This window comes from Tasmannia lanceolata, unplaced genomic scaffold (genome assembly GCF_043159265.1).
Source record: "Tasmannia lanceolata isolate RefF3 unplaced genomic scaffold, GAP_Taslan_0.1 ptg000005l, whole genome shotgun sequence".
NCBI classification, from domain to species: domain Eukaryota; kingdom Viridiplantae; phylum Streptophyta; class Magnoliopsida; order Canellales; family Winteraceae; genus Tasmannia; species Tasmannia lanceolata.
Window position 1 is genome coordinate 19,500,286 of NW_027518682.1, and position 72,089 is coordinate 19,572,374.

General features: G+C 38.1%; 3 protein-coding genes across 3 annotated transcripts; all 3 read left to right on the forward strand.

Moving 5' to 3' along the window:
* Window positions 1-13,060: 13,060 nt before the first annotated feature.
* Window positions 13,061-18,287, forward strand: LOC143876800 (peroxidase A2-like). The gene is made up of 4 exons (XM_077378497.1): window positions 13,061-13,331; window positions 15,188-15,379; window positions 16,250-16,415; window positions 17,625-18,287. The coding sequence occupies exons 1-4, from the start codon at window positions 13,125-13,127 to the stop codon at window positions 18,041-18,043; spliced, it is 984 nt and encodes a 327-aa protein (XP_077234612.1). The 5' UTR covers window positions 13,061-13,124; the 3' UTR covers window positions 18,044-18,287.
* A 2,124-nt stretch (window positions 18,288-20,411) lies between these two features.
* Window positions 20,412-27,300, forward strand: LOC143876801 (peroxidase A2-like). The gene is made up of 4 exons (XM_077378498.1): window positions 20,412-20,656; window positions 22,873-23,064; window positions 25,631-25,796; window positions 26,792-27,300. Exons 1-4 carry the CDS (start codon window positions 20,450-20,452, stop codon window positions 27,208-27,210), a joined length of 984 nt encoding a protein of 327 aa, XP_077234613.1. The 5' UTR covers window positions 20,412-20,449; the 3' UTR covers window positions 27,211-27,300.
* Window positions 27,301-49,687: 22,387 nt separating this feature from the next.
* LOC143876802 (peroxidase A2-like) lies at window positions 49,688-55,930 on the forward strand. Its single transcript, XM_077378499.1, has 4 exons — window positions 49,688-49,903; window positions 52,825-53,016; window positions 54,042-54,207; window positions 55,144-55,930. Exons 1-4 carry the CDS (start codon window positions 49,697-49,699, stop codon window positions 55,560-55,562), a joined length of 984 nt encoding a protein of 327 aa, XP_077234614.1. The 5' UTR covers window positions 49,688-49,696; the 3' UTR covers window positions 55,563-55,930.
* Window positions 55,931-72,089: the final 16,159 nt, after the last annotated feature.

Sequence of the window (72,089 nt, forward strand, 5' to 3'; positions counted from 1 at the left end):
AAAAACAGTGGCCCCTAGGTTCTTTCCTAGCTCCATTTGGATGCCGGAATTTTTTTGGTTCTTGGGATTTTTGTGGAGTTTCCGCAGGAAACCCAGGTTTGGTTGCTGGTTATATAGTGGGCACAAAAGAATCCCATGAACCAAAATAACCCCGCAAGAAATCCAAAGCTGGAAAAAAAGATGTGATCGACTCCGTTGACCTGAACGGTGACCACTAGTTAGGCCCACTTTTGTTGATGCTTAATTAATTTGATGGGATGTTCTTAGCCCCTAAATCAATAGCCTTGTTTAGGGTTCCATGAACATAATCTAGGCCGTCAGTTACTATTCTGTCACATGGATGAGATGTCCATTAGAAATGGTACCAAGATCATGTAGGCTGACCAAGATCACGTGGGATGCCTGATGATAGTCACTACAACAAATGTTGGTTTTAGGGGTACGTGTACCGCCAGTCATAACAAACAAGCATATCACATGGATGAGATGTCCATTTAGGTATGCCTCATCTCGCCTTTGTGTTTTTCACTACACATTCATATTTGGCCTTCTACTCAAATCATTTGGTTATACTAGATGGCACCAAGGGAGAAGTTTGTTGGATCTAACTTGAATTCTTCATTGTTGGAGGGACATCTGTATGACTAGGGATCATGAGGTGGATGGGGTTGGGCCTATGGCTCAATTGGTTGATTCTTAGCATCTTCACTTTGGGGTCATGGGTTCAATCCAGCTTGCCTAGAGAAGAAAAAAAAAAGAAAGATCACGAGATGGTGGCACCCAAGTGGAATCTCCCTGAGCTCGATTGGGTCAAGCTAAATTTCAACGATTAATCTAGCTAGCTAGCCTTGGAAACTTGGACCCGGCAGGCACAGGGGCCTTATCACTAGTAAAGTAGTAATACCAAGTGGGCCTTTTCGAGACCTATTGGTATCAAGGACTCTATTGAAATGGAAATGAGGGATGCTCTCCACGGGATTACATTGATTGCAAGAAAAGGCTAGGACAATATTATTGTGGAGGACGACTCCCATGGCTAGATGGAACTCACACTCCTCCTTGGAGATTCTCTGATATACTAGATGAGATATTGGATATTATGGAGGGAAACTCGGTTCTATTTCAGCATGTCCGAAGATCTGCAAATATGGAGGCAGATAGGCTTGTCTGGGCCAGGGTCAATATCAGTCGCCAGGCAATATTGGAGACATTCGACTTCTTGACTTCTTGACTATGTTTGTTTTATTTGTAATTGCTTCTTGTATGTTCTCTTTGTTCTCCCAACCCCCTCAGTTGAGTTTTTCTCATTAATAATTCTCAACCAAAATAAAAAAAGAAACAAAACAACTCTGCAAGACTATTTGACATTGGCGACACGATTAAGAGTGTTGTAGAGACTAGAGAGTGAATGCAATAGGGTAGTATCATGTGATCATATACTGGCAATAGCGGCTAGAGACGCCCCTCTCTTAGTATATTGGCATCTTTACGTTTACTTTTATCCTACTTTCATTGGATCTTGGAAAATAATCAACCGTTTCCATGTTATTAACATAATATCAATACCATAATAAGGGATTTGGTAGGAACTTTCGCAGAAAGGCATTTCGCGGCTGGCTAAGGGTGTCAATTTTGGCTCGGGCTCGGAAGCTCGCTCGAGCTCGGCTCGAAAAAAGCTCAGCTCGAGCTCGGCTCGAATCCAAAACAAGCCGAGCCGAGCCGGCTCCTTAAGCTTAACGAGCCGAGGCCGAGTTAGGCCAGGCTCGGCTCGGCTCGGCTCGTTAAGGCTCGTTAAGAATTTAATATATTTAAATATATATATTATATATTAATATATACACTAAAAAGGTTGTCTAGGGACTGAAAGGGGGAGGCAAAATATGTCACTTCTTTTTTGGAACCCCATTTGTTACTTGGACCACCCCCCTAGTGTAAAAAGAGTAGTAAAAAAACACTAGATAGGGCTGTCCAGGGAAAATGAGGGGCGTAAAATTAATATAATTCGAGCTCGATAAGGCTCGCGAGCCTGGCCGAGCCTGACCGAGCCGAGCCTGGCTTTTGAGCTTAATGAGACGAGCCGAGCCGAGCCTAGCCAAGCTCGGCTCGGCTCGTTTACACCCCTAAGTTGCATGAGAGCAGCCACCTCAGATGAATAAGACAAAATATGCCGAAAAGTGAGCCTGTTTGGCTACTCTCATGCAACCGCCAGCCGCGAAATGCCTTTCTGCTAAAGTCCCTAGCAAGTCCCCCTAATAATAGTAGTAATAGCAGTAGCAGCAGTAGTAGAGGTGGTATTATATTTATGTCTCGAATTCTATGCCATATTAGTCCTACAGGCTACAGCCATATAGGACTATAATGGGCCCAAAGTCTCCCCTAATAAATCATCCAAGGAGTCCCAGGTGTGATGACTTCTACTTATCTAGGGCGGCAGCCCGGAAGCACAAAATAGGAGTAACTTTGTCATGAGGAAAGATTATAGTTGTTGTCTCCCAAAGATATTGCTGTACTGGTGGATTAAGATTGGGATTCCAAATGAAGTCTTGGTTGTATGTCTTTTGGGTATATTGCACTCTTCACATCCAACTTATTCATTGGCAGAAGAAGTATGTAATAGCAGTGAGATGAGGGTGATCATATCTCAAATTGGGAGCCCTCCTAGTAGTGGGTTCCTAAAGTTAATCTTTGATGGGTCTAGTTTGGCATTCCAGGGCCAGCAGGAGTTGGTGGCCTTTTGAGAAATGTCAATGGAGAAATGATATGGGCTTTCTCTTGCCCCATTGGAATTGCTGACTCCAATGAGGGGGAGATAAGAGCGGTGCATCAAGGAATCCGAATGTTAGATCATAATGTTCTTGATAAGGTCATAGTGGAGGGTGATTCCCTGAATTAAATTGGTTGAAGGGAAGCTCTCCCCAACCGTACAGGTTTGCTCGGTGGACTGACAAGATTTTAGATACTGTCATAGGGTCATCCATTTCATTTTACCATGTTAGAAGATCTGAGAATAGTGAGGCCGATCGGTTAGCTAGAGGGAGTTTTTTGGGCGGAGCTAGAAAGTTTTGATTTCCTCCCCCGTGAGGGGTTAATGTATTGTGTATGCTTTTTCTGTTATGCTCTTCTTTGTATCTGATCTTCTTGATCGCTAGAGTTTTCTACCCTTCTTTTGATTTCAATTTAATTCTTTGCCATTCACAAAAAGCTTATACATTGGCCAATTTAGCGGGCGGCAACAACAATTAGGGCTTGAACTCTGAACTTGCTACCGGTGCCTATTGCTTATAATGAAAGCTCCCTTTGCCCCCGTTGATGTAATTATATAACCTGACAAGCTACAAGACACCTAAGCAATCAGCACTAGTGTACAAAATAATTTTCATGAAACTAGGGGATTTAGCTAGACAAAGACATGTTATGCAGAAATTCTAGCTACTAATTAATTTTTTTAACTGATTTGCATCTAGGTTGTATTGAAAATACTCGTGGCATCCTACTAAGAATAGAAATCTGGCTCAGTGATAAGCTGCTATGAGTATCATCAATACAAACTAGACGGACAAAGAAACCGGCTCTAATACCATAAAAGAACACTAGGGCTATTGGAATCCTTTCTCGCTTACTTTTGTGAGAAGGTGTTTTCGTATTTATAGATCCTTAATATAACTTTTGTTATTATATGGATTTGAGGTGCGGAGTCATCAGTCATGTCTATCAGGTGCATCTGGGTGTCAACGGACCAGACGTGCAGTCCAATAGACTATCCAAATCCGAACTTAAACGGACAAGACCTAGACACATTACTAGGATCATAGACCATTTTGGATCTCTATTATAGGATCCGAAATTATTTCCGATCAGATCTAGACAACTGACAAAAGCCCATGGGACAGTCTTAAATCCGAAATTACTATACTATTTTACAAAAATACTCTCCAATTCTTTATAACTATAAGTATTATTTCAAAGTGTTTTAGTAAAAATGGGGCATATGAATTTTTTTTTTTGGAACAATTTCTAAAGTTGTATTCCATTTTAAATTACATCATGAATACTATGAAAAAACAGAAAAATTACAAGCCAGGCTACGCTTACTGCCCTCGTAGTTCACTCATCTCCAAATCTGAACCTGAGATACCTTATGGGAGTCTTCTTCAACTTGGAGCCCTCCTCTTCAATGTCTAGAGCTAGAGTGGAGGAGGCGTAGAAGCAAATAGGGAGTTCCATTCTCAATCTGTAGGGCTTGGATATGTTGTTTCTTAATTACTACGTACTAAATGTTTGATAGAGATCAGTGTTACAAGAGGTTGGGGATTTTGAAGGGGCAAAAGCTCCAAATATTGTTGACAAAGGGTTGGATTGGGTTATTTGTGGATGAGAGTGAATCAATTGAAGGAAAATTTTGGAAGAATCCAAGTGACAACCTCTCATTGGCTCACAACAGTGGTAAAAGTGTCCTTTCACATGAATTGACCTCAATCAATTGTTGATCAAGGAAGGGTTAAGAATAATTTATTAATCAAGGGCACTTACATCAGCAAATATAATATGACTACATTTGGCATCAAAACATGTGATTTTCTCTTCCACTTGCGTATATTGGATTTATCTCTATGCGTGAACCCCGTAGTCAAAATTGGCAATTTTTCATGATCAATGGGTGAGAAAGATCCTAGATAAAACTTGATGAAGCCATCACATGTCATCTGAAATTACCTCCCTTTAACACATTGGAAGGGTGCAAAATGAGCATATAAGGAAAATGCCTGCGTCTAGCACATACTGAATGCATGTTAACTTGGCTAAATTAGACTTTTCACATAGAGCAATTGTAGGTCATTGGATCAAATCTGATCAATGATCTAATTTAAGAGACAATATTTGATTTGAGATGGACAATATCATGATTATTTTCAGTCTTTTGGTTTTTTTAAGTGATTCTCTTTTTTGAAAATTTATGTTAATTTCTTTTTTTTTTCAAAACCACTTTTCTTTTTTTCTTTTTTTTGATAAAAAGCATACTCACTTTTGTGCATGGTTTTTGTACACAACAGAGAGAGTAAATATGACCTAGCCTCTGAGGGATTTTTGCCTTAGATGCATTAAATTCACCTGGGATAAAATGTGAATTTTAGAAAAAGACTAAGGCCCTGTTTATTTTGGATTTTGAGAACCCATCGCGAGTCCAAAACTGATTTTTGATTGCCTGATTAGCACATCTAATGCTTGAATTTGATAGATCTTGAAGCCTCAAAGAGCAACTGCATCATTATGGGTAGGGCTACAACAGGGTCGGGCTTTTCAAAACCCTAGCCCAACCCTAGATCCCATAATCTCGGCCTGACCCGCATTGACCCTGAGTCAGGGCCTGAAAACCTCAACCCATTGCCCACCCTACAGGGCTCAGCGCGGCCCTGGCCCGCCCTGATTTGGCCGGGCCGGGCTGGCCCTGATTGACCCTAGTGCAAATACCTGTTAAGAGTGCTAAAAATAAAGCAACCACATATCATATAGAACAAAATGATCAATAAACAGAGAAAGGGAACAAAATAAGACAATATGAATTCAACAACATGACGGGCAACATAGACAATTAATAATAATAATCTAAAGAAACATCAATCAAAGATAATAGAAAACATTAGCAAAAGAAACATGCACAGATGATTCAATTATATAATAGAAAACTTAGGGTCGGGCCGGGTCGGGCTGACCCTAGGTATTAACCCTGAACCCGATCAAACCCGACCCTAAGTCAGGACCTAAAAAATGAACCCTGCCCCGCCCTCAGGGTTGGAAAATCCAGCCCAGACCTTATTCGGGCTCATGACGGGTCAGGGCTGACAGGGCCAAACTTGCACCCCTAATTATGAGTGCGTTGGCACTATTGGATCTTCTAATTTATGTGTTATTTGTGGAGAATTGGAGCCTTAATGATTATCCATGATCGATCATAGCCTTATGTCAACGATTGACTCAATCAAGTGCAACTTACAGTGGATTGGAATACTCGAAAATGTCAAAAAATGATATATAATAAGGGGTGATGTGCCCTTTTTTTCATTGATGGGTGTTAAACGTGATCAAATCATTAGAATTTCGTTCATTTTTCAAAGATTTGCTGTCCAACATCGAGATTAATGCAGTAGGGCCCATGGAAGCCCTAATTCCACTGTGAATGTTACTTTGAGTGCCTGAATGACTTGCTGGCCTAAGGACCCCACTGAAATCTTGTGAAGGTAGACACTTGCTACTCCCAAGTCCCAACATAGTTCACAATACAAACTTCCCTTTCCTCTCTCAAGATTGAGAACCCACTCTCTCTAATCCTTTCATCCCTTTCTACTAATTTTGTAGGGCAAAAGTAAATATTTTTTTTTAACACGCGCCCAAAGTAAATATATATATATTTGAATGGTAAAGAGATCTTCGTTGAGAAAAGACTCATTTCCACATTATTTTTCCCAATTTCCACGTCAGATGTGACATTTTCCACTTAGGCTCCTTCAAAATCCTGTGAGACAAATGAACATGCGAATTTTAGCTTTCTCGGGAAAAAAAGGGGTGTGTTCCCAGGATTTGGTCTCCCGGGAACGCGAGTGAACAGAGCCTCGAGAAAAAAAAAAGCAAAGAGAAAGGATACGAGACCAATGGTCGAGACAATGCAATGACAGAAAACAAAAGAAAGGCAACAATAAAGAAACCATGTCCTAAGGGAAAAGATAATCAAAAGTCTCCATAGCCACTCTATTAACACCTGTCTAGGCTAGCCTGTCTATTAACATTAGCCGACCTCTTCACATGCTGGAAGCATAAATGACATACTTCTTATAATTAATAGTAAGTAGTTTTCTCGTGTGCTAAGAAGAAAAAAAGTCTTCTCTCTTTCTATTTTAGCTTATACGAACACCCTCAAACCAAACCTAGTTAAGGTAGGTAACTACAAGAGAGCACCCCACAGATAGTGCGTCACAAGACAAAACCCAACTCATACAATCATATATTCAAATAATAGTACAAATATTTTAGGGCATTTGCCAGGGATCATCGCAGAAGGCATTTCGAGGGCCGGCTGTTGCCCGAGAACATCCACAGATGCTCATATTTTGTCTTATTCATTTAATTCATCTAAGGTAGCTGCTCTCTCATGCAACAGCCGGCCGCAAAATGCCTTCGGTCCCTAGCCAATCCCATATTTTAGATCCATCTTCAAGTTACATCGGTAATGATTTATTCAAAGAACTTCGTAAATAATGACAGACATTCATGCCTTCGGTCCCTTGTCTTATATGGAAAAAACAATAAAAGCAAATCAACTATGGCAAACTGATCAACATGAAACGCCGAAATTCATGGGAGTCAATACCAGTTCCCAAACTTTCAATATCAATACATGTGGGCAGGTAAGTCTATTTCTACAATTTGGGTCCAAAAGTCTTACTTTGATAAACAAAAGAATACAAAACATGATTCTCAAAACAGACTGTGGATGCATCAACCATGTAGTAGGTAGGTCACATTATAGAAACTCTAATTGTCAAACCACATGGGCAATTATCTATATTTGACTATATATATATATATATGTTTCGTGTAAGAGGAGAACTCCTATTCCTATATACTACTGTGAAGTTTTTAGTCTTGGAATGGGTCTAGGCCCTCCTATCACGCAGCTCCTTCAAAAAAGAATATGATAACTACTCAAACATATCTTTTTACGTAGAAAAGCAAGTAAAAGACGGGTGCTCCCATATTCTACTTCTCTTTCTTAATCACCAAGGTTTTAGTTGATTTTTAATGGGACAGAAAGACTTCTCTTTCCAACAAAGGGCCTGCTTTCTCTACTACTAAAACGACACTTTCGCTTTCATTCTCATCATCTTTGGGCTGATAGAATATAATAGTAGTAATAATAATAATGATATAACAAGAGCACATTCACAGTAGTTTTAGGATGTAATTAGCTAGGTTCAATCAGCCTTCGAGCGTGTGGCAAAGTTTGAAAAGTAGCTGAAATTAGACCGCTGATGGCGGTGATATTTTGTAAATTTTGACTCAATTGAATTCGATTTTGTAACTTTTGACATAATTGAATTCGAAAATACTTTACTAAAAATTAAATAAAAAGTCAAAAGAAAAAACATGGAAAAGTACATAGAGAAAATGGCAAAAGAAATTTTATGGAAAGGAAGATATTAAAAAAAAAAAAAAACCCGACAAAGACAAAGGGCATGTTTGGATCTAAGGAACACTATATATATCATTGGGAAAAGGGAAATGAAATTTGCAGTCCCTTACTTTTATAGGGAATTGATATATTCTCCCCCTTTTCTTTCCCGGGCACCCCTCTACTATATTTCCCCTCTACTATATTTATGACTAGGGAATTGCTAGTGTCCATCGCAAAAGGGTTTTCGCGGCTGGTCTGTCACAAGTCAGACCTGCCACCTCGTGAATGAAGACAACAGCTCTTGTCTCCATTCACGAGGTGGCTAGTCTGACGTGCAATTGACCAGCTGCAAAAACCCTACTTTTGCGATGGACCTTAGCAAATCCCTTATGACTAATTAGAAAGGTAGAACTTTATAAAACAAGGAAGTTGGATATCATTTCCCCTCTCTAATATAAAATTAATGCTCTATATAAGTTATTGCTAAGATTAAGTTTTAAAATTAATAAATTTTAAAAAATTGTATGTAAGTTATAATATCTGGTATCTTATTGCTCAGATATTATATATATAAATTAAGAGATGATAAGTTATTATCACCTAATTCAAATAATTAATACAAAAAGAGAAAAGCGTTCCTGCGTGGCAATGCGGGGAGCTTAACTGCTCTTTAGTGGTTTATAAAGCCTCCCATTGGTTCAAATAGCAGGTCCCCCTTTGAAACGTATAGGTTGTCCACAAGAAAGGAACCAACGGGAGGCTTTATAAACCACTAAAGCACAGTTAAGCTCCCTGCGCTATAGTGCAAGAATGCTTTTCTCATACAAAAATCCATTGATTATAAGAATAAGAAGGTACCTTCTTAGGTAATAATATTGTTCAAAGAACAAACAGATGAACACTGATGTTCAAAGTACAAATTATATGTAAATATGTATGTATTGTATGTAGGTACATAAAAAATGCTCTTCAGTCTTTTTCGTGGAATTCTTTGTTATGGTTGTTGTAGCCATGGACTCTGGTGCATAGTTAGCAAAACTTCGTTTTAAACGGAGTTTTTTTGAGAAAAAATATGTTTTATTGGTGTGCCATTTAAAACTCTGTTGATTTTCTTTTACAACGAATAAAACTCTGTTTTTTAGGCAAACGTTTTAAACATGTTTAAAATGCGTTTTATACGTTTTAAACACCTTTTTTTCGCCAACTTTTCAATTTTACCCCCACCATATTTTGTAAATGACAAAATTCTAAACTCGTTTTCTTGTGTTTCCGTTTTTTTTTTTGACGACGTGTTTTTGAGCCAATACCGTATTAAACTCGAATATTTACAGTCTTATTTTTTTGCCGAATCACGTTTTGCTAACTATGCTCTGCTGTAGCAATGGCCACGGTACCAATGGAAGATCCAGGTAGTGCTTTTGCCTGGTAGTGACAATTTGAGGTCGCTGATTTTTCTTCTTTCCAGATGGATAGGTATAAAACCTGGTGCACCATAAATTAACATGGCCAAGGTAAAGATATAGATTTGGACGAATGAAGTGTCTCATTGTTGTGGGTAAGGGGGATGGACATGCAATGCCTATTTGATAATTAACTGCTGGTGGGTGTCCCTAGTGATGAAGAGGGGCGCATTTATCATTCCCTTTAATTATAGTCCATGACCTAGGGGTTTTTTGGTTATTTTCACCCAATGCAGGGGTATTTTGGTCATTTTTCATGACGCGTATTCTAGTCATTTTTACCCAATACAGCGTATTTTGATTATTTTTTATGTCACCAGGGTATTTTGGTCATTTTCACCCTATACAGCTTGTTTTGCCCTATCTTCCACCCCTTTTGGATGATTCTAGACCTTTGATAAAAAAAAATTGATTAAAAAAATAATGTCTTTAATTCGTAGATTTTTCATGATTCAGTCTTGTGAATGAGATATCCGTTCAGCATTAGACTTGGACTCTCTCTCTCTCTCTCTAAGTTCTTTTTCCAACGAAGGAGGACGGACCTTGCGTAATCCATCATCCAACCATCTCCAGTGTCTGTAAGCCCTGTGGAAGACCTCCCCCATTTCTACCAAATTTCAATAATCATCCTCATATTCTCTTCTGCTGCTGCGACTTTATACAAAAAAAATTGGAAAGGTGATTTTTTAAAAATACAACTGATATTTGCCCTACCATGTATTGATAATAAGATGAAACCACCATGTCTTTTCCCTTCTTAATTGACTGCTGAGAGCCTTTTAGGAATTGAAATACCTATTTTTGGGAAATGATAGTCCCCCCCTCTCAATAATGTTTTTCGTTTGGTTTTAAAGGCAAAAGAAAAATGTTAAAGGCGTGAATTTATCCTAAAGCAGTGAACCACTCTCACAAAAACCGTTAGAGGGGGGGATTTTATCCATTTACTGGGTGGGGTGGGGGGGGATTATCAGCGCCCCTTTTGTTTGAATGGTAGGAATTGACATACCTTAACAACTGACTAAATAAATAAAGACAATGTGAGTTCATCTCGCTATCAAGGCTATAGTAGTGGGGATATCATATATCTTCAGAAATTAGGCTCTTATTAGATAATTGCAATAAGTTGCTAAAATGATTGTGGAAGGGCGATTTCAAAAGTATTCGCCTAATAATGGATTTAAGGGTGTCGTATGGTTTAAAAGACGGGAGAAAGGGTTAGTTGAGTTAAGTTGAGTATGGTTTAAAAGACAAAAAATATCATTGTTTACTTTCTTGCATCTCCTCTACCCTCCACCGTTAATGTTCTTGTCATTGGTAGCAGTGCAGTGTCGCACTCCTATTCAACCCGCATGAAAAAGAAAAAGTAGAAGAGGAAAAAGAAGAATAAAAAAATTGGCTAAATACAAATTTAAAAAAATGGAGGAAAATAGCATAAAAAAATCGGCAAAAATCAGCAAAATCGATAAAACGTGTCGAATGGATAAAAGTTGGCTTACATCAAAAGGTCGACAAAGATTCAGAAAATAACCTGAATCTTCAAAAGTTCAGGTTAAACTGATCAAAATCATTTTTGCCAGCGCGCAAAATATAATCAGTAAAATATCTTCTAAATCAGTAATAATCAATTTAAACAGATAAATTTTTATTTTATTTTTTTGCTAATTTTCACCCATTTTGATCATTGATACTGAAATTTACTACTTTAAGCCATTTTTTAAACCCGGAATTTATCTAAGAACCCACAACAGCACCTTAAAATTTTATTGATATGAAAAAAAAAGTTTCAAAAGGAGGACATAGAACCCTCTCTCTAACCCCTGTAACAAAAAAAAAGAAAAAGGACAAGCGACATTTATTTAGTACGAATGTAAGGAATACATAATTGGGTCTCAAATCTCTCTCTCTCTCTCTCTCTTCCTTCTACTTCCTCTTCCTCTTCTTCTTCTACAAATGAGGGGAGGCAGACTCTAGACAGAGAACAATGACAGTTTCACTAAGCAAGGGCAATGGGGATCGTCAAATTGCAATATTAGGGGGTGCAACTCGGGTCGGGTTAACCTGGGAAAAAAAAAGTGGGGTTGGGTTCGGCTCGGGTTGGGTTGAGGGTTTAGGCAACCCGACCAGAGTAAAACCCGACATTTTTTATCAAATATTTTTTTTTTGTCAGCTTAAAAACTTGGGTCAGGTCGGGTTGAACTCGAGTAGGGTTCGGTCTCAGGTTGGGAAAAAGGGTTCCTTGGATCGGGTTGGGTTGAACCCTTGGGTCGGCATGGCAACAAGAGAGCGACGAGCGGGGGAGAAAAAGCGTGGTGTTACAGACTGGCAGAGAGAATAAGTGTGCTTTTGTCTTTTGAACTGTACTAGGCCTTGCTGGGTTAATACTTTCCACAGCTTGCCTTTTTTTGGTAGGTAAGCTGGGGTTTGGCTGGGACCCTAACAGTTTATTAGCAGCTTAATGTAATTGCCTAGTCAAAAAAGGGTTATTTTTTTAAGAATATGGCATGCCCGGGCCTATTTTCTTGTAATAGTTGAAGGAAACTACACTTTCGAAGTTTTAGGTAAGCTCAAGGGCCGGTCGAGTTTTTCCATTATACATGAATCAAAAGGGAAGTGATATATTCGCCCCCTTTTCTTCCCTGGGACAGCTGGTCTAGTGTATATATGACTATTCTTTTACAATAGAAGTGGCTGTCCCAAGGAAGAAAGGGGGGAGAATATATCATTTTCCAATTCATATTAGTAAAGAAATATATAAGCACAAAAACCAATAGAATATAGTCAGCTCTTTGTGCAGTATAGTAGCAGTTGTTTATACATTTATTGAATTTAAAAGCAGCTACGGTGGAGTTAGGTTTGAACCGGTTAATTCTAATGAAAATGATTGGAATTGACCTTACCTTCAACACCAAAAGAAAAATTATGGTGTGGGTTTTATAATTCTGCAAAGGAAAGATCAATTCAACAGATCGAATCGAACTTGGGTTTATATCTAAGCAGGGTAGTTTTCTACCACTTGACCAGAGATTCTTCCAATCGTGAACTATAAAACTTTGTACTTAAGCATAAAAAATAACCAAAGTAGAACATAATTCCTTAGAAAAATATATTCCGGTAACTACCCAGTTGAATTGTTAAAAACTATTCATCTATTGGGGCAATGACTGAGAGAGAGAGAGAGAGTCATTTTCAGTTATTCCTTTCTTGAGAGAGGTGTAAAGGAAGACAACTCTTGCACGGTTTCGCCTCTAGAACTTGGATTACTCGGTGTGGGTACTGACCCTATTTTTCAAATGTGATGATATTTTTGTAGATTCATAGGGCCCATGCAAACGTTTGGAGTTTCTTAAACAAATCAAATCAAAGTAAAATTATCAATCATAAGAAAAAGGAAGAAGAAGAGTAATAATCAAAATGTTTACTAGGTCTTTGCTCTCACTCCCTATAAAAGGAGAGCCTCAAGGAAGATTAAGCACAAGCATTTGTAGACATCGCTTAAAATGTCTTCTACTCTCTTGATATCAGCAACCTTAGCTTTAGCCCTCTTGTTTGTGGGATCGGACGCTCAATTGAGTGCCGCGTTTTACAATTCCACTTGTCCAAACGTTACGAGCATAGTAAGCAATGTCATCCAACAAGCTCTACAATCAGACGTTCGAATCACGGCTAGTCTCCTTAGACTTCATTTCCATGACTGCTTTGTTAATGTAAGCTCCAACTCTTTTATTTTCTTCAATGCTTCTTCTTTTACAGATGACAGAGAACATATCGTGTTTTAAGTCTAATTAAGCTCCTTTGCACCGGTGCTCCGTTCAAGCAGAATCAGCCGTTCACTTTAACTGAAGGGCTGAGATTAATTACAAAAAGTAATTATGATCTGAGATTTTATATTGTGGCTAAGCCTGAAGTCCAGTACTTTTTGAAATTTACAGCGGGGCCCACTTCATACGAAGATCCAAACCATTCATTGGTTGGGCCACAACTTAAATAGGCTATACCTACAGATCATCTACGTAGGATGATCCTAACAATTTTATCTATCTAGGTTTCTGTAATGTGCAGTCCATGTCCAGATCGAAGGGTCAGATCATCTATCTGCAGGGTATAACCTATTAAAGTCTGGTCCCAACAAATGAACGATTTGGATCTTCCTTTGAATTGGGCTCCAATATTGTAAATTTCGAAAAATACCGGTCTTGACACTCCACCGCCATATAAAATCTCCAACCTTGAATAGCCCTTCACTTTGGATTTTGGAGATTTTCTAGGATGTGTGCACATGAAGTCCATTATAATGTGCATCTTTTTCATCATACTCGATCAAAAGTCTAGAATCATCCAATGAAGGTGGGAGCAAGGGGCTACAGGGACAAAAAGGCAGGTACTGACCAATCAAAAGTAACTCACTATAACGGGCATGGCTGTAGTATTAGAAGGAGGTCGTGCCCCATTGATCATGAACCTTTCCTCTGATACTCTCAGAACTTCTCGTGCTACAACTGCACGGAAAGCTTCAACTGCTTCTCTACCCACTGCATAATTTAAAGATATGGACCCTTTATCTGTAGGCAAACATATATAATTAATTGCAGCTAGACCATCCTAACCATTTGAAAACTAGCTTCTAAATTGAAAGTCAAATGCCGATAGTTGAAGGGGTTATTATTTTATATGTAGCGATATAAATTAACCCTAACGATGTCGTAGACGCTTTGCTTTGTGAGAAAGAAAAGTAAAATAAAATACATTTAGCTTTAGAAATGGTCTACATCCTAAGAGGACCGACATACCTTTCAAGAGGTGGCCACATGAAGGGCTGAGATTAATTTCAAAAAGTAAATGGGAAAATACTTGCCCCTTTTCGTACTTGAGACACCCCCCCCTCTAGTGCATTAATTTATGACTTCCCTTTTAGATTACAGGGGCTGTCCCAAGTAAGAATGGGGGCAAATATATCATTTTCCCCGAGTAAATATTGGGGCTCCAAATTAGTTTTTTTTGGCCCGATTAGCTGGCGAAGTCGCGCCAGGCTCTAGATCAATTCATTTTTTTTAGGGAGATGATAAATTCGCACCCCTAGGATTATCTGCACCCATTTAACATGATTTTGCTTCAAAAAGTGTAAAAAAGGAGGGTAACGTGAATAGACTTTAACAATTTTTGACGTCAAATCACATTACAGGAGTGCGAATAATCCTACACGGGTGTGAATTTACCATCTCCCTTTTTTTTAATAGAGTAATGATATGGAAACCGAGTTGGGGACTGATAGTAGAACCGAACAAATAGCCTCTTGACAGGTTAGCAATCTTGTTCCTCTTTCTCTATCTTTTTCCCTTAAAATGTAAAAAACTACACCTCCCAGGCCATGTGGTATGTGGAGATTTGTTCAGTTCCACTCTGTCACCGTAGCACCACACTTTTTAATATCATCACGTAAATATATGAACATGTTAGGCTTGTTTTAGTAATTTTCGAGCCACAGCTATTTAACTTAATGCATACTATTTGATCGATCAACCATTTTGAACTAAAGAAACATAAATTACTGTGCTTGTGTTAGGGTTGTGATGGGTCAATTTTGCTGGTCAATAGCAGCACTATAGTTACCGAGCAGGATGCCCTCCCCAATGTTGGTTCAGTTAGGGGTTTTGGTGTCGTCGACAATATTAAAACTGCGGTGGAGAACTCTTGCCCTGGTGTGGTTTCCTGCGCAGACATTCTTGCCATTGCTGCTGAAGTGTCTGTGTCTCTAGTGAGTATCCATAAATTTCTTTTATTTTTTTTCAAATTTTATACAATGACCATCAGCAACTTGTCATCATTATCATCAGAAAATCATATTCTTAATCTTCTTAGTGGGGCATGGAACTTCATTTCAAGTGCCTAAGTACATGTTTGGCACCATAAAAAATAATTCTTCAAGTTTTTTTTCCCTGTGTAAGATTGTTTTTCCAAGGTTTTGTAATGCCTTCTTTAGGTAAAATTTATTTCAGTTAAAAATTTTCCAGATAAAAAAAGAAAGCTTTAGAATGATTACAGATGAAAAGAAAAAAAATTGGAAAAAGAAAAACTTTTCCAATGTTTCTTACTTTTCCATTGTTTGATTAGAAATGAAAAAAGCAACTTGTGCAAGAGAGATACACAGACAAACACACACACACATATGGGATTTGTAGGGAATTTTACGGAATGCCATTTCGCAGCTCACTTATGCAAGAGAGAAAAGGGTTTCGGAGAAATTGCCAAGCTAAATATGTTAATATAGACAAAGGACGAATTAATTTCATTTTGAATTTCAAACCATGCCCGGCTGTTAAACATCATGACCAAAATGTTTTAATACTTTTTAGTAGAGTCAAGAGATTTCGTTTACTTTTCAAAGCAATCTAGCCTGCACTTGAATTTGGTTGCAATTCGGCAGATTCCTTTGGAGCTATATGCTCCCAAGGTCTATCTATTCCTTGGAAAATGAAGGCATGGTAATTTTATTTGCTAGTCGCTATGGCAAGACCACTAACTTCAGGTCGCTCTCAGAATATGGTATTGAGAGCATGCACCAATTATTATGTGTATAAGTTGTACATACTAGTGAAATTAAAACGATGCATCTTATTGTTCGCAGTCAGGAGGGCCCACCTGGAATGTGCTATTGGGAAGAAGGGATAGCACGATTGCAAACCTAAGCGGAGCCAACAGTGACATTCCAGCTCCCTTCGAGAGCCTCAGCACAATTACATCAAAGTTCTCTGCTAAGGGCCTTAACACCAACGATTTGGTCTCATTATCTGGTAAGCGTTACAATGGTAAATCACTAATGTCAGCATAAGACAAACAAAAAGGGGGTCACAACTCACAATTCTATAAAAGGGAGTGGTAGTATCATTTGTCAAACCGTAACAAAAATTAGGGTTGTATTTGGATTGCCAAAATCAGGCTTTCCAACATTTAGGGGCTGTTTGGATACACGGATTTTAAAATCCGGGATTTTTTCAAAATTGTAGCTAAGAGACGAGAAGAAGCGGACCAGCTGTCTTTTTTGACTCGTTTTTGACTTCTCGCCCTTCTTTCCGACAGTAAGAGAGTAGCAGATCCTCCCATTTTTCCAGCTTTTAAAAATCTCATTATGCATGCGAGATTTCTAAAACCGAAACGCTACCGGGATTGCGGCAGCAGTTTGATCATGAACCCTCTTTTACACTGTTTTCAGACTAAAAACCTGGATTCTAAAATCCGCGTATCCAAACAGCCCCTTAGTTAAAAAGATGAGCGGAATCAAGAGGCAGAAATGAGGCAACAACAGAATTAAAGGGGGGGGGGGGGGGGGGGGGGAACTACCAAAATCTGTTTTCCGCCCCCCAAGAGGTGGTATTCTAATTCTCTTTCGGCCGGAATGAAATTTTTATTAGAATATCTAGAAATAGGATGGGGATTCCAATTCCTGATTCTGGCAATACTAATACAACCGACCAGTTTGTTTGTTTTTTTATAAAGATTCATATAAAAAAATTGACGAGGCACTTCAGGTAGTAAAGATTGCCCCTTATAAAATGTGGTGTTAGATGCTCCTAATTTGGCTAGGGATCAATCAATTCGTTGCCGCTTCTAGGAATAAGAGAGAAGAGAGAAGAAAAAAACAGAAAGAAGGAGCAATAAGCACAGAGGTATCTTTAATCTCATTTTTGAGTTCTGAGATATCAGTGATGCTTCTGAGTTCTGCCATGACATCTAACACAGAGTGATAAATTAAAAATTTCTACTAATTCTTGGATGATTACAATTAGGGCTTGACGAGTGTTTATATAAAACACTCAAACGGATAAACATAGAAAGATTAAGATAAGAAGGGATAGAGATAGGAATATAGTATTCTAACCTAATTGCTAATGTAATCTCTGGTTCTCTAATATATCTCATCCATGCAACTTTCTAAATCTAGGTTAATGATGATCCAACTATCTCACATTTTTTAACACCACATGTGTGTGTGTCATTTTCAGGTGGTCACACATTTGGACGTTCTCAATGTCGCAATTTCATCGGTCGTCTATACAATTTCAGTGGGACCGGGAGCCCGGACCCAACACTAAACACCACTTATTTGGCCACGCTCCAACAAATATGCCCCCAAAATGGAAGCCTCAGTACCTTGACCAATTTGGATCCAATAACACCCAACACCTTCGATAATAACTACTACGCAAACCTTCAGAACAACCAGGGGCTTTTCCAATCGGATCAAGAACTGCTTTCCACAACCGGGGCTTCAACAATCTCCATTGTTAATAGCTTCAGTAGCAGCCAAAGCACCTTCTTTCAGAACTTTGCTTCATCCATGATAAATATGGGGAATATCAGCCCTCTAACAGGCACCAATGGACAGATTCGTTCCGATTGCAAGCGGGTTAATGGAGGTTAACTATTCACAACTCTGAAGTTAAGTGTGCTTGAGAGAGAATAGTATTAGGATGGGTGTGTTTTTGGGAAGTCTTGTGTTGCACCACTCAATTTCTTTCCTACCAAATAAAAGATTGAATAATGTTTCAGTCTGCCAAAAGCAAATTTGTGAGAATCCAAAGGTGTTCTCTTAGAAAGAGATGCCTAAATGCATACTTTTTGTATGTTTTCATGGTAATAGAGGCTAGAAATGGAAGTGAGCATTAGCTGGTGTATTTGTGTACGAGAAAATAAGATTGTAAGAAACTTAAAATATCTTGAAATAAATTGATCCTGCTTGAATTGCAAGAAAAACATTTCTTGTGGAAATTATTTTCATAGGAAACTGATATAATTGTAGTTGATCCAGAGGGATATCATCATAAACTTAAGGTGACTCTAAATAAAAATTGAATAGTGTTGGTCCAAATTATCTTTTTTTTGTGTGTAAAAAATAAGAAAGTTCAGAAATATTTTTCCTTTCCAAGCATTTCCAAAAGAAAATCCTACAAGCCAATTTCGCGGAAAGCCATTTTGCATCTCACTTTTAAAGGACAGGACCTCGAATGAATTAAATAAATAAGACAAAATCTGCTAAAAAGTGAGCCTGTGTGGCTGTGTAACACTAGATAAAACCCGACCCGAGTAAAACCCGACATTTTTTATCAAATATTTTGTTCGTAAGCTTAAAAACTTGGGTCGGGTCGAACTCGAGCTGGCTTCAGTTTTGGGTAGAAAAAACGGTTCCTTGGGTCGGGTTGGGTTGAACCCTGGGGTCGGCATGGCACCAAAAGAGCAACGAGCGTAGGTAAGGGTGTCAATTTTGGCTCGGGCTCGGAAGCTCGCTCGAAAAAAGCTCGGCTCGAAAAAAGCTCGGCTCGAGCTTGGCTCGAATCCTTAACGAGCAGAGCCGTGTTAGCTCGTTAAGCTTAATGAGCCGAGCCCGAGTTAGGCCAGGCTCGACTCGGCTCGGCTCGTTAAGAATTTAATATATTTAAATATATATATTATATATTAATATATACATTAAAAGGGTTGTCCATGGAGTGAAAGGGGGGGCAAAATATGTCACTTCATTTTTGGAACCCCATTTGTTACTAGGACCACCCCCATAGTGTAAAAAAAGTAGTCAAATTACACTAGTAGGGCTGTCCAGGGAAGATGAGGGGAGTGAACATACTATAACCCGAGCTCGGTAAGGCTCGCGAGCCTGGCCGAGCCCGAGCCCGAGCCGAGCCGAGCCTCACTTGTGAGCTTAACGAGCCGAGCCGAGCGTGGTGTTAAAGGCTTGCAGAGAGAATAAGTGTGGTTTTGTCTTTTGAACTGTACTAGGCCTTACATCGTCCCTTTTTTGGAAGGTAAGCTGGGGTTTGGTTGGGACCCCTAGGCCATAGCAGTTTATTAGGAACTCAATGTAATTGCCTAGTAAAAAAGGGTTATTTTTTTTAAGAAAATGGCAAGGCCAAGCCTATTTTCTTGTAATAGTTGAAGGAAACTCTACACTTTTAAAGTTTTACCGGTCAAGTTTTTCCATAAAACATAAATCATAAGGGAAGTGATATATACGCCCCCTTTTCTTCCCTGGGACAGTGTGCCTAGTGTATATGACTATTCTTTTACACTACAAGTGGCTGTCCTAGAGAAGAAAGGGGGCGAATATATCATTTTCCAATTCACAATAGTAAAGGAATATACCCTTTGTGTAGTATAGCAGACGTTGTTTATATATTTATTGAATGTGAAACCAGCTACGGTGGAGTTAGGTTTGAACCGGTTATTTCTAATGAAAATGATTGGGATGGACCTTACCTTCAACACCAAAAGAAAAATTATGGTGTAGGTTTTCTAATTCTGCAAAGGAATCGAACTTGGGTTCATATCTAAGCAGGGTACTTTTCTACCACTTGACCAGAGATTCTTCCAATCGTAAACTAGCTATAAAACTTTATACTTAAGCATAATAAAGAAATAACGAAAGTAGAACATGATACCTTAGAAAAATATATTCCGGTAACTACCCGGTTGAACCGTTAAAAACTATTCATCTATTAGGGCAAATGAGAGAGAGAGAGAGAGAGAGAGAGAGAGAGAGAGAGAGAGAGAGAGAGAGTGGTCACAGTTGTAATTTCTTTCTAGAGAGAGGTGTAAAGGATGACAAGTCGATGTTTCACGGTTTCGCCTCTAGAACTTTGGATTAGTCGGTGTGGGTACTGACCCTATTTTTCAAATGTAATCAATGGTATTTTTATAGGGCCCATGCAAACGTTGTTAAGAAAAAGCAAGAAAAAGAAGAATAATCAAAATGTTTACTAAGTCTTTGCTCTTTACTCCCTATAAATGGAGAGCCTCAAGGAAGATTAAGCACAAGCATTTATAGACATCGCTTAAAATGTCTTCTACTCTCTTGATATCAGCAACCTTAGCTTTAGCCCTCTTGTTTGTGGGATCGGACGCTCAATTGAGTGCCACGTTTTACAATTCCACTTGTCCAAACGTTACGAGCATAGTAAGCAATGTCATCCAACAGGCTCAACAATCAGACGTTCGAATCACGGCTAGTCTCCTTAGACTTCATTTCCATGACTGCTTTGTTAATGTAAGCTCCACCTCTTTTATTTTCTTCAATGCTTCTTCTTTTACAGATGACAGAGAACATATCGTGTTTTAAGTCTAATTAAGCTCCTTTGCACCGGTGCTCCGTTCAAGCAGAATCAGCCGTTCACTTTAACTGAAGGGCTGAGATTAATTACAAAAAGTAATTATGACCTGAGATTTTATATTGTGGCTGAGCCTGAAGTCCAGTACTTATTTAAATTTATAGTGGGGCCCACTTCGGACGAAGACCCGAACCGTTCATTTGTTGGGCCACAACGTAAATAGGCTATACCCCACAGATCATCTACATAGGATGATCCTAACAATTTTATCTATATGGATTTCTGTAATGTGCAGTCCATGTCCAGATCGAGATGATTTGTTGGGTATAACCTATTAAAGTCGTGTCCCAACAAATGAACGGTTTGGATCTTCCTTTGAATTGGGCTCCATTGTAAATTTCGAAAAATACCGGCCTTGACACTCCACCAGGACCACCACCATATAAAATCTCCAACCTTGAATAGCCCTTCACTTTGGATTTTAGAAGATTTTCTAGGATGTGTGCACATGAAGTCCATTATAATGTGCATCTTTTTCAACATACTCGATCAAAAGTCTAGAATAATCATCAGATGAAGGTGGGACCAGGGACAACAGGTCGTACTCAAAATGGGCAAAAAGGCAGGTACCGACCAAGTGAACGGTTCAGATCAATCAAAAGTAAATCACTATAACGGGCATGGCTCTTAGTATTACAATGAGGTCGTGCCCTACTGATCATGAACCATTCCTCTGATACTCTCACAACTTCTCTACCCACTACATATTTTAAGACCATCTAAACCATTTGAAAAATAGCTTATAAATTGAAAGTCAAATGCCGATATACACATAGCGGGACCATTGAAGGGGTGATTATTTTATATTTAGCGATTTAAATTAATCCTAACGATGTCGTAGGCGCTTTGCTTTGGGAGAAAAATAAGTAAAATAAAATACATGTAGCTTGAGAAATGGTCTCCATGCAAAGAGGACCTATTTACCTTTCAAGAGGTGGCCATCCACATCAAGGGCTGAGATTAATTACAAAAAGTAAATGGGAAGGGCAGAGATTAAAATAAAATACTTGCCACTTCTCGTACTTGAGACAGCCCTACTAGTGCATTGATTTATGACTGCCCTTTTACACTAGAGGGGCTGTCCCAAGCAAGAAAGGGGGCAAATATATCATTTCCCCAAGTCAGTATCCTCAACGACGGGCGCGAAATTAGTTATCTTTTGCCCAATTAGCCGGCGAAGTCGCCACAGGTTCTAGATCAATTCATTTTTTTTAATTCAGTAATGATGCGGTAACCGAGTTGGGGACCGATAGTGGAACCCAACAAATAGCCTCTTCACAGGTTTGCAATCTTGTTCCTCTTTCTTTAGCTTTTTTTCCTTTAAAATGCAAAAACTACACCTGCCATGTGGCATGTGGAGATTCGTTCAGTTCTACTCTCTGTCTCCGTAGCGCCACACTTTTTAATATCATCACGTAATTAGGGTTGCAACTTGACCCGACCCGCATTGGCCCATCCTGAAAATAACATGGGTCGGGTTTAGAAATCATGGGTCTTGGGTAGGGTCGGGTTTTAAATTGGAAAACCCGACTCAATCTTGAGTTGGGCTGGATTTAAAGAAAAAAAAAACCCGAAACCTGAAACCTGACCCGATTCATATGGGTGCACTGTCACTTTCTTAAATATCTCTTGAATAACATAGAAAATCATTTTCCAATATATTGATACAATTATTTTGATTTAGGTGATCTTGTCTGTTATGTGAAAATATAGTGTCCTTTTTAAAGTAATACACTTGGTGACATAAATTTAGAAACTTTTAGTGTGAAGATTTTTTTTTCCCTACAATCTTTAAAATTAGTCACTATCCCCGACCCGACCCGACCCGAGAAACTATCTTGCGTAGGGTTGGGTTTAGGAATCTCAGGTTTTCCTGTAAAAAATTAGACCCGAGCCGAGCCGAGATAATTCTCACGTAGGGTGGGTTTTGGAAAACTCAACCCGCCGGACCCGATTTGCACCCCTAACGTAAATATATGAACATGTTAGGCTTGTTTTAGTAATTTTCGAGCCGCAGTTATTTAACCTAATGCATACTATTTGATCGATCAACCATGTTGAACTAAAGAAACATAAATTATTGTGCTTGTGTTAGGGTTGTGATGGGTCAATTTTGCTGGTCAATAGCAGCACTATAGTTACCGAGCAGGATGCCCTCCCCAATGTTGGTTCAGTTAGGGGTTTTGGTGTCGTCGACAATATTAAAACTGCGGTGGAGAACTCTTGCCCTGGTGTGGTTTCCTGCGCAGACATTCTTGCCATTGCTGCTGAAGTGTCTGTGTCTCTAGTGAGTATCCATAAATTTCTTTTATTTTTTTTCAAATTTTATACAATGACCATCAGCAAATTGTCATCATTATCATCAGAAAATCATATTCTTATTCTTCTTAGTCGCATGGAACTTCATTTCAAGTGCCTAAGTACATATTTGGCACCATAAAAAATAATTCTTCAAGTTTTTTTTCCCTGTGTAAGATTGTTTTTCCAAGGTTTTGTAATGCCTCCTTTAGGTAAAATTTATTTCAGTTAAAAATTTTCCACATAAAAAAAAAGAGCTTTAGAATGATTACAGATGAAAAGAAAAAAAATTGGAAAAGAAAAACTTTTCCAATGTTTCTTACTTTTCCATTGTCTGATTAGAAATGAAAAAAGTAACTTGAACCACACCAGTTAAACTTTTATATAGCAGGAGCTTCAATTCATAGTTACATCCTTCAAAATAAGCCATAACTATATCATTTTATTTCAAATAATGGATACAAAAAAATCCCTAGAAAAGAATTTTCCATGAGAAATATTTCTCAATCAATCCAAACAGAGCCTAAAAAGTAAAAACTAGGAAAAATCATCTATCAAGGGAAAAAATTTCAGGGTTGCAAAGTTGAAAGGTCCCGAATATTCCATAATATTCTTGATATCTCTTGATCTAGTGCACATACCACACATTTTTTTAACCCGGAATTTATTAAGGAACCCGGGGCGACACCTTAAATTTTATTAATTGAAATAAAAGGTACACAGCTAACTCATGCAGGAGAGAACAGCCACTCGGCTCACTTCTTAGCAGATTTGGTCTTATTCATTTAACTCGTCTGAGGTGAAGGTGGCTGTTCTCTCTGCATAATTGTGCCGAGAAAAAGCTTTTGGAGAAATTGCCTAGCTACATATCTATCTATTACAATAAGCTGGGATGAAAAGAAGAGAGTTACACATCATATTTTTTTACTTTTTTGAACAAATGCACCCATTCAACTCATATAATTTCAATCCTACCCCCTCCTTTATGCTTTTAACAAAGGCACCCATTAAATCATATAATTTCAATACTACCTCCTCCTTTATGCTTTTAACAAAGGCACCCATTAAAGCCATACAATTTCAATCTTAACCCCCTCCTTTATGGTTTTTTAATAAAAAATCTATAGGGTGATCTTAACCATCCGATTTAAGAGGAATTATGAAAATATTTATAGATTGGAGGGCTAGGATCGGCCTATGGAAATGATTTTTGGGGTACAACCTATTTATTTTGTGTTCCATCACATGGACGGTTTGGATCAACCTATGACGTGGTCACGTGGTCCGTATAGTTTTTTGTCGGCCCGTGCATCGCACGGGTTTTTTACTAGTATCTATATAGTAGAAGAGAAAATAAGGGAATTTTTGTAGAATTACATATCACTCTTTTTGACTTTTTTTAACAAAGGCACCCATTCAACACACATATTTTCAATCATACCCCCTCCTTCATGCTTTTTAACAAAGGCACCCATTAAAGCCAAATAATTTCAATCCTACCCCCCTCTTTATGCTTTTTTAATAAAAAATCTATAGGGTGATCTTAACCATCCGATTTAAGAGGAACAACATATTATGGAAACCTCTATAGATTGGAGGGCTAGGATGAGCCTATGAAAATGAGTTTTGGGGCACAACCTATTTATGTGGTGTTTCATTACATGGACGGTTTAGATCAACCTATGATGTGGTACGTACAGTTCTTTTACAGATTTTTTACTAGTATATACTATATATTAGAAGAGAAAATAAGAGATTTTTTTGAATTTTTTGAAAATTCTATGAGAATTACACATCACTTTTTTTTACTTTTTTTAACAAATGCACCCATTCAACTCACATATTTTTCAATCCTATCCCCTCCTTTATGCTTTTTAACAAAGACACCCATTAAAGCTACATGATTTCAATCTTACCTCCCTCCTTTATGATTTTTTAATAAAAAATATATAGGGTGATCTTAACCATCCGATTTAAGAGGAATTATGGAAACTTCTATAGATTGGAGGGCTAGGATCAGCCTATGGAAATTATTTTTGGGGCACAACCTATTTATGTTGTGTTCCATCACATGGACGGTTTGGATCAACCTATGACGTGGTCCGTACAGTTTTTTTTTGTTACTAGTGTAATAATATAGGCAAAGGATAAATTAATTTCATTTTGAATTTCAAACCATGCCCGGTTGTTAAACAAGACCAACATGTTTTAATACTTTCTATAGAGTCAAGAGATTTACCTACCAAAAAAAATAAAAACATAGTCAAGAGATTTCGTTTACTTTTGAAAGCAATCTAGCCTGCCCTTGAATTTGGTTACACAGTTCGGCAGATTCCTTTGGAGCTATATGCTCCCAGTCCCAGGGTCTATATATTCCTTGGAAAATGGAGGCACAATCATTTTATTTGCCAGTCGGTATGACAACATTGACAAGACCCCACACATCACTAACTTCTGGTCGCGATCAGAATATGGTATTGAGAGCATACACCATTATTATGTGTATGAATTTTACATAATAGTGAAATTAAAACGATGCATTTTATTCTTCACAGTCAGGAGGGCCCACCTGGAATGTGCTACTGGGAAGAAGGGATAGCACGATTGCAAACCTAAGCGGAGCCAACAGTGACATTCCAGCTCCCTTCGAGAGCCTGAGCATAATTACAACTAAGTTCTCTGTTAAGGGCCTTGACACCAACGATCTGGTCACATTATCTGGTAAGTATTAGGATGGTAAATGACTATTTTCAGCACTTGACAAACAAAATCAGGGTGACAATGCTATAAAAGGGATGGGTAGTATCATTTCTCAAACCAGAACAAAAATTGGTGTTGTACTTGGATTGCCAAAATCAGGCGTTGGAATGGGCATCTTATTCCGATTCTGGCATTTGGTTAAAATAAAAGAACATAATCAAGGGGCGGAAATGACACTAGGGAAGAAATAAAGGGGAAAAGTACCAAAATCGGTTTCTGCCCCAAGAGGTAGTATTCTGATTCTGTCTGGGTCAGAATGAAATTTGTGTTAGAATTTCTACGAATTAATTTTTTTGTTCCAATCTATTGACAGGGAAATTGTAATAGGAATCAAAATAGGACGCCGATGCTGATTCTTGACCGTGGCAATACAAATACAGCTTAGGCCCGTTTCGTTTGGGATTATGCCAACCGATTTTGAGTCCAAAACCAATTATTTGACTAAAAAATAAACAGAATTGAGTCCAGTAATAGGTTTTGGACTGACAATCGGTTGCCATAATCTAAAATGAACAGCGCCTTAGGAGTTTGTTTTTATAAAAGATGCCAAATTCATTAAAAATAAAAGATTACAAGTGCACTTCAGGCGGTAAAGATTGTCCTATATAAAATGAGGTGCTAGATTCTTCTAATTAGGCTACTTGATCAGCCAAATCATTAGCGCTTCAAGGAATAAGAAAAAGGAAAAAAAAAACCACACAGAAACTTAATTATCTTTAATCTCATTCATGAGATTGGCTTGTCTCTAGGCCTTTCACAAGCTTTCAATAGTTCCATTTTACCTTCAAGATAGTATTAGCGAATTACTTTACACTTCCAAACTACCCTACATATGCGTAATGAAAATGAACAATCATTGGTGAGGGGAATAGTATGGACCACGGCTTATGTAGAATCAGTGATGCATCTACGCTTTCCATGAAATCTAACCACGTGTGTGTGTGTGTCTTTTTCAGGTGGTCACACATTTGGGCGTTCTCGATGTCTCAATTTCATCAGTCGTCTATACAATTTCAGTGGGACCGGGAGCCCAGACCCAACACTAAACACCACTTATTTGGCGACCCTTCAACAAATATGCCCCCAGAATGGATCCCCCAATACCTTGACCAATTTGGATCCAATAACCCCCAACACCTTCGATAATAACTACTACGCAAACCTTCAGAACAACCAGGGGCTTTTCCAATCGGATCAAGAACTGTTTTCCACAACCGGGGCTTCAACAATCTCCATTGTTAATAGCTTCAGTAGCAGCCAAAATACCTTCTTTCAGAATTTCGCTTCATCCATGATAAAAATGGGGAACATCAGCCCTCTAACGGGCACCAATGGACAGGTTCGTTCCGATTGCAAGCTGGTTAATGGAGGTTAACTTTTCACAACTCTGAAGTTAAGTGTGCTTAAGAGAGAATAGTATTAGGATGGGTGTGTTCTTGGGAAGTCTTGTGTTGCATCAATCAGTTTCTTTCCTACCAAATAAAAGATTGAACAATGTTTCAATCAGCCAAAAGCAAAGTTGTGAGAATCCAAAGGTGTTCTCCTATAAAGAGATGCCTAAATGCTTAGTTTTATGTATGTTTTCATGATAGTAGAGGCTAGAATGGAAGTGAGCGCTGATGTATTTGTGAACGAGGAAATAAGATTATAAGAAACAAAAAAATATCTTGAAATAATTTGATTCCGTAATATCATACTAAGCCTTTGTTTGGATTGCAAGAAATACTTTTATTATGGAAATTATCTTCATAGGAAAATTTTTTCTTTCCACGATTTAGAGGAAAATGATAGGAAACTGATATAATTGTAGTTCACCCAGAGGGATATCATCGTAAACTTTGCGTGACTCTAAATAAAAATCTAATAGGGCTGATTCAAATTATCTTCTTTTTGTGTGTAAAATATCTTTCCTTAAAAATTTAGAAATATCTTTCCTTTCCAAGCTTTTCCAAAAAATTCCTGCAAGCCAAATTTCGAGGAAAGCCATTTTCCATATCACTTTTGAAGGACGGAACAACGACCTCGAATGAAATTAATAAGACAGAATCTGCTAAAAATTGAGCCTGTGTGGATGTGTAACACTTGATACTTCCTCAAATAACACTTAACTATTTTATGAAATTAAAATTTAAAATTAAAGTCCAGTTTGTTTTGGATTTTGAAAATCAATTGTGTTCAAAACCGATCCTTGGACTCAAATTAGGCCCGGTTCGTTTCATAGTGTGGCAACCCATTGTGGGCCCCAAACCAATTATTGGACTAAAATTTTCATTTAATCATGTGTCGAATAATCAGTTTGGGACCCACAATCGGTTGACAAAATCTAAAACAAACAAGGCCTTAACATCAGGCCCCGTTTGTTTAAGATTATGACAACCAATAGTGACTGCCAAACTGATTATTGAACCCAAATTTACGTTTAAATTTGAGCCCAATAATCAGTTTGGCACTCACCATCGGTTGTCATAATCTTAAATGAACAGGGCCTCAATTTTGAGTCAAATAATCAGTTGTGTACTCACAATCGCTTATCAAAGTCCAAAACAAGCGGGACCTAAGTAGTTTTTGAAACGAAATAGGATGCAGGGGTACTAATCACTTGGCAAATCAATTAAAAGTGAAAGGAACAAACATTTTAATCCAGCCACGTTCAGAGAACTCTAGGGGACTTGAGGAGCAATGTCTCAGTCATACCCGACTTTTGGCTTCCGCTAGAAAAACCGGAGTAAATAAGGGGTTCTATGATTTAGCCCGGACCCCAAAATCCTATTTTCTTGTTAGTACACTCAACCGAGAATCCTTCTCAAACGTGTAGAGCTTTAAAAAAGGGGGTAAGTATAAAAAAATATTAAAAAATAAAGGCATTTTTTTTTTTTTTTTTTCAAAAAATTAAGGAGGGCAATTGTCCCCGTTGCCTCTCATGTGGCATCGCCCTTGAGGGGAAGGTGGCTAGTCACGTTCGACTTCAGAGAGCTCTAGGGGGCTCTTGAGGAGCAATGTCTTAGACCTGACTTTTGTGGCATCCACTCCGATAACCCAAGTTAGTCATGAGGTCTATAATTTAGCACAGACCCCAAAATCATATTCTCTTGTTAGAACACCCAACCAAGAATCCTTCTCAAACGTGTAGAACTTTATAGTTTTAAGCGGGAAACTACTTGCCCTCATAAAAAATAAATGAAATAACCTTGTCTCATGGAATACTGAGGAAAAATATGAGGAAAAAAAAAAAATAGAAATAGGGTGTTAATTCCAATTCTTGATTCCGGCAATCGAAATGCAGCCAAATTATCTCTGGCTTTAGGCCTTGCAATTTGGATGCCGTGAGTTTTATTTTAGCTGCTCATCATCAGAGACATCATATACAATGATAATAAAAAACAGAGGATGATAAACTCAGGGGCACCCTTTTGCCTGCACATGGCCAAAGTGCATTTATGGCCATTTATAAACGCACTTTGGCTATGTGCAGCTATTGGGGCACCCTTTCACCCCTTTTTTGCAAGGTCGCCCTTCAATTTAGCATACCTCTAAAAGACTAGGTCTTTCTATCTATACAAGTTTATTTTACCTAAAACGAAAGTGCAGTCTGATAAATGTTTATTTATATGATGCCTGACTGTGAAAAACACAAGAGCAAAGTGTCAAAATCCTGCCCCTTGATTTTTTTGTCTAAGTTAGAAGTCAAAAAATATGTCAAACACCCTGCCCCTTGATTTTCGATCTAAGTGGGAAGTTAAAAAAGGTGTCCCACTTAGATCGAAAATCAAGGGATAGGGTTTTGACACCCTGCCGTTGTGATTTTCACGGTCGGACATCATATAAAAACTCTATTTATAGAGGTCAAGAACACCGGAAATTTTTTTAAACAAAAATTTAGCCGACGGTTTCAAACATCGAGTGAGGTTTAAGATAAAGGTTTCGAGGCAATGCAACATACGGGCAAAATTGGCAAAATTGGTTTTAAAAAAAAAAGTTTTCAAAACCACCGGCTGAGTTCCTGATGGATATAATCTTCCGGTGGTAGAGTCTATGTGGTTGGGGGAGAGTGATTCACTGACATTACACCGGGAAATAAATCGCCCATGGTTATTCATACATTGGTCAGTGGGTGATGTAGTGATATTAATTATAAAAAGGAAATTTGCAAGGTAATTTTTCGAAAAGCTATTTTGCGGCTGACTTTTGCCATAGAGAACAGCCAACTCAGATGAATTAAATGAATAAGACAAAATCTGCAGAAAAGTGAGCCTGTGTGGCTGTTCTAATGCACAAGTTACCCACGAAATGGCTTTCCGTGAAATTGCCTAGCAAATCCCTAAAAAAAACTTAGCAATTAAATATAGTAACTTGGTAAGTAAGTAAGTAATTTATAACTTAACGAATAATTATCCGTGAGAGAGGGGGGGGGGGGGGGGGGTATCATTTCCCTTTATAAAATTTGGAGAGCTCGTTGGCCCCACCGACAGTTGGAGCACATCTATAAGGGCCGTTAATAATACCGTGGACCACGAGTACTACTCATAACTCATAAGAGCGATGGAGAAAGCACATTAGAGAATATATAGTGACAAACCCATATCAGGTCTGGGCCTTTCGACCTATTTAGGGAAATGGAGGGTTAATTTAACAGGACAGAGCTTTGAGACTTTGATGGAGAAAAGAATATGGAGAAAGGATAGGCCTGAGAAAGCACATGGAAGACTTGTGAAACTGGCTGTCATGGAGTGATCTTAGCTTCTTAACCATCCGATCACGGCTCGAAAACTATAAGGGTCAACGTTCAAAGGTAAAAAGTTTGCTTTATGATTGATTCGCTACCAGAGAGAGAGAGAGAGAGAGACTATGAGTTTATGCATCCATCTAGTATGGGGCCTACCCGACTATTGATGGGTCATTTGACAAAGTGGTTTAAAATCATTAAATCACTGCCATCCTCGTATATGGTTGACTAAGTCATTGATTAGCAGTTTGTTAAGGTTGATTGTTAAGCACTAACCAAGATAACTTCGTGTTTTAGTTGTAAGCTTTACGATAAAAAGAGCAAGCGCCATTACCAATGATATATAAAAGAGTGCATGTATCCAATTCAACTTGATTATTATAGTCCTCATAAAGTTCAACTCAAATTAGCATTTAACAATAATCAATTACATAAATTAACTGATATTTTTTTCTCCAGACAAGGTGATAGCATATGTATTTTTATGTTTGTTATAGTATTGTAATATCGCTCTTATCTAAGGGCATTATTGTCTTGTAATAATTATCTAGTTAATATAAATAGCAGCCACATCTATCATTGATGTGCTGTTTGCAGAATTACTCAAAATATCTAATTGTCTTCATGGTATCAAAGCCGAGAACGATCTTTCCCAATGATTCTCTTCTAAATTTTCGTTAAACAATATTCGTCCTACCGATTCTCTTTCCCCTTTATTTATGTTATTCAACGGATTATCTTAGAATCCATCTATTATGGCCTCTGGACTTCCACCTATTTCTTCGAATCCAACTCCAATAACCGAACCTAGTATTGCTTCCTCTGAAAATATTACTTCATCTTCTTCACTTTCTCAACCTCATCCAGTTTTTGAGATAGGAAATATTAAATCACTTGTTTCTATCAATCTTGACCATGAAAATTTCATACTGTGGCAAACTTTATTCGTTCCCATTCTCAATAGTCATGATGTTTTACATCATGTTGATGGAACTTCTCTTCCCCCACCTTCTACAATTCTTTCCGTTCTGGTATCCCAATCATAAATCCTGATTTCACTCAATGGAAAAAAATTAATGATCGCGTTGTGTCTTGGCTAAACGCTACTCTATCCATTGATGTTCTCAAACAAATACTTAAACCTTATCATTCTCTCACTGCTCGTGAAACTTGGACTGCGATTGAAAAATTATTCCACGATCAAGCAAACGCCCGATACCTACAATTGAAAGTCGCATTTAGTGAAATTAAAAAGGCAAACAAAACTATGGCTTTATTTCTTCAAGAAATAAAAACTATATCTGATTCTCTTTCTGCCATTGGTCATCCATTAGATGATGATGACTTAGTAATGCAAACTCTTCGCGGACTTCCCCTTGAATATGATAGCTTTGTTTCTGCCACTACTTCTAGACCCCCCCTTCTTACATTCGATCAAATTCGTCCCATTCTTCTTGCTCAGGAAACTCGTATTGTACAACATAATCCTTCCCCACCCCCTGTTGACAAAGTTTTCTTTGCAAATCGTGGTAGAGGCTATAGAAGTGACCGTGGTGTTAGTCGTGGTCGAGGGGGTCGTACAAATCAATCTCAATTTCCTCCTTTATATGGTTGAGGCCGAGCAAATCCTAATTATTACAAATATAATCGTGATTATTATCATTCCCGTAATTTCAATTCTCTACCACCACAAAGAAATACTGATGGAATTCTTGGCCGACCCCCTCCAACACTTCCCAAACAAGAGCTTTGTCAAATTTGTTTAAAACCAAATCATACTGCTTTGGAGTGTAATAATCGATTTAATCAGTCATATATTGCTGATCAAATTCCCAAATCTTTTGCTGCTATGAACCTTAATGACAATTCGATTCAAAACTGGTATCTTGACACTGGTGCCACCTCTCATATGACACCCTCTGAAGGTAGTATTCTATCTAAAACTCCATATTTGGGATCTGATCGTATTTATGTTGGTAATGGTCAATTGTTACCAATTACTCATGTTGGCAATTCGAATTTGACAACTAAAACTCATTCTTTTCGAATGAATGATATCTTAGTTGTTCCACACATTAAAAAGAACCTTTTATATGTCAAGAAATTTGCTTTTGATAACAATGTCTCTTTTGAATTTACATCTGATGGTTTTTCTATTAAGGATATGGTGACGAAGAAGTCTCTACTTCACTGCGTTAATCATGGGTCCTTGTACGAGCTTCCTCCGTCAATTGCTAAAGTCAATCCTACGCAAGAAGAATCCTTTTCTGTTGTTCGTGTCTCCAAATCAATATGGCATAATAGGCTATGTCATCCTGGTCAACCTTCATTTCACCACGTACATATGTCGTTCTGTACTTGTAGACAAATGTCAACTAGATGTAAATATTTTGTGTCATGCTTGTGAAATAGGCAAAAGTACTCGGTTGCCATTCTCTTTTTCAAATTCTCGTTCTACATCTCCTTTAGAAGTTATTCACTCTGATGTATGGATGTCTCCTGTAACTTCCTTTTCAAATTATAAATATTATGTGTTATTTTTAGATGATTACTCTCGTTTCTCTTGGGTTTTTCCTTTGCAGCAAAAATCAGAAGTGTTTGCTAAATTCCAAATTTTTAAAGCTGCTGTTGAAAATGTTCTACATTGTAAGATAAAATATCTACAATGTGATGGTGGTGGTGAATTTGTTAATACGAAATTCCAAAGTTTTCTTCATAAAAACGGCATTCAATATCGTCTTTCATCCCCTTACACTCCTCAACAAAACGGGGCATCAGAACGTAAGCATCGTTCCTTATTAAACATGGTTCGTTCCATGTTATTTCAAGCTAATTTGCCTTCATCATTTTGGGTTGAGGCATTACTTAATGCTGTATATGTCATAAACATGCTACCTTCAAGCACTTTAAATTTTCAAACTCCTTATTTTACACTTTTTCATAAATTACCAAATTATGATTTCTTAAGAGTTTTTGGATGTTTATGTTTTCCAAATCAATCTGCTACTGCATCTCATAAGCTCTCTCCTCGTTCTTCTCCATGCATGTTTGTTGGATATGCATCAAATTATCATGCATATAGATGTCTTAATTTAGAAAATAATAAAATTATAATCTCTCGCCATGTCAAATTCTTTGAAAATGAATTTCCATTTCATACTTTTTCAACGAAAAATAATTTTTCATTTAGCTCTAATTTCGCTAACCCTTCTCAATTACTTCCTAATTTCTCTCCATTTAGTTCTCCTAGTCTACAGCCAACCAATTCAAACGCACATTCAAGTTTCCCCATCAATTCAAATTCTATACCAACTCACCCACGTACTCTTTCTCTTATCGGTTCTCCTACTTTACAGCCCACTTCACGATCTAATGTATTTCATCCTTATCAGATCCCTTTTTAACCTCCCACCCAAACTTCCAAAGGACGTGCTTATCTCCACCCATTCCATGTTTTCAAAATTCAACTGATGATATTCAACATTTTTTGAATCTCAATCCAACGCCCGATTCTCCTATTATTCCTCCTCCACTTCACCACGACTCCAATATTCCCATTTCTTCTCCCACTACAACACGTTCTACTTTTCAAATAGATAATATTCAAAATTCTCAACTTCCGCACGACTCTCCTATTTTACATTCACATCAGCCCCACGTGCCTTCTCCACTTCAAATTCAAAACCTTCAAACCGTTCCCTCATCTTCTCAAAACCAATCTACTCACCCCATGATTACACGTAGGCGTGCTGGCATTCACAAACCCAAAACACTTCCTTCCTTCTTTTCAATTGAAAAAGTTACTGAACCTTCTTGTTTTACAATTGCTTTCAAAAATTCTAAGTGGCGAGAGGCGACGTCCAATGAATATAATGCTCTTATGGAAAATCACACGTGGGAACTTGTACCTTTCCCAAAACATAAAAATCTCATTGGTTCGAAGTGGGTATACAAAATTAAATATAATGCTGATGGAAGTGTTGAACGGTATAAAGCTTGCCTAGTTGCTCGAGGTTTTAATCAACGCCCAGGTTTGGACTATGATGAAACTTTTACCCTAGTCGTTAAACCTGTCACAATTCGTATCATCTTATCTCTTGCTTTATCTCGGAAATGGAGCATACGTCAACTTGACGTTAAAAATGCTTTTCTACACGGTGAGTTACAAGAAGAGGTTTTTATGTCCCAACCTCAAGGATTTGTGCATCCAGATTTTCCAGATTATGTATGCAAACTAAAACGGGCATTATATGGTTTAAAACAAGCTCCGCGCGCTTGGTTTCAACGGTTCACAAGTTTCCTCAAGGAAAAAGGTTTTAGGTGCAGTCAATCTGATCCATCTATGTTTATTTTCCAATGTGATTCTGATATGGCAATTCTTCTTCTATATGTCGATGATATTGTTTTAACGGCATCAAACAGTTCTTTGTTGGGTTCACTAATACATTACTTAAATCAAGAATTTGCTATGTCAGATTTGGGCGATTTACACTATTTTCTAGGAATTCAGGTTCAGAAAACAAACGATGGTTTATTCTTGTGCCAAGAAAAGTATACGACTGATGTTTTGGAAAGGGTTAAAATGGAAAATTCAAAACAAGTTGCAACTCCGATAGCACAAAAGATTGATATGTTTGATGATTCTAGTGCTTGTGGACCCCGATCCGAGGTAGGCGGCGAGAGAACGGGTCCCTAGCACCCTCTAGATCATCCACGTGAATGAGAGCTCTGCCAAGGAACTCTCGAAATGGATGCCACCCTCATAGCATAGCACGAGTGGCGATATAAAAAGAAAGAGATATGTTTTGATCTAGAGCCAAGGCTCGAAACCAAAACATACCTGAAATAAACTCAGAGTCGCCATCCATGAATATGCCATGGAACCCTAAAATCAAATCCTCTGTGCAATGGATAACCAGAAATATATATGGGTTCGTGCCTGGTTACGAATGGGGAAGGTCTGAGAGCACCCCCGATTCGTCCGAGTGCAAGCACTTGGTCTCTTATGCCATTTATTATTAACTCCAAAGAAGTTTGGGTAAAAATCATGTGAAATAGGAACAATCCTCAGGAGTCGTCTACCTAAGCATGCATTTCCTGAGGATAAAAATAATAAACACATATAAAATAAAATGAAAGATGTGTCACCTAAGCATAGCTAGGTTATGAGTGTCATGCCTAATGGGTGTCTAAGTTCTGATGTGCAAACACATGCAAGCTATAGCTAAAGGTATATGATTAGTACAAGAAAGTAAGAAAATACATCAAAACATACGATGACTACACAACAAATCCTAAGACTCTAAATTATTAGCCCGAGTCCTCGGATGGTCTGGTATTCATCCAAAGAAGCCTACGTATCCCCGCCTCCACGAGAATCAAGGCAACGTAGTTCTTCGCGCCTATTCTAAGCTATGATGCCTAAGACACCTAGCCCTCTATCCTAGACTCGATCTAAAAGACCGGACCATTTATTAAAGTTTCTTGTATGATTATTTAAATTCCAGTGAATTGTGGATTTTAGGACCTCCTATATGCCCTAACTAAATGCAAGTTAGCCCTAGGCTAATGCAGGTGGTTCCTACAACCTATGTGTAACTAGGCTGTGCTTCCTAAGGAAAACAAAGGGTGGACTAACGTATTCTAGTCATCAGTCGGCGATGTAGATCGCCAGCTGACCGGACGGAGGCGCTCCTATAACTCTAGGACAAACCCCTAACTCTAAAACAAGCACAAACAAGCACACAACAAATCAAAGACTAAACCCTAACTCTAAAACACTCTATCTAAGACAAAGTCCTAACTCTAGAGGAAGATCTTTTTTGAAAACTAAGTTTTAAGGTTGATTGAATTCAAAAAGGTTCAAAATGCTATTTACAAAAGTTTGGCTGGACTTGGGATGAAGATCCCAAGCTGCGCTACGTACCTCGTGGAAGAGGATCAAGCCAACGTAGTTCGAAACGAACTCTCTAACTACACTCAGAACATTTTAAAACAATTCAAATGTTTCGATATTTTTGGATTATAGGTTTCTGATGTTTTCACCCTCTTGGTCAAAGACCGGAGGGAAAATACAAAAAACAACACCCTATGGCCAAATCCTAGGGCTAAAAGGGAAAACTAGGCTCTAATAATACCATTATAAGAGCAAATGAGTCAAAGACTCTCTAATAACACCGCAAAGGACAAGTGAGTCAAAGACTCTCTGAAAGAAAAGGAATATGAGTCAAAAACTCTGACAATACCAACTAAAAGGATAAATGAGTCAAGGCCTCTCTAAAAGAAATGGAAACATGAGTCAAAGACTCCAATAACACCAACTAAAGGATAAATGAGTCAAAGACTCTCTAAAAGAAATGGAAACACGAGTCAAAGACTCCACTAACACCAACTAAAGAATAGACGAGTTAAAGACTCTCTAAAAGAAAATGAACATGAGTCAAAGACTCCACTATTACCAACTAAAAGATAAATGAGTCAAAGACTCTCTTGAAAAAACAATAAGAGAAAGATTGAGTCAAAAACTCTTTAATAACAACACCTCAAAGACAAATGAGTCAAAGACTCTCCTACAACACCACCGAAAAGGCAAATGAGTCAAAGACTCTCCTATAACATCACCTAAAAGGCGAATGAGTCAAAGACTCTCTAATAACACTATCTAAAGGATGAATGAGTCAAAGACTCTCTAATCAAGGGCTGACTCCTATGCGAATGGACTATCGAATAAGGAGAAGCTCACAAGTAATAAAGAAAAAGAGACCCTGTGCATATTTGGCAAAGGTAAAACACCCAGCCGGGCCGGACAGCTGTGGACCCCGATCCGAGAGAGGTGCGGTGAGGGACGTGCCCCCACGCGCTAACAGTCTCACTGGATCATCCACGTGAATGGAGAGCTCTACCAAGGAACTCTCGAAAGAAGAAATGCCTCTCACAGCATGAGTGGTGATATAAAAGATGAGATACCTCTCGATTCGGGGACTAGCCCAGATTCGAGGCGTACCTTAAACAAAGAAGAGTCGCCATCCAAGGAAAAAGGCAAATGGGCCCTGGATCCCATACTATGCTCTGTTGCAACGGATAACCAGAGATATAAAATAAGGTTCGTGCCTGGTTACGAATTCGGAAGGTCTAAAGAGCACCTCATCCGCCCAAGTGCAAACACCTGGTCTCTTATGCCATTTACTTAATAATTTTGAAGAGTTTTGGGCAAAAATCAATGGAATGGGAATGAATATCTCCGAGAAGACGTCTATCTAATCATGCATGTCTCGGAGATGAAATCAAAGGCACACAAGATAAAATAAAAGAAACATGTGTCACCTAAGCATAGCTAGGTTATAAGTGACATGCTTAATGGGTGTCTAAGTTCTGATGAACAAACACATGCATGACACACCAAAAAAGTATAAGATCTGCGCAATAAAGTAAGAAAACACTGCAAAACATAGAAAATGACTCGATACCATACAACCCTAAGACTCTAATCTATACCTAGGCCCGAGTCTTTAGATGATCTGATGTTCATCCAAAGAAGCCTACGTATCCCCGCCTCCACGAGAATCAAGGCAACGTAGTTCTTCGCACCTATTCTAAGCTATGATGCCTAAGACATCTAGACCTCTATCCTAGACTCGATCTCAAAGACCGGACTAGTTCTTAAAGCTTCTTGTGTGATTATTTAAATTCCAATGGATTGTAGATTTTAGGACACCCTATATGCCCTTAACTAAATGCAGGTTAGCCCTAAGCTAATGCAGGTGGTTCCTATAATCTATGTGTAGCTAGGCTGTATATCCTAAGAAAAATAGTAGGATCTATCGCATCTTAGACCTAGTCATCAATTGGCTATGTGGATCGCCAACTGACCGGACGGAGGCGTAAAACTCCTAGCTAGGACTCACTCCTAACTCTAACACAAACAAATAAAACATACAACAAACAAACAACGAACGAGGGAGCAACTCCCGACTCAAAAACTCTCTAACTAGGACAACTTCCTAACTTTAGAGGAAGATCCTTTCGAAAAAATAATATTTTGAAAGATTTTTTGTAATTTTGAAAGATTTAAAATGCTTATTTTTAAAGGTTTGGCTGGACTTGGGATGTGGATCCCAAGCTGCACTACGTACCATGTTGAAAGGGATCAAGCCAACGTAGTTCGGAACAGATTTCCTAACTACTCTCCTATGAATCAAGATTTTTGAGATTTTTGGTTTTCCAGATGTTTTTGATATTTTGGTTGTTTTATAGTGTTTTTTGAGTTTTTGACACAAGAGGACTGAATCCTATCATCATAAGGGGATGATAGACTCCTGACATCCCGCAAAGGTTGAACAGCATCCTATGCTTTGCGGGGGAAAAGAACAGAAACACAACTCTGCAAGGGTTGGACAGCATCCTATACCTTGCAAGAGTGGATAGAAAAACACATGATTTGACGAAAGGTAGGATAGAATCCTAACCCCTATGATGATAGACTTTGATTCCTGAACAAGAGGACTGACTCTCTAGACTAAGGACGAATTCCTATGCTAGTGGACTATCAAACCAAGATAAAGCTCACAAGTAATAAGGAAAAAGAGATCATGTGCATATTTGGCAAAGGTAAAACACCCAGCCGGGCCGGACAGCTACCTAGCCCTAGGGTGCAACAAATGTGCAACCCAATACCCATAAGGGTAGGGGTATGATGCCAAGCCGAGTAGGGTGTTCTCCCAAAATCAAACGACGCACAAAGAGAAGGTTTAGCAAGAGAATGAGATTGGGTGAGACTCCTAAACACAAAGATGAGCTCCAAGAGAGGTGCTGACGAGACATGGCATGTCTCCTAAGGATGGACTCACTAATGAGACAAAGCTTGTCTCTAAAGGATACAACTTTCTCTGTCTGAGACATAGCCTGTCTCCCTGAGAGGGCTCTAGAGAACTCTTTCATTGCCCTTGCAATGAATGGATTTCTAATTTCTAGGGGATACACACCATAAAGACTTGGACAAGTCTTTAAATAAATGAGAGGAGTGCTACTTGGACTAAGCGAGTCCCCTAAGGATGGGCTTAGGTTAGCGCCTTCATCGCCCTTGCAACGAGAGGGAATTCTAATATCTAAAGAATTTTAACAGAAATCTATAAGACTGTGTTAGTCTATCAAAAAGAGAAGAAAAGGCTACCAGATAATCACAAATTTTATTCTAAAAATAAATCAAGTGCTAAGCAAAGAAGAATATACAATCTAATAGCAATCATAAAATGATAAATAACATTAATTAGTCCAGACCAGCCGCTGGATAGCCTAATAAAGTAAAAACAATATCAAACACTTCAAAACCAACCACAAACCCCAATACGGGGACTCCAATGAAATCAGATGATGCCAAAGTAATCATCTGATATCAAATACATATGATAATATTTCTAATCCCGCCTTGAGATCAGACAGTACTCATGTCGATAATATCGAATAGAGTAGTCATCTGATCTCCTTCTTCCTATTAACAATTTATTTAAATAAATAAATAAACAAGTATTATAAGCCTCAAGATATTCTTACCTGAACAATCTATTTATTATCGTCTTCAAACCCTAACTCAAAGCTTAGCATAAAAGACAAGTATTAAATATTCAGCAGGTTAAATATATTAAATGATATTTCTAATTTGTACAAATTTTAATGCCTTGCAAGGAGGAAGCAAAATGGAGACAGATTATGTGCTAAACAGTGAGGGTGAAATAAGGCTGTTAATATCAAAATGGAAATGACTACCACTATTAAGGTGTGAGAGGGAAAATTCTAAGATTTACTAAAGGCTGGATAAGCCTAAAAATGAAAAGGGGAGCGCTATTCAGACTATGTAAGTCCTCTAATAATGGGCTCAAAAATTCAAATCACGACGATGGAAGTTGAAAACTTATGTTCTCCATTTTTCGATGCAAAAACCAAAAATAAGAGAGCAGCAACAAACGAATTTGTGGACTCTTATTTTTTTAAAAATGACTCAAAACTTCAAGCACTTGGGTATTAAAATAATAAAGGGAAGTAAGTAGGCTGGGTTCTAAATTGAAACTTCAATGTCTTTACTTTATTCGAGTCATGCATTCGAAACCATGGGTTCCAGGCAAATTTGGATTTAAAAACATACTCCACACTTCGAGCCATATATCCAAACAATTCAAAGAGAAAATCTCGATTGATTTACAAATACCCCAAATTTTACAAAATCAGTCATGACATTATCACTTCCTTGCTGAAAGTAAACCAAAGAAAATATGGGCTTTGAAATCTATGGAAGTTCTATTGAGAGTCCTTGTTTATCTAGCGATTTATTACTCGAATTCAACATAGAACACATAAATATTGCAGCAAATGAGTTAGTAGCCTACATTGACGTACAGGATCACTTCAAATATAGCTACAACAAACAACAAGATCAATTTAGAACTATACAAATGACAGAGAGTGAAGGTATTAGTACTATTTCCCTCATTCGAAACACAACAACAACCTTCAAGCATAGAAATTTTGAGAATCTTATTGCTATATAAAAAAACTGATTGTACCAGAAATCTGTAGTAGCAAATTGTAATCAGAGTTTTTGCATATATAGCCACCTGCTAATTGAATCCTTAAAGTTAATGAAAAGAAATCCCAATCCAATTGTAAACACAGCAACACATGGATCAAAGCATCATAAACATAGAACTTTAATGGATCTCTAAAAAAAAAAATTTGTAAACCATCAATAGCAATAACCGTTTAAAGAATCCGATGGTCAAACTAGAAATCCATACCTACTGGGAATTGTTGATTTCTTTGTTTTCTGTTGATTGAGATTTTCTCAGGAAATGATCAAATAATAATGGTTGCACGGTCAGATTGATGCCGAATTCCGACAAGATTTTCTCCGGAGAAGACGAAAACTCTCCTTTGCCTGGCCAATTTTCTCCCTTTCTGCAATTTTCCTATGAAAACTTTAAAACTGTTCTAATGCCTTGGATCTCTGGAATCTAGAGAATCATGAGTTTTAAGAGATTTCAAAGAAAGAAAAATTGGCAATGGCAAAGGAGTAATCCGATTCCGGCAAAAATTGCAGGAATCAATGAAGGTTAAGGCTAGAGATCATAGATTTAAGGTCTAGGAGTATAGATCTAGGGTTTAAAAGCTCGAATCCATGACTTAGAGCTAGCTAGGAAGAAGATGAAGTTCAGGCACAAATCTCATGGTAGCAGAGGAGATCGGAGAAGACGATGATCGGGAAGATGATCAGAGAAATGAAGATTAGCAAGATCTACTTTCTTTCACAGAGAAGATGAAAAAAAATAAAATAAAAAATCTAAGGTTTGAAAAGCTTGAGCTCTCTCTCTCGATCTCTCTGCTGCTCCTTGTGCCTCTCTGTTGAAGAAAACCCCCAAAATCTCCTCTCTTCTACTTGCTCTCCCTCAAACCCTCTCTTGTGCTCTGATCTAGATCCGATTTCTCTCTCTCTCTTTGAAGGATAGAGTAGCAGAGAAACAGAGAAAAACAAAGAGATTACCTTCAATGAAGGATCGTGAATCTCGATCTGGAAATCATCTCACCATAGCTGTGTAGATCCGATCTTTAAGAAAGAGAAACGAGCCGGAGTCTTGACGGAGGTTAGCCGGATTTTATGGAGATCAGCCGGATTCCGGCAATGGCTTAGTCGGAGAAGATGCTTGCTGCCAACGAGGAGTAGTCGGAATCCAACCGGAATCCGGCAATGGCCTAGTCGGAGAAGATGAAGCGATGATCGGAAGAAATGGGTTTGGGGTTTTCTCTCGATCTCTCTCTTTCTTGATTAAGGGAAAAAAAAAAAACTCGATCCTGTAAAATCAGGCTTAATCTCATATTTATAGTTTTTTAGAAATTTGATAATGGCACCCCATTTGATAAGCGCACAAATGCGCGAATTCACTTGGATAATACACCCCTCCCATATTTGATAACTGTACCAACTTGGCTTGTCTTTTCCGAAAATCTTCATCGAATTTTTCTGAGATTTTGCAGGGGCTTTTCTGAAGTCTCGAGGCTTCTAAATATGTGTTCATGGGCATTTGAAGCATTAGGTTGACCTAGATTTTCATTAAAAAGCAAGGATTTTGGGATAAAAATCAAAACCTAGTGGGCCATCCCTTGATTGCACTACATATACTCTCTCAGCCCGTTTGCTGGGCAAACGCACTCGGCTCTTCCTGAAATTTTGCAGGGGCTTAGCTGGGACCCTAAGCTAGCTTGGGGTGAAATTTGGGGTTCTATCTCATTTATCTGATGAGGCTTTGCTCAAACATGAAGGGATTAGGGCACGGTCAAAATGGGGTGTCTACAACAGCTGCCTAGCCTTAGGGTGCAACAAATGTGCGCCCAGTACCCATAAGGGTAGGGGTATGCTGCCAAGCCGAGTAGGGTGTTCTCCCAAAACCAAACGACGCACAAAGAGGAGAACTAGCGAGAGAATGAGACCGGACGGGTCTCCCAAACACACACAAAGATGGGCTCTAAGTAACCTTATCATTGCCCTTGCAAGGGGTAAGCAAGGCTAAGACAACTAATTGACCAAATTGGTCTCTAATTTACAGAGGTACAAATTGAGGTGCAACCTCAGAGAGGATTCTACAAATGAGGCCAAGCAAGCCTTCTAAAAGCTAATTACTTGCAAAGCCAAGACAGATGACTCCCTAATAACATCAATAAAGATCAAATGAGTCAAAGACTCCCCCGATAACATCATCACACAAACGAATGATTCAAAGGCTCTCTATATGAGGCAAGGCATGCCTCCTATGGGTACACCATTTATCAAAATCAAAGCAACCTCCTTGACGTTAAGCTAAAAATGAGGCTTGCCTCCAAAGGAGGATTTCCTAATGAGACAGAATATGCCTCCTAGCACAGGTTCTAGTATCTAAAGAAGTCTAATCAGAAATCCAAAAGACTGTGCTAGTCTATCCAAAGAGAGGAAAAAGGATACCAGATAATCTCAAATTTTCAATCAATTATTATAAAAACAAATCAAATATCAGCAAAATATGATCTACAACTAAAGAGTGCACAACCTGTAGCAATCATAAAATGATAAACAACATTAATTAGTCCAGACCAGCCGCTGGATAGCCTAATAAAGCAAAAACAATATCAAACACTTCTATGCCCAAACACAAACACCACCCCAATATGGGGATGAAATCAGATGATGCTAAAGTAATCATCTGATATCATAATACACATGATAATATTTCTAATCCCGCCTTGAAATCAGACAGTACTCATGTCGATAATATCGAATAGAGTAGTCATCTGATCTCTTTCTTTCTTAAAACAATTTATTTAAATAAAAGAGAAATAAATATCATAAGCCTCAAGATAGTCTCACCTGAATAATTCATTTATTACCGTCTTCAAAACCTAACTCAAATGCTTAATATAAGAGAAGTGTTAAATCTTCAATATATTCAATAATATTCCCAATTTGTAAAAATTTTAGTGCGTAACAAGGGTATCAACTTATATAGATTCAAGTGTGAAAACACTGTGAGCCACAAAACACAAAGACGGGCTCCAAGTAACCTTATCATTGCCCAGAGAAGGGTTCTTTTTTTAAAAAAAAAATAGTTAAAAGAAATCCAAAAGGTTGGGTAGGCCTACTAAACAAAAGAGGGGAGCGCTACTTGGATTGAGCGAGTCCCCTAAAGATGGGCTTGGGCTATCGCCTTCATTGTCCTCTAGTCATCAATGATTAGATATAAACACAAAAGACCAAATTAGTCTCTACAAGAAGGGAAGGGAAATTTTCTATGGAAAAATAATAATAAGACTTAGTTATTCTCGAGGAATAAAATGAGTAAAGGCTACTTGGATCTACTCTATCAAAGTTCTAACATTGGAAGTTATAATCTTCTTTCATAGGATCCGCAGATAAATCCGGACATAACTTCTATGAATTCAAGAATCCAAACGGATTTTAATCAAGGAATCAAGTAAACAATTAGCGCACATGTTGTATTAACCTGTACAAAAATGTCAATTTTAAAACCATCTAAACCTGACCTTACATGGTATATGAACTCCGAACCCTCTTTATTTAACATCTCCACATTTCAACTAAGATACCAAAATCATTAAAATGACCTCTTTCAATTGGTAAAACCGCTCATATAATGAGCTCATCTCATTTTGCATAGAAGGATATTAGAAACCAAGGCTAATCCTCATAGTAATCATACAACACAAAATAGAGTGCCTCTCTAGAATTCTATTTTAACTTAGTCCAAATATTCCAAGCACCTATTGAATTCAATCTTATCACTTGTAATCACAAATAAGATTCAGATGACCACTCATAGGTAGTTAGATTAACAGTAACAAATGAAACCAACACCAATGCCATTGAAATAAGCACTAAGCTAGACATCAACTGAATGTATCAACGGAGTGTAGATCAAAAAGTAGCACAGATACAAAATGAATGGACAACACATCACAGTCTTCAAAATGAACAAAGGAATCAACATAAGGTAATGAAATCCAAAAGGTTGCTTCCCAATCCACCTTATTTCAAACTCATCAGATATTTCAAAATCAAACATTGAGCTATAAGAATTAATTCTCACATATCAGACCCCATCATCAAGCATGAACAATCTTTCAAATAAAACAAATAAGACGAAATTCATCCATAAAAGGAAAATAAAGAAGTCACAGGAAATGCATACCTTGCTTTGGCGATATCTATAAATTCTCACCTATTTCGCTCTTGGCCTTCTTGATGGATCCGAAGCCCTCTCTCAAATTTTATTTCTTTCTCTGATTTTTCTTCCTTTGTAAAATAAAAACCTCTCAAAGTTTCTTTTAAAACCAAACAGAGAAAATCCTTTGAATTATAAACTCTAAAATTCTCCTCACATCTCAGAGATGACAATACAAGTTCAGATTTTGGTGGTATAGGTTCGGAAAAATAGGTTAGGGTTTGAGTGATGAGAAATGAAGAGGGTTTTGATGTGGGTTTGGGCTGGAATTTGAAGAGGGATTTGGGGTAGTGAGAAAAGGGTTAGCAAGATGTGGAGGTGGCTTGATGGTGATGGGAGGAGGTTATAGTGGCAGAAATTGGGAGATCGAGATGTGGATTTGGGGTTATAGAAGAGAAAATGGAGTTGGGTGCGGCTGTTGGAGATGGAGGTGGTGCTCGGCTGGTGGAGGTGGTGATGGATTTGAGGAGGAAGAAGAAGTTGTGGCGAGAAGTGGTGGGGTCGGAGAAGGTGATCGGTTGATGGCGGCTGTGGGTTTTATTGAGGTTAAAATGAGGATTGGGGAAAAGAATGAAAGGAACATCCAAGCCGGAGATCGGATCTTGGAATTTGATGACCGGAGAAGACAATAAAGAGGAGGATCGCGATGGCCGATGATCGGAAGTCCGGCAACTCACCGAAGAAGACGATGTTGAGGAGCCTTCTTCTCTCTCGGATCTTTACCCTATCTCAATCTTTCTCTGGAACCGTATCCTCTCTCTGTTTCCCTCCCTCTCTTCTCAGATCTGAGATTTCAGATCTCAGATCTTGGGATCTAGCAACGATCAGCTGGAGCTTGGAGATGAGAGAGATAGTGGTAGGTTTGAAGGAGGTTGGAAGAAGAAGGAGAAGAAAAAGAAGGAAGAAATCGAAGCTTGGCCGAAGGCCCGCCGGAGATGGATCGGAGAAGACAATCGGCGGAAGAACCCAAATCTCTCTCCTCTCGTTCTCGCTCTCTCTCTTTTTCTCGGATTTTTCACGAAAATGAACAGTGCCTCATTTGCCTGATTTTTTTTTTTATATTAAAAATATCCGTGGTGATAATCGCACTCCTACTTGATGGGCGCACAAATCTGGATGAGTCGCGCCCGCCATTTTTGTCTTATTTGGCCTGGGCGCGACCATCACAGGATAATTCGCCCCTCTTCTCACACAGATACTCCCTTCAGCAAATAGTTCACCCCCCCTTTGGATTTGCACTGCGCCCACTCTCTCGGCTCGTTCACTGAGCGAACGCGCTCGGATTTCGATGAAATTTTACGGAGACCTACGAGAGACCTTAAGCTACCCTAGGGATTTGGGACCCTAGCTCATTGATTTGACAAGGTTTCACATCAATGCTACCAATTTGGGTCCGGTCAAAATGGGGTGTCTACAGTGCTCTATTAACAGATCCAACTGAATATAGAAGTATAGTGGGGTCTCTACAATATTTAACTTTTACAAGGCCAGACATATCTTATGCCGTGAACATGGTTTCACAATTCATGCATACTCCCAGGGACATTCATTTCCAAGCAGTCAAAAGGATATTGCGTATCTAAAGGGCACTAGAAGCTACAGAATTTGTTTGTTTTCATCTCCTATTACACATCTTCGTGCTTTTTCAGATGCCAATTGGGCAAATTGTCTTCATTTCAGAAGGTCTACTACAGGTTTTTGTATTTTCTTGGCGAAAATCTTATATCATGGTCCGCTAAAAAGCAGCCAACTGTTTCTAAATCCAGTACTGAATCGGAATATAAAGCAATTGCTTATGCAGTGGCAGATACGTGTTGGATAAAATCTTTGTTGCGAGAAATTTTTTTTTTAACACAGCCAGTGACATTACACTGTGATAATATTGGTGCAACTTGTTTAGTGGCGAATCCGATTATGCACTCAAGGACGAAACACGTGGACATTGATTATCACTTTGTCCGAGAAAAGTTTGCACGTGGTGAACTTCATGTCTTATATACACCAACGGAATATCAGATTGCTGATATTTTTACCAAAGGATTGTCTTCATCACGATTTCAGTTTCTAAGAACCAATTTGACCGTCTGTTCCAAACCCGCTCAAATTGCGGGAGGCTGATAGCATATGTATTTCTATGTTTGTTATAGTATTGTAATATCGCTCTTATCTAAGGGCATTATTGTCTTGTAATAATTATCTAGTTAATATAAATAACAGCCACATCTATCGTTGATGTGATGTTTGCAGAATTACTCAAAATATCTAACTGTCTTCAGGTGACAGATTTCCCTTTAAATGAGGTTTACTGCAAGAGAAAGAGAGGATTGATTGCAGGAAGCATGCATTGTGCTTTTCTTTGCTTTTGAGGAGGTAGCTAGTCATCATTAGTGTTATTATTTAATGATACTCTGTTGGCATGAAAGATGATTTGGGGAGAGTAATTTGTGAAGGAAGAATGCAAAGGCAGGGATGGGGGCGTTTGAGTAGTCAGGTCTTGTCTTCCTTTTTAGTTCCATGGCATGCTATGAAATCAATTGGGCCTTTTAGCCTAACTGGTAGGGTAACTCATGATGCCACCTCTGATAAATATAAAAACCAACCTCTCTCTCTCTCGTTGATACTGAAATTTACCAATTTATGCCATTTTTTAACCCGGAATTTATCTAGGAAACCAGAGCAGCACCTTAAAATTTTATTGATATGAAAAAAAAAGTTTCAAGAGGAAGACATAGAACCTTCTCTCTAACCCACCATGGTACAATAAAAACAGAGAAAAACCCTTCTACCCCGGTAACAAAAAAAGGCAAGCTCTCTCTCTCTCTCTCTCTCTCTCTCTCTCTCTCTCTCTCTCTCTCCCTCTTCTACAAATGAGGGGAGGCAGACTCTAGACAGAGAACAATGACAGTTTCATTAAGCAAGGACAATGGGGATTGTCGAATGGCAATATTACGGGTGCAACTTGGGTCAGGTTCAACCCGGAAAAAAAAGTCAGGTTGGATTCGGCTCGGGTCAGATTGAGTTTGGGTTGGGTCGAGGGTTTGGGCAACCCAACCCGAGTAAAACCCGACATTCTTTATCAAATATTTTTTCGTAAGCTTAAAAACTTGGGTCGGGTCGAACTCGAGTTGGTTTCGGTTTCGGGTTGAAAAAATGGTTCCTTGGGTCGGGTCGGGTTGAACCCTGGGGTCGGCACTGCAGCAAAAGAGCAACGAGCGGAGGAGATAAAGCGTGGTGTTACAGGGTTGCAGAGAGAATAAGTGTGGTTTTGTCTTTTGAACTGTACTAGGCCTCACATCGTCCCTTTTTTGGAAGGTAATCTGGGGTTTGGTTGGGACCCCTAGGCCATAGCGGTTTATTAGGAACTCAATGTAATTGCCTAGTCAAAAAGGGTTATTTTTTTAAGAAAATGGCAAGGCCAAGCCTATTTTCTTGTAATAGTTGAAGGAAACTCTACACTTTTAAAGTTTTATTTAAGTAAGCTCAAGGGCCGGTCAAGTTTTTCCATAAAACATAAATCATAAGGGAAGTGATATATACGCCCCCTTTTCTTCCCTGGGACAGTGTGCCTAGTGTATATGATATGAGTATATGACTATTCTTTTACACTACAAGTGGCTGTCCCAGGGAAGAAAGGGGGGCGAATATATCATTTTCCAATTCACAATAGTAAAGCAATATACCCTTTGTGTAGTATAGCAGACGTTGTTTATATATTTATTGAATGTAAATCCAGCTACGGTGGAGTTAGGTTAACCTAACCGGTTATTTCTAATGAAAATGATTGGAATGGACCTTACATTCAACACCAAAAGAAAAATTATGGTGTGGGTTTTATAATTCTGCAAAGGAAAGATCAATTCAACGGATCGAATCGATCGAACTTGGGTTTATATCTAAGCAGGGTAGTTTTCTACCACTTGACCAGGGATTCTTCCAATCGTAAACTATAAAACTTATTACTTAAGCATAATAAAAAAATAACGAAAGTAGAACATGATTCCTTAGAAAAATATATTCTGGTAACTACCCAGTTGAACTGTTAAAAGCTATTCATCTATTAGGGCAAATGAGAGAGAGAGAGAGAGAGTCGTTTTCAGTTTGGGTGGTCACAGTTGTTATTTCTTTCTAGAGAGAGGTGTGAAGGATGACAACTCGATGTTTCACGGTTTCGCCTCTAGAACTTTGGATTACTCGGTGTGGGTACTGACCCTATTTTTCAAATGTAATTAATGTTATTTTTATAGGGCCCATGCAAATGTTGTTAAGAAAAAGCAAGAAAAAGAAGAATAATAAAAATGTTTACTAGGTCTTTGCTCTTTACTCCCTATAAAAGGAGAGCCTCAAGGAAGATTAAGCACAAGCATTTATGGACATCGCTTAAAATGTCTTCTACTCTCTTGATATCAGCAACCTTAGCTTTAGCCCTCTTGTTTGTGGGATCGGACGCTCAATTGAGTGCCACGTTTTACAATTCCACTTGTCCAAATGTTACGAGCATAGTAAGCAATGTCATCCAACAGGCTCAGCAATCGGATGTTCGAATCACTGCTAGTCTCCTTCGACTTCATTTCCATGACTGCTTTGTTAATGTAAGCTCCACTACCTCTTTTATTTTCTTCAATGCTTCTTCTTTTACAGATGAGAAAGAACATATCGTGTTTTAAGTCTAACCTCTATTGCACCGATGCTCCGTTCAAACAGAATCAGCCGTTCACTTTAATTGAAGGGCTGAGATTAATTACAAAAAGTAATTATGACCTGAGATTTTATATTGTGGCTGAGCCTGAAGTCCAGTACTTATTTAAATTTATAGTGGGGCCCACTTCAGACGAAGACCCAAACCGTTCATTTGTTGGGCCACAACGTAAATAGGCTATACCCCACAGATCATCTACATAGGATGATCCTAAGAATTTTATCTATATGGATTTCTGTAATGTGCAGTCCATGTCCAGATCGAGATGATTTGTAGGGTATAACCTATTAAAGTCGTGTCCCAACAAATGAACGGTTTGGATCTTCCTTTGAATTGGGCTCCATTGTAAATTTCGAAAAATACCGGTCTTGACACTCCACCAGGACCACCACCATATAAAATCTCCAACCTTGAATAGCCCTTCACTTTGGATTTTAGAAGATTTTCTAGGATGTGTGCACATGAAGTCCATTATATTGTGCATCTTTTTCTAGGGCTGCAACTTGGGTCGGGCGGGTCGGGTCGGGGGGGGCCGGGTTTTTTTTCGGAAAACCCACGATTCCCAAACCCGGCCCTACCCATGATAAATCTCGGGTCGGTTCAGGTTGGGTCGGGTTTTTTCACGTTTACGCAATTTTTTAAGGAAAATTCTTGTTTGGCAAGGCAACTCAACTCATAGAAGCAGAAATTACACTCACATTACACTTGAATCAAACAATGATGTAATTACACTCACATTACACTTGAATCAAACAAGGTTGTAATCAAACAATGTTGTAATTACAATCAAACAATGCTGAATCAAACACTTGAATCAACTCAACTCATAGAAGCAGAAATTACACTCACATACAATAACAGTGGGTGCATGGGTTTTCACTTTTAACTTTTAACTAACAATAGAAAAAAATGTACATACTATAACTTATGTAACTCGGGTCGGGTCGGGTTGGGCCCCTTCAAACCCGACCCGACCCAAGATTTATGTGGGCTTTTGAATCCTCAACCCAGCTCGACCCGAAACCCATGAAACTTGAACCCAACCCAGGCTATTTTCGGGTCAAGTAAAACCCGGCTCGAGTTGCAGCCCTATCTTTTGCACCATACTCGATCAAAAGTCTAGAATCATCAGATGAAGGTGGGACCAGGGACAACAGGTCGTACTCAAAATGGGCAAAAAGGCAGGTACCGACCAAGTGAACGGTTCAGATCAATCAAAAGTAACTCACTATAACAGGCATGGCTCTTAGTATTACAATGAGGTCGTGCCCTACTGATCATGAACCATTCCTCTGATACTCTCAGAACTTCTCGTGCTACAACTGCATGGAAAGCTTCAACTGCTTCTCTACCCACTACATATTTTAAGACCATCTTAACCATTTGAAAAATAGCTTATAAATTGAAAGTCAAATGCCGATATACACATAGCGGGACCATTGAAGGGGTGATTATTTTATATTTAGCGATTTAAATTAATCCTAACGATGTCGTAGGCGCTTTGCTTTGAGAGAAAGAAAAGTAAAATAAAATACATGTAGCTTGAGAAATGGTCTGCATGCAAAGAGGACCTATATACCTTTCAAGAGGTGGCTATCCCAAGCAGGGATCCTCAACGACAGGGTCGAAATTTGTTATTTTTTGCCCAATTAGCCGGTGAAGTCACCACCAAGGTTTAAAATTTCGGTTTTGGTACCGGTTTCGGACCTTGAAATTTTGAAATTTTGGTCGAAATATGGTACGAAACCCGAAAACAATATTTTATTCATTATTAAATTTCGGCCAAAATATTAAATTAATATTAAAAAAAACAGATTTTTTAGGTCAAATTTCAGAAAAACCAAAATTTCGACCGAAATAAATGACCGTTTCGGTTTTGATTGATTTCGGTGTCGGTTTCGGATTTCTGTCAAAATTTAGAACCATGGTCGCCACAGGTTCTAGATCAATTCATTTTTTTAATTGAGTAATGATGCAGTAACCGAGTTGGGGACCGATAGTGGAACCCAACAAATAGCCTCTTCACAGGTTTGCAATCTTGTTCCTCTTGCTTTAGCTTTTTTTTCCTTTAAAATGCAAAAACTACACCTGCCATGTGGCATGTGGAGATTTGTTCAGTTCCAGTCTCTATCTCCGTAGCACCACACTTTTTAATATCATCACGTAAATTAGGGTTGCAACTTGGGTCGGGTTTTACCCGATCCGCATTGGCCCTGCCCGAAACTAACATGGGTCGGGTTTTTAATTGGAAAACCCGACTCAATCTTGGGTAGGGTTGGATGTAAAGAAAAAAAATCCGAAACCTGAAACCTGACCAGACTCATATGGGTGCACTGTCACTTTCTTAAATATCTCTTGAATAACATAGAAAATCATTTTCCAATATATTGATACAATTGTTTTGATTTACGTGATCTTGTCTGTTATGTGAAAATATAGTGTCCTTCTTAAAGTTATACACTTGGTGACATAAATTTAGATATTTTTGGTGTGAAGATTTTTTTTTTTCTACAATCTTTAAAATTAGTCACTATCCCCGACCCGACCTGAGAAACTATCTTGCGTAGGGTTGGGTTTAGGAATCTCGGGTTTTATGGTAAAAAATTAGGCCCGACCCGAACCGAGATAATTCTCGTGTAGGGTAGGGTTTTGGAAAACCCGACCCGCCGGACCCGAGTTGCACCCCTAACGTAATATGAACATGTTAGGCTTGTTTTAGTAATTTTCGAGCTGCAGTTATGTAACCTAATGCATATTATTTGATCGATCAACCATGTTGAGCTAATGAAACATAAATTATTGTTCTTGTGTTAGGGTTGTGATGGGTCAATTTTGCTTGTCAATAGCAGCACTATAGTTACCGAGCAGGATGCTGTCCCCAATAATGGCTCAGTTAGGGGTTTTGGTGTCGTGGACAATATCAAAACCGCAGTAGAGAACTGTTGCCCCGGTGTGGTTTCCTGCGCAGACATTCTTGCCATTGCTGCTGAAGTTTCAGTGTCTCTAGTAAGTAGCCATAAATTTCTTTTATTTTTTTCCAAAGTTTATACAATGTGCATCAGCAAATTGTCATCATTATCATCAGAAAATCATATTCTTATTCTTCTTAGTGAGTTAGTGGCATTGAAGTTCATTTCAAGTGCCTAAGTACATGTTTGGCAACCATAAAAAATAATTCTTCAAGTAGTTTTTTCCCTATGTAAGATTATTTTTATATGGTTTTGTAATGCCTTCTTTAGGTAGAATTTATTTAAGTTAAAAATTTTCTAGGAAAAGAAGCTATAGAATGATTACAGATGAAAAGAAAGAAAAAAAATTGGAAAAGAAAAACTTTTTCCAAAGTTTCTTACTTTTCCATTGTTTGATTACAAATGAAAAAAGTAACTTGAACCATACTAGTTTAACTTTTATATAGCAGGAGCTTCTATTCATAGTTACATCCTTCAAAATAAGCCATAACTATATCATTTTTAAATAGTGGATACAAAAAAAATCCTAGAAAAGAATTTTCCATGAGAAGTATTTACCAAGCAATCCAAACAGAGCCTAAAAAGTAAAAACTAGGAAAAATCATCTATCAGGGGAAAAAAATTTCATAGTTGCAAAGTTAGTTAAAAGTCCCAAATATTCCATAATATTCTTGATATATCCTGATCTGGTGCACATACCACATATTTTTTTTAAGACGGAATTTATCAAGGAACGCAGGGCGACACCTTAAATTTTATTAATTGGAATAAAACACACACACACACACACACACACACACACACATATATATATATATATATATATATATATATATATATAGGGGATTTGTAGGGAATTTTACAGAATGCCATTTCGCAGCTCACTTATGCAGGTGAGAACAGCCACACGGCTCACTTTTTAGCAGATTCCTTTGGAGCTACATGCTCCCAGGGTCTATATGCCCTTGAATTTGGTTGCAATTCGGCAGATTCCTCGGAAAATGGAGGCAAAATCATTTTATTTTCTAGTGAAATTAAAACGATGCATTTTATTCTTCACAGTCAGGAGGGCCCACCTGGAATGTGCTACTGGGAAGAAGGGATAGCACGATTGCAAACCTAAGCGGAGCCAACAGTGACATTCCAGCTCCCTTCGAGAGCCTGAGCATAATTACAACTAAGTTCTCTGTTAAGGGCCTTGACACCAACGATCTGGTCACATTATCTGGTAAGTATTAGGATGGTAAATGACTATTTTCAGCACTTGACAAACAAAATCAGGGTGACAATGCTATAAAAGGGATGGGTAGTATCATTTCTCAAACCAGAACAAAAATTGGTGTTGTACTTGGATTGCCAAAATCAGGCGTTGGAATGGGCATCTTATTCCGATTCTGGCATTTGGTTAAAATAAAAGAACATACCCAAGAGGTAGTATTCTGATTCTGTCTGGGTCAGAATGAAATTTGTGTTAGAATTTCTACGAATTAATTTTTTTGTTCCAATCTATTGACAGGGAAATTGTAATAGGAATCAAAATAGGACGCCGGTGCTGATTCTTGAACGTGGCAATACAAATACAGCTTAGGCCCGTTTCGTTTGGGATTATGCCAACTGATTTTGAGTCCAAAACCAATTATTTGACTAAAAAATAAACATAATTGAGTCCAGTAATGGGTTTTGGACTGACAATCGGTTGCCATAATCTAAAACGAACAGGGCCTTAGGAGTTTGTTTTTATAAAAGATGCCAAATTCATTAAAAATAAAAGATTACAAGTGCACTTCAGGCGGTAAAGATTGTCCTATATAAAATGAGGTGCTAGATTCTTCTAATTAGGCTACTTGATCAGCCAAATCATTAGCGCTTCAATGAATAAGAAAAAAATGAAAAAAAAAAAAACCACACAGAAACTTCATTATCTTTAATCTCATTCATGAGATTGGCTTGTCTCTAGGCCTTTCACAAGCTTTCAATAGTTCCATTTTACCTTCAAGATAGTATTAGCGAATTACTTTACGCTTCCAAACTACCCTACATATGCGTAATGAAAATGAACAATCCTTGGTGAGGGGAATAGTATGGACCACGGCTTATGTAGAATCAGTGATGCATCTACGCTTTCCATGACATCTAACCACGTGTGTGTGTGTGTCTTTTTCAGGTGGTCACACATTTGGGCGTTCTCGATGTCTCAATGTCATCAGTCGTCTATACAATTTCAGTGGGACCGGGAGGCCAGACCCAACACTAAACACCACTTATTTGGCGACCCTTCAACAAATATGCCCCCAGAATGGATCCCCCAATACCTTGACCAATTTGGATCCAATAACCCCCAACACCTTCGATAATAACTACTACGCAAACCTTCAGAACCACCAGGGGCTTTTCCAATCGGATCAAGAACTGTTTTCCACAACCGGGGCTTCAACAATCTCCATTGTTAATAGCTTCAGTAGCAGCCAAAACACCTTCTTTCAGAATTTCGCTTCATCCATAATAAAAATGGGGAATATCAGCCCTCTAACGGGCACCAATGGACAGATTCGTTCCGATTGCAAGCTGGTTAATGGAGGTTAACTTTTCACAACTCTGAAGTTAAGTGTGCTTAAGAGAGAATAGTATTAGGATGGGTGTGTTCTTGGGAAGTCTTGTGTTGCATCAATCAATTTCTTTCCTACCAAATAAAAGATTGAATAATGTTTAAATCAGCCAAAAGCAAAGTTGTGAGAATCCAAAGGTGTTCTCTTAGAAAGAGATGCCTAAATGCTTAGTTTTATGTATGTTTTCATGATAGTAGAGGCTCGAATGGAAGTGAGCGCTGATGTATTTGTGAACGAGGAAATAAGATTATAAGAAACAAAAAAATATCTTGAAATAATTTGATTCCGTAATATCATACTAAGCCTTTGTTTGGATTGCAAGAAATACTTTTATTATGGAAATTATATTCATAGGAAAAAATTTTCTTTCCACGATTTAGAGGAAAATGATAGGAAACTGATATAATTGTAGTTCACCCAGAGGGATATCATCATAAACTTTGGGTGACTCTAAATAAAAATCTAATAGGGCTGATTCAAATTATCTTCTTTTTGTGTGTAAAATATCTTTCCTTAAAAATTTAGAAATATCTTTCCTTTCCAAGCTTTTCCAAAAAATTCCTGCAAGCCAATTTCGAGGAAAGCCATTTTCCATATCACTTTTGAAGGACGGAACAACGACCTCGAATGAAATTAATAAGACAGAATCTGCTAAAAATTGAGCCTGTGTGGACGGAACTTAACTATTTTATGAAATTAAAACTTAAAATTAAAGCACAGTTTGTTTTGGATTTTGAAAATCAATTGTGTTCAAAACCGATCATTGGACTCAAATTAGGCCCGGTTCGTTTCATAGTGTGGCAACCCATTGTGGGCCCCAAACCAATTATTGGACTAAAATTTTCATTTAATCATGTGTCGAATAATCAGTTTGGGACCCACAATCGGTTGACAAAATCTAAAACAAACAAGGCCTTAACACCAGGCCCCGTTTGTTTAAGATTATGACAACCAATTGTGACTGTCAAACCGATTATTGAACCCAAAATTACGTTTAAATTTGAGCCCAATAATCAGTTTGGCACTCACCATCGGTTGTCATAATCTTAAATGAACTGGGCCTCAATTTTGAGTCAAATAATCAGTTGTGTACTCACAATCGGTTATCAAAGTCCAAAACAAGCGGGACCTAAGTAATTTTTGGAACGAAATAGGATGCATGGGCACTAATCACTTGGCAAATCAATTAAAAGTGAAAGGAACAAACATTTTAATCTAGCCACGTTCAGAGAACTCTAGGGGACTTGAGGAGCAATGTCTCAGTCATACCCGACTTTTGGCTTCCGCTAGAAAAACCGGAGTAAATCAGGGGTTCTATGATTTAGCCCAGACCCCAAAATCCTATTTTCTTGTTAGAACACTCAACCGAGAATCCTTCTCAAACGTGTAGTGCTTTAAAGTTTTAAACGGCAAACTCCTTCCCCTCATGAAAAATAAATGAAATAACCTTGTCTCATAGAAAATTGAGAAAAAAATGAAAAAAAAAAAAAAAAAAAACTACAAAAAAGTCTTTGAAAAGAAAAATATCCTTAAAAATATCTCTACTACAGAAAAAAATGAGGAAAAGAGAGAAAAAAATTCTAAAAAGACTAAAATCCTTAAATAATGTTATGTCATGCGAAATGGCTGACATGCCCACATGTCGGCGTGCATGCAAATAACCAAAATGCACTTAATAACGGAAAATTTGAAAAAAGTAGAAAAAAAAATTAAAAGGAAAAAATCGTAAAATCCTCATGTCATAAAAAAATAAACCAAAATGTCTTTATCTCATGGAAAAATGACCAAAATACACTGATATTGTTAGAATATGTGGGATCCAACGGTTGGATTGGGTTAAGATCTCACCGTTGGATCATCTTGGAGGTAGATTGGGTAAGTTGGCTAAATGAGGAGACTAGATAAATTAGGCAAGTGGATAAGAAGAGGCAAACATAAAAGATTAGGAAAGTAGATTTAATTAGGTAGATTTGATTAGGATTCCTTCCCTTCCATAATTATCTTGATTTTCCTTCTATGCTTATCATGGAAGTGCTTTATACAAGCACCCTTTGATTACTGTCATTGCATCTAAGAATTAGTGAAATCTCTGAAGTTTATCATATATCATGGAAAATGAGAAAAATAGAAAAATATCCTAAAACACCCCTCCATCATGAAAAATAACCAAAATTTCCTATCTCATGAAAAATGACAAAGATAATTTAACCCATGGAAAATAATAAATACTTTAAATGTAGAAAAAAAATCCAAAAAGGAAAATACTATGTCATGGAAGATAACCAAGATGCCTTTATCCCATGGAAAATAACCCAAATATCTTTCGCTCCTGAAAAATGACCCAAATGTACTTATCTCATAAAAAAAAAAAACTCATATGCACTTATCTTATACATTGGATCAAAATACTCTCATAGAAAATGACAAAAATATGCAAGTACAATGGAACCTACTTATATGCATTATCTAAACAGTTCATTTATCGGTCCCCTGCTTATGCAGGCCCACAACATTAGTTTATTCGGACCCACAATTACGGCCCACAAACTTTTCAAGATAATGATGAAAACTTCAACGTGTGCGGACACACCACATACACAATTTCTTCACAATTAATGCAGGACTTCAAAGACTTATCACTATGGAGTCCTTGCTGAAGTCCTAGAAATTTCCCATAGTTACCCACAGTGTGTAGGACTTCCTTAGAGTGACCCACAATCCGCGGAGTCTTACGGATTCAACATCCAGCGTGACAGAAAACCCCTAATGATATTGTACTTAGAGATTTTCTACTACATTGAATTTGATGGAATTCATCATTAATGTCTTAATTGGCCAGGAGAGTTAAGGTATGGCCAAACATAGTAGGGATGTGCAGGGACTTTATCCATCTTTTTTAACAAAATGGAAATTGATATAGAGACCGAGAGTACTACTGAGCAGGGGACCTATAATGAGAATATCCAATGTGTGCCAAAAATGCTCAAGTCACTTGTGATGTTGTGGTGAGAATCAATTTGTTCGGTCCCCTTTTCGGTCCTACTCCATGTTTCCCTAGTCGTGATGACATGTCTGTTTTGGGGATACTTTCATTCGCCAAAACTGATTATATATACCTTGTAAGGTTGGGAGCTGGGACTGGCGGACTTGGGAAGGAACAAAAGTACATTCCACAAAATTCACAATACTACAGCAAATAGAAAGAGAACAAGATATGAAAAGTATAACTACACACTACTTAGTAGGCAACTTCGCAGAAAGCATTTTGCATCTCTTTTGCAAGAGAGAACAGCCACCTAGTTAAATTAAATGAATAAGACAAAAGTTTGATTTTGATTTTGAATTAAAATAGGAATCGAAATAGGATGTTAATTCAAATTCTTGATTAAGGCAATCTAAATGCAACCAAATTATATCTGGCTTTAGGCCTTGCAATTTGGATGCCGAGAGTCTTAATTTAGCTGCTCATCATCAGACATCATATACAATGATAATAAAAAAACAGAGGTATGCCAAACTCAGGGTCACCCCTGCGAAAAAAGGGGTGAAAAGGGCACCTACATTGGTTGCGCATGGCCAAAGTGCATTTATAGCCATTTATAAACGCACTTTGGCTACTTCCAGCTATTAGGGCACCCTTTCACTCCTTTTTTGCAAGGGCACCCTTCAGTTTAGCATACCTCTAAAAGACAAGGTTTTTCTATTTAGACAACTTTATTTTACCTTAAACAAAAGTGCTGCCTATACCGGTTTATTTATACAGGAGATTTGCTAGCGTCCATTACAGAAGGCATTTCGTGGATGGAGAGCAAGCTGCTCTCACATGCAACAGGCCATCCGGGAAATGCCTAGCAAATCCCTTTATACAGATCATGAACGCTAGAAATTTAATTTTAAACAAATTTAGCCAACAGTTTCATACATCGAGTGAGGTTTAACATAAAGATTTTCGAGGCATTTCCGACATACACCAGGAAATAAATTGCCGATGGTTATTCATACATTGGTAAGTGGTGTGTTGTAGTGATATTAATTATAAAAGGAAAAATTGCCAATGGGTGACACCAGAATACGAGAATTGTGAACGGGGGACAAACTTTTGAAAAATAGTTAGAGAGGGGCGAAATGGGGGTTATCAAGTCTCTAAAAGGGGATTATCAACCCTCTAAATGGGGTTATCAAACTCTCAAAACGGGGTCATCAACCCTCTTTAACATTTTTTTTCAAAATTATGTCTCCCGTTCACAATTCTGGTATTTTGGTCTCCCCCATTACCAAATTTTCCATTATAAAATGGAAAGGGATGATATTTTCAAACCCCAACAGCCCCCCCCCCCCCCCAATTACACATGCGCCCCCTTACGACATGATTTGACGTCAAAAAGAGTTAAAATTGCCCACTTTTCACGTCATAAGGGGAGTGCATGCGTAATGCAGGGGGGAGTGAAAATGTCATCTCCCAAAGGAAATTTGCAAGGTAATTTTTCGAAAAGCTATTTCGCGGCTGACTTTTGCCTTAGAGAACAGCCAACTCGGCTGAATTAACAAAAACTGCTGAAAAGTGAGCCTGTGTGGCTGTTCTATGCACAAGTTACACACAAAATGGCTTTCCGTGAAATTGCGTAGCAAATTCCTATAAAAAAAACTTAACAATTAAAGATGGTAACTTAGTAAGTAATTTATAAAATTTGGAAAGCTCATGGGCCCACCAACAGTTGGAGCACATCTATAAGGGCCGTTAATAATACGGTGGACCACAAGTACCAAGTTGGATAGATGCATGAGGATGGCAGTGATTAAATGATCTTGAACCAAAGCAAAAGAGAAGTTGTTTCTGTGACTCGAATCCGTGACCACCAGGTCTGGGGAGGGCTAAATTGACTCTCCACTTCCCTAAATAGGTCGAAGGCCCAAAGCCTGATACGGGTTTTGTCGCATATATTCTCTAATGCGCTCTTATACTCACATGATTACTTAAGTCGTTGATTATTAGTTTACTAAGCTTGTTTGTTAAGCCCTAACCAAGATAACTTCATGTTTTTCGTTGTAAGCTTTACAATAACGAGTTCTTTGCCACCAAGCACCATTACCAATGATAAAAGAGTGCATGCCAATACAACATGATTATTATAGTCTTCATAAAGGTCAAACTTAAATTAACATTGAACAATAATCAATTACATAAACTGATACTTTTTTTTCTCCAGACAAGGTGACAGATTTCCCTTCAAATGAGGTATACTGCAAGAGTAAGAGGATTGATTGCAGGAAGAATGCATTGTGCTTTTCTTTGCTTTTGAGGAGGTTGTCATCATTAGTGTTATTATTTAATGATACTCTGTTGGCATGAAAGATGATTTGGGGAGTGTAATTTGTGAAGGAAGAATGCAAAGGCAGTGATGGGGGCGTTTGAGTAGTCAGGTCTTGTCTTCCTTTTTAGTTCCATGGCATGCTATGAAATCAATTGGGCCTTTTAGCCTAACTGGTTGGGTAACTCATGATGCCACCTCTGATAAATAAAAAACCAATCTCTCTCTCTCTCTCTCTCTCTCTCTCTCTCTCTCTCTCTCTCTCTCTCTCTCTCTCTCTCTCTCTCTCTCTTCTACCTACTTGGGACATGATTGCTTGACGAAAGCGTGATGATTGACCACACGAGAGGCGTATATGACAAGGGAAACAAATCCCCCTATATTATGAGTAGTAGTAGGTTCTGTATGATAGATTGGGAAGGCCCCAAACTCTCAATATGTGAACCCACTAGCATTTACCGCCTTCTCAGACGTTGTTACTCCTTTCTAATTACGACTAGGTCTCCCTCTCTACCTCTCTCCAGAGAGGTTAGAGCCTTAGAGGTAGGTTGGAAGGTTGAAGTCACAGTCACACTCCTCTCAAGCAAAGTTCCACAATTCTCCAAATAATAGTCACACTCACGCCACTATCGAGAATAGTCACAAAATTCTCCAAATAGATTAGAAATAATTCCTCAAAAAATCCCGCATTTATTTATATTCCTTTTTGAGACGAGAATTTATATGATGCCCGACCGTCAAAATAGCAAGGGCCACCTAGCCCTTACCTAGCCCTTGTAAATTACCTAGTCGGCCATCAAATAAAAGCTCTAGACGAGACAATAAAATGTCCTGAAAATTTTAAATGCTCTCTCACACACACACACACGTGCACATAAGCACACATGGACATGAACATGGAAGCTTAAACTGAATCCGAAGACAGCGTTATGTTTTCGAATATCAAAAGACAGATTTTGTTGCTGACTATGGACGAAGAGACGGGCTCGAGCAAAATTAAGTACACATACATGTATAGTACTAGGAACGCTTCATTAGGGCAAGACTCACTGTGATACAATGCTAATCATGTGATAGTAGATCTCACGTTTGAATTATTTAAATTGTTCATTTCATAGGCTTGCTTTGGATATCTCAGCTTAAATCACATTAACATTGTAATCCAAAAATCCAATAAGATGTATTTTGACTGTCCATTTTAACATTACACATATTATCCAATAAGATGTCCCAATTGCTTCATTAGAGCAAGACAAGCATTTTGATTTGCCTAGGATTACCCCGGAAAATTGTGTAGTGGTGTTTGGTTGCCTAGAATTATCTTGGAGAGTAGGAGAAAAAGTAGGGGGTGTCATTACTAATATAGGGAGAGAGAGAGAGAGAGAGCATCATTCCCTAGAAAATTAAACCATAATTCTTTGCTTTTGGGAGAAGGGGACAAGGAATAGACAAGCAATTATTACATGAGAGAAATCAAAGGGAATCAAAGAGAGTCCAATGCATTTTGGCAACCAAACGTGGAATGGCATGCAACCAAACAAAGCAAATAGAATAGAGATTGGGATATTTTATTTCTAGTGTTCTAGGACCACATATTATCAAGGGTAAACTTCCTAATTAAGGATATTTTAATTAGATTCCATGACACATCATTTTTACCCGATACAGCGTATTTTGATCATTTTTTTATGTCACCGGGATATTTTTGTCATTTTTACCCGATAAAAAGTGATTAAAAAAATAATGTCTTTAAGTCGTCGATTCTTCATGATTCAGTCTTGTGAATGAGATATCCGTTCAACGAAGGCAGACGGACCTTGCGTAATCCATCATCCAACCATTTCCAATGCCAGTAAGCCCGTGGAAGACCTCCCCACTTCTGCCAAATTTCTGATAATCCTCATATTCTCTTCTTCTGCCGTTACTTTATACAAAAAATTGGAAAGATAATCTTTTTAAAAGGGAGATGATATTTCCACCCCTGTGCAGTAGGCATTCGCCCCCTTGTAACGTGAACAGTGTGGGCAACTTTAACACCTTTTGATGTCAAATCACACATTAAAAGGGGACGAATGCGTTTGTGCGGTAGGCATTCGCCCCCTTGTAACGTGAATAGTGTGGGCAACTTTAACACCTTTTGATGTCAAATCACATGTTAAAAGGGGGCGAATGTGTTTGTGCGGTAGGCATTCGCCCCCTTGTAACGTGAACAGTGTGGGCAACTTTAACACCTTTTGATGTCAAATCACACGTTAAAAGGGGGCGAATGCGTACGAGGGGTGAAAATATCATCTCCATTTAAAAAATACAACTGATATTTGCTCTATCATGTATTGATAATAAGATGAAACCACCTTGTTAATTGGCTGCTGAGAGCCTTTTAGAAATTGAAATAGGGGAATGTTATTCTCCCTCCACCACCCCAACCTTATTCGTTAAGTTTTAAAGGCAAAGTGACAACTGATTAAATAAATAAAGACAATGTGAGTTCACCTCGCTATCAAGGCAATGGTAGTGGGGATATCATATGTCTTTAGAAATTAGGCTCTTTCTAGATAATTGCAATAAGTTGCTAAAATGATTGTGGAAGGGCGATTTCCAAAGTATTCACCTAATGACTAATAAGGATTTAAGGGTGTCTAAAGGTTTAAGAGACAAAGAATATCATTGTTTACTTTCTTGTATCTTCCTCTTTTTCACGTCTCCCCTCTCCCCTCCAATTTTTTGTGTGCATCTACCCTTCATGTTCTTATCATTGGTGGCAGTGCATTGTGGCACTCCGATTCAACCCAGATGAAAAAGAAGAAGTGGAAGAGGAAAAGGAAGCAGCAAGATATTGGTGGAATACAACTTTCAAAAAATGGAAAAAATTAGCATAAAATAAAAATCGGGAAAAATCAGCAAAATCGATAAAAACCAGTTGAATCGATAAAAGTTGGCTTACGTAAATCAGAGAATAAGTGAGAATCAATAAAAATCAGATTGAATCGTCAGATATTCAGGTTAAATTAATCAAAATCATTTTTGCCAGCAAAATATAATCAGTAAAATTTCAAGGGCGATGATATTTTCACCCCCTGCAGTATGCATTCACCCCACTCTTAATGTGATTTTACGTCAAAAAGCATTAAAGTTGCCCACTGCTCACGTTATAAGGGGGGCGAATGGCATACTGCATAGGGGTGAAAATATCATCTGCCAATTTCTTCTTAAATCATTAAAAATCAACTTAAATCATTATATTTTCACCCGTTTTGCTCATTGTTACTGAAATTTACCAATTTGAGCCATTTTCTTAATCCGAAATTTATCTAGGAGCCCAGGGTTGCACCTTAAAATTTTATTGATATGAAAAAATAGTTACAAGAGGAGGACATAGAACCACCATGATACAATAAAAAAGGGAAAAAAAAAACCCTTTTACCCCTGTAACAAAAAAAAAGACTAACCCACCATGATACAATAAAAAAGGAAAAAAAAAACCCTTTTACCCCTGGGAAGAAAGGAGGGTGAATATGTCATTTCCCAATTCATAATAGTAAAGAAATATATAAGCACAAGAAACAAAAAAACATAATTAGCCCTTTGTGCAGTATAGCAGCCGTTGTTTATTTATGTATTGAATTTAAAACCACCTAGGGTGGAGTAAGGTTTGAACCGGTTATTTCTAATGAAAATGATTGGAATGGACCTTGAAGAAATATGGACCAATTACCAATGGAGGACAAAAATTAGGCGGAATTATCAACAAGACCCATGCTTTTTAGAAATTATCAACGAGGGACAAAACAGGTCTTGTCATTAAAAGCTGGACGAAAATGTCATTTTCTTAAGCAACACATTTTGCTTTTCCACTTTTCCCTCTTTTCTCTTCTTTCCCTCTTTTTTTTACTTTTTCATTTTCAACTTTGTTTTTTTTACCTTACCAATCATCTTCTTCATCATTTAGCCACCATTGGAGGCAGGAAAGCTCGAAAACTTGAAACGTGAGCTCATTCCCATCTATCTCTCTATATCTAGGTTTTGTTTTTTGTTTGTTTTAGGGTTTTGCATTTCTCCTTCTCCCTTTCAATGGAGGATGAGGAAGATGAATCGTAGGGTAGAAAGAAAAAATGGTGAAAATGAAAGAGTGAAAAAAAAAAACAGCAAGTAAAAACATGTTCATAAGGGACTTGATAAGCCCATTCGGAATTTGGTAACCCCATTTTGATACAGGATAACCCCAACCCCAAAGACTTGAAAACCGCCTTCCAAAACTCCAATACCCTCGACCAATTCTAAAGGACTTGATAAGCTCATTCGTAAATTGGTAACCCCATTTGATACTAGATAACCCCAATCCAAAATACTTGAAAACCCCCTTCCAAAACTCTAGTACCCTTGGCCAATTTACAGGGACTTGATAAGCCCATTTGGAAATTGGTAACCCCATGTTGATACTTGATAACCCCAATCCCAGAGACTTGAAAACCCATTCGAAAACTCCAATACCCTCGGCCAACTTTCAAGGACTTGATATGCCCATTCGGAAATTGGTAACCCCATTTTTTATACTAGATAACCCCAATCCCAGAGACTTGAAAACCCCAATCCCAGAGACTTGAAAACCCCCTTCCAAACCTCTAGTACCCTTTGCCAATTTTAGGGACTTGATCACCTCATTCGAAAATTGGTAACCCCATTTTTTATACTAGATAGCCCCAATCATAGAGACTTGAAAACCCCCTTCCAAAACTCCAGTACCCTCGGTCAATTTTCAAGCACTTGATAAGCCCATTCGAAAATTGGTAACCCTACTTTTGAGAGTTACTAACCCCCTTCCAGAGAGTTGATAAACCCCTTCTGCTACAAAGCCCCCTGCCTATAGCAACTCTTCTAATGGCATTACAATTATGCTCATGATAGAAATAACAAAAGAAATGGATGTTGTTGTCACTAAATGTGCTTCATGTATTACATCCCAATTTCTGTATTACAAAAAAAATTTAAGTTAATCAAAAAATATGTAGCCATCCATTCATGCATTACATTAACTTTTTCTTATACAACCAGTTGTCTTCCAAAAAAGTGAGTGAAGCCATCCATACATTATCTCCAGAACACACCCTAAAATACAAACCGCATAAACCCTAAACAAGATAAATTAGAAACAGAGGAATGAAAAATACTGCAAAACCTTAAAAAAAAAAAAAAAACCAAAACCTAGATACAAAGAGATAGATGGTAAGAACTCAACATTCAAGTTTTCAAGATTTGCCAGCAACAATGGTGGCTGAACAAGGAGGAAGATGACTAGTAGGGTAAAAAATAAAAAAGGTGATAATGGAAAAGTAAAAGAAGAGGGAAGAAGGAAAAAACATGGTCAGATAATGTTGTAAATGCCAAAGGGCATTTTTGTCCAACTTTTACTTACAAGACCTCTTTTGTCCCTCATTGATAATTTTTGAAAAGCATGGGTCCTGTTGATAATTTCACCTAATGTTTGTCCCCCATTGGTAATTGTTCCAAGAAATATTATCTTTGAAATATTCTGCAACTTACACTCCGATGTGACTGTGGTTGCTATTTATACATTGAATATATAATTTACAAGACAATAATGCCATTGTAAGAGGGCTCTATTACAGCATTGACATATTTGGTAAAAATATCAGCAATCTGTTGTTCCGTATGAAGAAAAAGAACATTCAGTTCTCCTTGTGCAACTTTCTCCCGAACAAAATGATAATCATTATCAACATATTTTGTTCGTGAATGCATAATGGGATTTGTAACGAGATATGTAGCTCCAATGTTATCACAGTGGACAGTCATTGGCTGAGATAAAAATATATCTAGTTCACGTAATACTGATTTAATCCTCATGTGTCAGCAACTGCATATGCCACTGCTCGATATTCGGATTCAGTGCTTGAGCGCGAGACAGTTGGTTGTTTCTATGCTAACCACGAAATTAAATTATTTCCAAGGAATATACAGAACCCTTTGGTAGATCTTCTCGTATCCTTACAACCTGCCCAATTTGCATAAAAAAGGCTTGAATATTGTTTATAGGAGTAGAATATAAACAAATTTCGTAATTGAGGGTTCCTTTGAGATAGCGAAGTATTCTCTTTACTGCTTGAACGTGGTTTTCGCGCGGTGCATGCATAAATTGACAGACTAAATTTACTGCAAAAGATAAATCAGGTCTTGAAAAGGTGAGATATTGTAGGGCCCCAACAATACGTCTATATTCTGTGGGATCAGTTAAAAGATCACTTGAATCATCAGAGAGTTGACTCTTTGGTGTAACTGGAGTAGAGACTGCTTTGGAATTATCCATATTTGATTTTCGAAGGATTTCACCCGTATAATTTTCTTGATTTAAAAATAACCCATCAGTAGTTTTTGTTGCTTGAATTCCAAGAAAATAATGTAGAGTTCCCAAATCTGTCATAGCAAACTCACTTTGAAGGACACGCATGATTGAATTTAACAGAGTATTATATGAAGCTGTCAAATTTATACCATCCACATATAATAGAAGTATTGCCATATGTGAAGATGATTTCAAATTGAACATTGAGTTATCTAACTGGCTACACCTGAAACCATTTTCTTTGGAGGAATTCTAGACGGAAGGGAGCCCTTGCAAAAAAGAGGTGAAAGGGCTCTCCTATTGGCTACACATCACCATCATGCATTAATAACGACTGAAAAGTCAAACATGATGGTGATGTGCAGCCCTGAGAGCCCTTTCACCTCTTTTTTGCAAGGGCTCCCTTCAGTTTAGAATTCCTCTTTTCTTTGAGGAAACTCATAAAGCGTTGAAACCAGGCATGTGGAGCCTGTTTTAAACCATATAAAGCTCATTTGAGTTTGCAGACATGGTTGGGATAATCAAGGTGAACAAAACCTTGGGGCTGTGACATAAAAACCTTCTCTTTTAATTCCCCATGTAGAAAAGTATTTTTAACGTCAAGTTGACATATGGGCCAATTTCTCGAAAGACCAAGAGATAAAACAATGCGAATTGTTGCTGGTTTAACAACTGGAGTAAATGTTTCTTCATAATCAAGACCAGCTCTTTGGTTGTAACCCTTAGCAACCAATCTAGCTTTATATCGTTTGACACTTCAATCGGCATGTAATTTAACTTTGAATACCCACTTTGATCCAATAATATTTTTATGATTTGGCAGTGGTACTAAATCCCATGTCCTATTTGCAATAAGCGCATTGTATTCCGCCGACATTGCCTCCTTCCAATTGGGATCCTTGTTTGCAGAAGTAAAACAAGTAGGTTCTTTGATCAAAGGAGAAGGGTTTTTTATAGAAAGAAGAGATGGGAGAATTTTTCTTTTTCTGGTGCCAACTTTGCTTCGTGTAACCATTGGAAGGTTGAAAGGAATTTCGTTTGAAGGGTTTCTTTTTCTGATGAGTTAAATCGTTTGACTTTTGAATGGGTAAATTGGATGTAGTTGCAAAACGTGAAGAAGAGATTGCAAGATCATGGGTTTTAGGATTAGAGAAGGATGACAGTGGAGGTATTTGAGGAGAAGTTGGAACCTATGAAGAGTGGGAAGTGGGGTTTGAAATTTCGTTAGTGAAAGTTGGAGTGAAAAGTGGAATATCACACGTAGGTTATGAATTTGGGTTGGTAACTAACAAAGAGTTTGAATTTGAAAGGGGAGTATTCCGTAAGTTGGATAAGAGAGGGGGAGAGTTTGTAGGAGTCGTAACAAATCGTGGAGAGTTTGTAGGAGAGGTTACATATCGTGGAGAGTTTGTAGGAGAGATCTCAAACCGTGTGCGATTGATATTATTAGAATTCAAATTTGAAAAAAGATTGGGAGTTCGAATTAGTAGGAAAATTATGAGTTGTATGAGGAAAATGTGGAGAATTTGTAGGAGAGGACTCAAATCGTGTGTGAAAGATACGATTAGAATTCAAATTTGAAAAAGGCTGTAAGTTTGTATTGGTAGGTAAATCATGAGAAGAATTAGGAAATGTGGGCGACGGTTTGAACGGATGAGTGAAAGTAGGAAGGAGAGTAGTAGCAGGATTTTAAATTTTTGAAAACGTTGAAGAAAAGTGACCCAGTTGATTTTGATTGATAAAATTTGCATATGGAAATTCATTTTCAAAGAATTTTACATACCTAGAAATAAAGACTTTATTGGTTTTTAGATCAAGACAACGATAGGCTTGATAGTTTTGGGTGTAGCCAATGAAAATACAAGCAGAGGAACGGGGTGAAAGTTTATTTGAAACTATGGAAGAATGCTTTGGATAGCATAAACATCCAAACGCTCATAGTAAATGATAATTTGGAGTTTTGTTAAAAAGAATAAAATATGGAATTTTAAAACGTAACGTAGTAGATGGTAACATGATGATAACATGAACGGCTGTTAGTTATGCCTCAACCCAAAAACAAGGTGGTAATTGGGCCTGAAATAACATAGATTGTACCATATTTAATAAAGTATGATGTTTCCGTTCTGAAGCTCGATTTTGTTGCGGAGTGTAATGCTCCTGCAAGCGTTGGAAAGAGAGGATATAATGCTCCGCGATTACTGCAATGAAGAAGATGCTTATTCGTCTCGAAATCCTTAACACATAAGCCATTAGAATTGAATTCGATAGAAACATTAGTATCAATAGCAAATTTCTTAACAGAACGTAGATTCTTTTTTAGATTAGGAACTACTAAAACATCATTCATTTGAAAATGATGATTAGCAAATTTTACAATTGAATTTCCTACTTGAGAAATTGGCAAAAGATGAGCATTTCCCACATAAATTTGATCAGAACCATAATAAGGAGATTTTGTTGAAACAATACCTTCCGAGGGAGTCATATGAGAGGTTGCGCCCGTGTCAAGGTACCATGGTTGGTTAGAGTTGTTAGGTAAAGTCATGGCAGTAAAGGATTGGGGAAGATTATCGGCGGTATGGGCTTGGTTAAATCGATTTTTGCAATCTATTGCAACATGATTGGGCTTGTTGCAAATTTGACAAATGTCTCTTTTGGTAAGAGGAAGAGGAGGACGACCGAGTATACCATCAGAAGAGGTTCTTGGAGTCGAAGGATTGAAATTTCATGATTGGTTAAATTCACGATAATAGAAATTGGTATTTTGAAATCCTCTACCATGACCATAAAATTGGGGTGTATTGTTGTTGCTTTTGTTACCTCGACCTACTCGACCTCGTCCACCACGGTTTCCACGATAACCTCGTCCACGATTCTGTAGACACCCCATTTTGACCGTACCCTAAACCTCCCATGTTTGTGCGAAATCCCATCTAATCAACTAGGTAGGGTCCCAAATTTCACCCCAAGCTAGCTTAGGATCCCACCAGGGTCCCCGCAAAATTTCATCGAAATCCAAGCTCATTTGCTTAGCGAATGAGTCAAGCAGAGTCGTAATGCAAGTGCAGATGGGGTGTGCATTATCCTGACCAGGAGGTGGCCTGGTGGGAATAAAGCGTGGATAATTTGCTGCAGGAAGGTGTCCTTGGGTAACCAGAGAAGCACAGATTTATTTCTTTTTCATCTCATTAAAATTTTTACTCAGGGGCCACCCTTTTCAGCAAAGCAATATAGAAAAATACTCAGAGGGGCTGTCCTGAACATATTTGGGGGTCGAAAAATTAATGAAAAAGGCTATAAATAAAGACCTCGGGTTTCATTTGCAGGGACTATTTTTTCGAACGAGTTTTTAGAAAGAGAAATTCTGAGAAAACAAGAGAGAGAAAGTAGATCTGAGTTTCCAAATCCCAACCCTATTACATCTTCTTCTCCGGCGAAGCTCCGGCAAGCTCCGATTGATCTCCAGCCGAGCTTCTTCTTCATTCAAATATCATATTTTCTTTAGATCCTATTCCCCTTCAACTTCTTCAACAGATCTTGTGTTGAAACCCTAACTGAGATCAAACCTTAGCTGAAATTCCTTTCTTCTTTGTAATTTCTTCTCCGGTCAGCTCTAATTTTCCAACAAACTTCGTTTCATCTTGTTTTCCTTCTCTTTTGCTAGCCTTATCATATTCTCGAGTTCTAAACCTAAAATCCCTAAAATTTGAACCCTGATTCTCTTTCTACACCTATAGCCTTTAGATCCGAACTCAATATAAGCTTTGGATCAGAACTCTGCAATATAACTAGCTAACTTTCTTGCTGAGAAAAGAAACAACTATTTTGTTTTTGGATCGAAGGTATATCAAAGGAAATCTTCAGTTTTAAACAGGTATGAGTTGTTTTGTTTACTAATTATTTGATTCTCATAGATAATTTAGTTTATGAAGTTTTGAATGTGTAAAGTTAGTAATGGATAGTAGGTTTTGGAATGATTTTTTTTTATCAAGTAGGTTTATGTGCTCTGTTTTAATTTGAAGAATGTCTTAGCATAATTTCGAATTGTCTCGAGATCTTGCCATCAATTTCACCTAAAATTCTGAGTAATGGACTGATCGAGTAAGAATTCAAATTATTTTATCATCTCTTTGTTTAGTTCCTTCCTTGATTAGTTTTATTTTATTATATCTGAACATGTTTGGATTCATCGCCTAAATTTAAGAGATTTTTCTGCTGAAAGGATGTATTGTGTTGATTATTTGCTTTACTATTGAAGGCAAATTGTTGTTGAAGAGGCATTTTAAGTATGCTTGTCTGTGTGTGTGTGCTGTGAACACGTGTGTGTGTGTGTGTGTGTGTGTGTGTGTGTGTCATATAAGCCAAAAGTGAGTCAAGAGAATAATTTTATCCTTAAATTCTTCAAGCTTTGTTTTACTTTGGATTTTTTTTTTTTAGTTATAGTTGTATATGCTGTTTTTTTTTTCTTTTTTCCGATGTATGTGTGTGGACCCCGATCCTGAGGACGGTGCGGAGGGACGCGAGATCCCTCCTGCGATCCTCTAGATCTTCCACGATGTGAAGGAGAGCTCTGCCAAGGAACTCTCGAAACGGATGCCGCCCTCATAGCATAGCACGAGTGGCGATATAAAAGAAAGAGATATGTCTCGATCCGGAACCGAGGTTCGAAACCGAGACATACCTGAAATAAACTCAGAGTCGCCATCCATGGATATGCCATGGAACCCTAAAATCAAATCCTCTGTACAATGGATAACCAGAAATATATATGGGTTCGTGCCTGGTTACGAATGGGGAAGGTCTGAGAGCACCCCCGATTCGTCCGAGTGCA

Bases quoted from the DNA above. Each gene is read 5' to 3' on its own strand.
- LOC143876801 (XM_077378498.1), top strand. From the start codon at position 20,450: ATGTCTTCTACTCTCTTGATATCAGCAACCTTAGCTTTAGCCCTCTTG. The intron at 20,657-22,872 runs GTAAGCTCCACC...TGCTTGTGTTAG, and splicing joins TCCATGACTGCTTTGTTAAT to GGTTGTGATGGGTCAATTTT. The intron at 25,797-26,791 runs GTAAGTATTAGG...TGTCTTTTTCAG, and splicing joins CGATCTGGTCACATTATCTG to GTGGTCACACATTTGGGCGT.
- LOC143876800 (XM_077378497.1), top strand. From the start codon at position 13,125: ATGTCTTCTACTCTCTTGATATCAGCAACCTTAGCTTTAGCCCTCTTG. The intron at 13,332-15,187 runs GTAAGCTCCAAC...TGCTTGTGTTAG, and splicing joins TCCATGACTGCTTTGTTAAT to GGTTGTGATGGGTCAATTTT. The intron at 16,416-17,624 runs GTAAGCGTTACA...TGTCATTTTCAG, and splicing joins CGATTTGGTCTCATTATCTG to GTGGTCACACATTTGGACGT.
- LOC143876802 (XM_077378499.1), top strand. From the start codon at position 49,697: ATGTCTTCTACTCTCTTGATATCAGCAACCTTAGCTTTAGCCCTCTTG. The intron at 49,904-52,824 runs GTAAGCTCCACT...TTCTTGTGTTAG, and splicing joins TCCATGACTGCTTTGTTAAT to GGTTGTGATGGGTCAATTTT. The intron at 54,208-55,143 runs GTAAGTATTAGG...TGTCTTTTTCAG, and splicing joins CGATCTGGTCACATTATCTG to GTGGTCACACATTTGGGCGT.